Consider the following 72,089-nt stretch of genomic DNA (forward strand, 5'->3'; position numbering starts at 1 on the left):
AAATCCTTAGACAAGGCTACTACTGGTCAACCATGGAAGAGGATTGTATTGGTTTTGTTCAGTGCTGTCATAAATGCCAGATTCATGCTAATCGTATGAACATTTTGCCATCAAAGCTCTTTAACATGACCTCGCCATAGCCATTCTCTGTTTGGGGAATAGATGTTATCGATGCAGTCATGCCAAAGGAGTCAAATGGATATGAGTTCATTCTGGTAGCAATCGACTACTTCACGAAATGGGTGGAGGCCCAGTCTTACTCTGTATTGAAAGCATCGCATGTGGCTAAGTTCATCAAAAATAACATCATATGCCGGTATGGGTTGCACTTTAAGAAAGAGGTGATAGACTTGCTTGAGAAATATAACGTGCCTTTTCATAAGTCATCAACCTACAGGCCACAGACCAATGGAACTGTCGAGGTTGCGAACAAAAATATCAAGAGAATTCTGCAAAAGATAGTGGAAACCTACAGGGATTAGCCAAATAAATTACCATTTGCACTCTGGGGATATAGGACCTCAATCCGAATATATACAGGGGCAACCCCCTATTCTCTCGTTTACGGGATGGAGGCTGTTTTACCAATTGAAATTGAATTTCCATCACTACGAGTTATGGTTGACTGTCAGATAGCAGAGGCAGATTGGCAGCAAAGTAGGTTTGAGGAGTTGATGTTGTTTGATGAGAAAAGACTAAGAACATTGTATCATGTCCAAGGCTACCAATGCCGAATTTCCAGGGCTTTTAACAAGAAAGTTAAGTTCAGAAATCTTCAAGAAGGGGACATGGTGCTGAAAGACAACCGGGCTCCCATTCATGACCCTAAGGGCAAGTTTAAACCCAACTGAACTGGTTCTTAAATCATCAAGTCAATCTGGTCAGGAGGGGTGGTTATTCTTATGGACTTGGATAGCCTGAAGTTCTCGCAACCGATCAATATGGACAAGTTGAAGAAATACTACCCCTAAAAGGTTCGCTAGGCTAAAAACCTAAAAGGGCGACCTAGGCAAAAGTTAGAGCATGAAAAATTAGAAATAAAGAAAAACTGAGCCTGCAAGGTTGAAAACCCTAAAGAGCAACTTTGGCAAAAGTTAGAGCGCAAAATAAGAGAGTTGATACTCGAGTGAACCAGAACCGAATTACGTAAGGGCTGATTCCCATTTTTGGGATATGTAGGCAACTTCACCCCAAAGTTCGACCGTAACTATCTCTGATTCAACTATCCTATCTGTTTTCTCGATCAGGTCATCTTTGTTCATTATCCATTAGTTCGGTTGTGCTCTTTACTTCGGGGAAAAAAAAGCTGATTATAGTGCAGAGCAATGGTGATATGTAATCAGAGACAGTTATGATTTCTTTTGATTCGAGATTGTACATTTTGAGAATCGACTCTGTGCATGTCAAGTGGTGATCGTTTCCGAAAATTGTTTTGAAAAGTTTTAATAAAAGTTGATTTTGTTCAAAATTTTACCCTTTTACAACTTTGACCATTTTTTGGACCGAAAGGAAAATTTTCAATACTTGCAACTTTAATTTTATTGATTTCGACACAAGTACATTCTCCAACTCTTTGATTTAGATCAAAGTTGCTTTTACATTTTAAAACTTGAAAAGAAAAGATTAAAGCAGTAAAACTAGGGGCACAGTTAAGTAAAGTAGATTTATGCCAAAGATGGCCTAACCTCCGCCTCCTCTTTAAGCCAAGCCAAACACTCCTCAGATAAGGTGTAATTGAAACTAATGGTAGGGGCCAGAATCTCTCTCGTCCTCCAGGCCGCAAGATACCGGGGCAGGTACGAGGCATGAATCGAAAATGAAGTTGTGTATTCCACTCCCTTATCTGGACGTATCTGATCATGACCGAACTGGCATCAAAACCGAAGAGGAAAATAGAATACACTATGTGTGAGGCCAATCAACTCTACACCCGATTGTTGGGACATGCTGTAGCTCATCTTTGTTAAATTAAGCTAGGGGCAACGCCAAGTTATGTCCGTTGCAGACCTGTTGCACATCCAATCACACCATAAGCCCTCTGAGGGGAAATCTACTAGCCGTTGACAAAAGAAGTAAGCTCGGGCAGAGTACTCAGGATAGGGACCCACTACTTGCAGTTTATCCATAAGCCATACTTGGGAAGGGATAAAAAATAAGAGAGATTAAAGAATAGAGAGGTGTACAATGAGAGAAAGAAAGGAAAAGGCTATGAGAGAAAAATAGAGAATGAGTGTTGAGTGATGTAAGAATTATAAATTAGAGGGGTGGAAAATAATATCTGGAGAAGTAGCGGACTCCCAGCCAACTGAGTGGTTTCTCATCGACGGAAAGCATCTAAACCCATCAAGGTTTCAGCCAGTGCCAAACCCATGTGGCCCTTGCCCTCTTTCAGACGTTAGGCCACTTTCATCAACCAGATGCTAGCTCCGCCGAAACGAGGGGCAAGGAGGAATTGTGCAAGAAGGCATAAGCAGAGAGCATGTTGCCGGCGGCCTCGCCAAAGAAGGTCACTCCTGTCTCTAATGTCGGAAAATCGATGAACTAAACTGGGGATATCTAGTTCCCATCATGTGCTAAAGACCGAGCCTCATGTAATGTTAACCCACACATCCGTCCCAAAGCTTAGGCATGGGCCAAATGGGGCTAAGGTATGATTTCTTCGTCGTGCCAGGACTCCATCAAAGCTAGAAATTCCTCGAGTATCGAACATACCTCTTGTGATCTGGATTGAAACACGTGTGATCGGGTTCCAACATTAAACAGTTGCATGGAGAAATGGAAAGCAAAGAAAAGTACAACTTAGAGGAAAAAAGGCATTTACGCCAAAACTGCGAAAATTCACCTTTTCTGAGCCGTCCAAAGTGGCTATCTAGTCTTGGAGCCTATTGTTGCACAACGTCTCCATTTTGAGAGCAAAATATCAGAGACTTCCTATTCTACCAGAAAAATAACATGGGAGCATCATTTATGGAGGATGAGAAGGAGCAATGCATGACAGCTGGGCAGCACTGACCGACCTCACACCTAGGCCCGACCGGGTCTAAGTGATGTTTCAGATCAAGTACAGTTGCAAGAAAAGCTGGCCTTTGTCTTGACATACCACGGTTGTGTTTTAAGTCTTGTTTTGTTTGTACCATGCATTTTTTAGTATTTTCGAGTTGTTTCCATTTTGTTTTCCTGTAATCAAGTTGTATTTTACATTTTATCCGGTCGTTAGGTGTTGTCCGACTCAAGAATGAATGCAGGAGCAGATATTTGTTGTCTTAAGTCTTATGCAATGTTACCATGCAAAGGTTACGTCATTCATCACATGCAAATACCATTCATCACATTGTGCAAGGTGATCATTCAGAAACTTGTTTTTATTAACTAGCGAGTCTAACCCCGATCATTATTTTATAAGGCAACAAAATAAAAGAAAATGCTTCAAAAAAGAAAAGGGTTTATCTGAAGCTAGTCTTTAACTACAAAGAAAAAAACAAAAGCAAAAACAAAAACAAAATCGTCGTTCTCATCAATAACCCATCCTCGCTCTCTTCTTCCTCGGTTGCGGAGGAGGTACATCACTGTCATCGCTGGGGCTACTGGACGGCAAGTTAATCTCCTCTCCCTCATCCTCAGGGGTCGTCGACCTGTCAAAAGACTCTTTAGAGGGTGAGCGTTGCCTCGCTCGGCCTCTCCCTCGATCGGCTCCCCATCGGCCCCTCATTGGACCCCGTCTCCGTCTACTAGCTAGCGGAGGTCCTACAAGCACTGCTGGCGCCGACTCAAGCTGAAAACAATACAGGTATCAGTATGGACTACAGGAGTATAAACAGTATGGCAACAACAGTGAATGACAGACAGAATGTACCTCAATCCCATGAGTGACTAAGGCGGTCTGCCTCTTCTATACCATAAGGAGTAGTCGGTCGATCGTCCGGAGGAGGTCATCAGCATACGCCCAGGGTATCTGTAAAAGGAATAGAATTTGAGAAAGGTGGACTGAAGTAATAGAGAACAATGAACAGAATAGTAAAAAACAAAACAAGATAAAGTGCAGTGAGTAGCAGCATAAAGAAATTTGTACCTGCTTGATGCTAGGAGCGAATGCTAGGTCAGATAGGACTCATCCGTCAGGGTGTTATGGACACCCCATTTTTGACTGCCCGCAAAGCTCGAGTGCTTTTTCTGGTACACTCAATGATGAAAGTGGTATTGTGCGTGGTTCGAGGTCTCCAACGAATAGGCCATGTTTAAGCTCTAAAACAATCCCAAACCTCCTATATTTTCACTGATTATATCCAAGAAATCTATTTCTACACATTGTGACACCCTTTGCTGAGGCTGAAACAGAAAAACAGGAGAACACATTGAGGCCCGGTTGTGGCTATTGAAGGCCGGTAGTGCCTTAGTAGCGATAAACACTGTTTTGGGCGGGAGGCCGCCAGCTGTCCATTTTTTAAGATATTTATGACCCCTCTTGCTCAAATTCTATAAAAATGACCATATATCTCTATTTTGAGGGTTGAAGAATTTCTACAAAGCCTTTACACCACCTTGAGAGCTCCCTCTTCTCCTTCTTCTTGTGCAAGCAACACTTTGAGCAAAGCTATCACCTTGGACCTATATCCATACATGATATACACCTTCACACCTTAGCCTATGAACCTTGGTTGAGCCTTGAATACCATAATTCAAGCTTGAGAGCGTGGTGAGACTTAGTTTGACTCACAAGCAAAGCTTACTTCTTTGAGAGGTATAAGCTTGTAATCCTCTCTTTTACTTCTTGTTCTTTCACTTGTTATATAGTTCTTGTAGTTTTATGTTGTTTTGATTCTATTCTAAGTGCTTGAGTTTGGGTTTGGAGAGCTACCAAAAAGATAGAGAGAGTTTACACTCTTTCTACACATTTACCTATAGCTCAAACCCTTACTTTTACACTCTTTTTCTTTTCTTGCTAAACTGATTTTTAGAGTTAAAAAAGGGGCTAAAAATCATGCTTTGAGGTTTCAAAAGTGGAGGGGTTAGCCACCCCTCTTTGTTCTTGCTTACTAGTCTTGTTTTCTCTCTTTGTTGAATAATCTTTTTTAGGCTATTTTCATGCATTCTAAGCCACTGTTTTTCATCTCTTGAGGGTTATTTTGGGTTTATTTTAGGTTATTTAAATAGTTCATGCTTTGATTAGCTTGATTATTGTCTCATAAGTTCACCTTCATAGCTTGTTGTATATTGTTCTTGCCTTTTCTTTAAATCATTTTCATGTTTAAGAACTTCATTTTAATAGTTAACTTGCCATTTATCTATTTTATTTAAGAGTTGTTTCAATCGGTTGACGGTTATTCAAAACAAGAACTAGCGATTTATGCTTAATGGCTTAATCTCTACGGAGGTTTATTGCCAACGGAGTAGTCTCTTTCTCATGTTGAGAATCACCTCCCGTTTGACATATTTCTCATTTAGTGGACGTAATCTTTAGTGGCCGTAACAACCATCTTGGACTTTATAGATTAAAGGATGGCAAAGACTAATGAATTTGGATTAAAATGAATTAACCCACATAAAGAAAATGAGTTATATCGCTTGGGGTTCGGCCAGACGTTATGTCGAATCCATTGTGTCAAGGGTTGTCTTACATCAATTCATGATGTTTTGGATGAACCTTGAAACGTCTCTACCTCCCTCTTTGAGTTCATCCTATGATAGGAGGGAGCGGTGGTTGTTGTTTATTTCATTTATTGATTTTTGTCCAAATTGTACCCAAAATCATCAAGCAATCAACTTGCTCATTGATGGTTTTGGAAACAACTCCAACCTTCTCTTGAGGCTTTCCCATGACAGAGAAGTGTGAGAGGGACAAACAGAGTCCAGAACACTCTGTCTGCATTGTTCTCACTTCAGAGCACAAACAAATTTTGCATGAAATTGAGGCACGATCGGCCTTCTTTAGGTCCAACCGGGCTTCAATAAGGGTCAGCCAGTCATCAATGTTTGGTCAGCAGTGTATTTTTGCAAAAAATAAAGGGCAGTGGCCGAAGGTGAAACAGAGCAAGCCTGGGCAGACAGAGTTGTCTTGGACATTGTGCATGTACATGCAACCCTTGAGCATCCTTGCTTACATCATGATCATTGTTGTAGTTAATTAATTAATTTATTATTGTTGTTATAATTTGTCTTGTTAATTATTAGTGTTGTAATTATTATTATTTTTTACTTATCATGGTTATCCTTGTTGTAATAGCCTAGTTAACTAGTTATTCTTTGTTTATTTATTCATTTGGTTTTGTAATAATAAGTTTAATTTGGACTTTCGAATTTTGATTCGCACCCTCTTGCACGAGGGCAACTATGTAATAAGTTGTATGTCTTTCAACCTCACGTCTTTCTCCTTTTTACTTACCTACTTACGATGGTTAGTATAGGATATCATCTTTGTTTATTAGCATTCTTATGCCTTGCATCCATTGTCTCGCATGCATCCAAGGTTCAGCTCAACATACTAACCCAATATCAAATGTTCAAATTCATTACTTGACTATGTGTTTTATCGCATGTCTTGAATGGAATAATATGTAATGCTCATAGCCGAGCCTATAATACATAATGTGAGCGTTGCATTAGTTATATTGCATTAATTAGGAGCATGCATATTTTTTTCTCTAATTATTTTGCTTTGTTTTGGCTTAAAGTACAAGGTGAGTAATTTTGGATTTTAGCATCTTATATCGAATGTTTGTGTTACCATGTCAAAGCATACTCTCATGAGGCTAAGTGCTTAATTGATATAACTGTTTGAATGCCTGTGGATGAAGGTTAGTTGCTTGAATTGGGATAGTTTGATTGAATGTCCATTTTTAAGCCCACTTTTGCAAGTGGCAAATTCACAAAACGATTTCAAATAAAACATGAAATCAAATGTTCCAATTCTTGCAAATTGGTCTATATTTGTGTGTGCATCACATGGTAAAAATAGCTAATAAATGGAACAAGAACATATAATGTAAATAAAAAAACACATCATCCTTAGCTGAGCCGATCTTTGATCGGGCGAGTGGGGTGCTCAATTCATGACCTTCCCCTCTCGTACCTAAGTTCTCGAGCTGAGATACTTTGGTTATGACAGACTAATGGCCTTTGGCATAAGTTTTGGATTTTCAAATTTTTTTAAAAATATTTAGGCGGCGACTTTGAAATTTGGCAAAGCAATCCATTTTTGGCATTTGATTCAAACATCGATTTTCCAAAAGAATTGCCGGATTTAGACTCTTGTGCTTTCACTGTTTCACATTGCACTTTGTGAAATCAAATTTAGAACCACAGAAGTCCGAACTGTAAGGGTATTCGTCTTTCGAAAGGAGCACGAAAAGTCGAGTTACAGGTGTCAGAAAGAAGGTATGGGACAAATTTTGCTAGATGGTAAGTTAAGTTAAGTTTTAATAGATTAAATAATTATTAAAATATTATTTAATATAGTCCAATTAATTTAATAAAAAAACTAGAATCCATCTGAACATGTTACTCACTTCTCATAAATTTATATAATTATTTGAATATTAGTAACTGTTTTTAGCCTCATAAAACTTCACAAGTCCTTCAATTTAAAAAATTGTAATAAATGCACATAAGAAATCAATCTCTTGTCTCTAACAAAATTTAATTGTTTTTAGCGAAGGTTTTTCCTGTTTACTATTATCTCACACTATTTATGTAGACTATATTTCTTATTTGTTAGAAGGTTTTTAAATATGTAACAACCAATATTATTTACTAATTTCAGATAAAATTTTGGAGACGAATACATGTGGCATTAAAATTTGAAACGATACAAAATAGGCTTTCCAAAAATTTTGGGGCTGCTAAATTTAATTTGGAGGTCATTACATGGGATACAATAATTTTTGGAAGATTGAACACATAAAAATAAGTTCTATTATATTTGTTTTTAAAAAATTTGGATGATTATTTTTAAAGTTATATTTGTCATTTAAAGACAAATATGATAATATTATGTGGCTATGATAATCGGAACACTATAATTTTTTTTTATATTCTTTTATTTATTTTTTTTTTAATTTATACAAATGCACATACAATAAATGAATTGCATCTTCGGAGTGGATCCATGGTGTACAAATAAGCCTAGATTGGATTAGTCCAGTCTACTATGTGGACATGGACAAGAGGTTATTCATTGGTCCTAGGGCATCATGGTCGGGTGATACGTAAGGAAGGTTATGATTGGTGGAAGAGAGGCTTATGATTCTGTGTTGGAGCTTGGGGAGCAATAAAGGGCATGACAGTTGGTTATTGGCAAGTGGCAAGGACATGTGGTGCTCTTGGAGCAACTAATAATTTTTCAAACTAGACCCAATCCATTGTATAGATTACGTGGGTTGGAACTATCTTTAGCCAACTGTTGTGAATTGTCTCCAGTCCACTATTGTGGATTGGACCTTGCAGTTTGGGTACGTGAGCTCACCACTAATACTATTTTGATGATTCAATCCATGTATCTTTTAAGGCTATTGTGTGTGTTGATTTCTGACCACACTGCCAAACAGGTACTCAGTTGGAGAACACCGGCAGAATAGATTACGCCTGAACAACCTGTCACAGAAAGATAAGACTCTGGCGGTGGTTCGTCCACCCAAGGGCACTCCGACAATCAAATCAGTACTCAATTATCTCTCAAAGATAGCAAACAGTGCTTAACTCACTAGCCAAGATATAAAAAGCGTACCTTAGACCCACGAGGGTGCCTTTCTTTTATAACTTGCACTAACCTGGTCCCTATAGAAGCCTAGCTTCTCTTGGACTCTGAATCAATGCTCATCCTAGACTCTCCAATAGATAAAGATAAACTTCCTAAGAGCTTTATCCTTATCTCGGCTGAGGTCCTCTCCCATTCTAGGACTCTTGTACCTTATATGTTCATCTTGGACTCTGGTATCTCCGCAGATAACCTCGGCCTAGCCGAGATCACCTCGGCGCCATGACCAGGACACGTTGCACCTCAGTTGGCACTTCGGTGCCACCTTGGCCACGTGTTGTTATCTACAAATATATGCCCCCACAACTGCCCCCTAGGTTATATTACCTCGGCATCCTGAGGTGATGAAACCTACATCATTCATCCATATAGCTCATCGGCTAAAACTTATCGTATGCTTCATTACCGAGGTCATCACTCATCGGCTCTATCTGTCCAAGACTGCAGTCTGCTTTACCAATGCCCAAAAACCAAGAGCCAAGTTTTTTAAATTCTTTAACCAAGATCGTCCCCCTAGCCGAGGTCTTTGCTTCATTAAATCAAGAACTCCAAGAGTTCTACCTACGCATGAGTTGTCACACACGGTTTCTCAACTGTTTTCGCCACACATCTTTTCCTCATTGATTCATACCTGACACGTGCAATCAGGTCGTGTCGCTTCTGCGCGCGCCACCTGACAGACACGTCGTCCTAGGCACACTAATTGTGATTTTGCCATCTTTTCATGTTTAATCAAAAACACCTCATTCTCTCTTCGTCTTTTCACCTTTGCATCTTCGTTCTCCTTTTGCATTCAAGTTCCTCTCTCTCTAAACCTAAATTCTCAATTTTCGTTCTTTGAAGCTTCTGCAACTTGCTCCAATCATCTCCTTCGGCAGGTATTTCATCATCTGGTTTTGACTACTCATGCCTCCTGACTCCAACAAGTTTCATATCGGCGCCATCTTCTTCGGTAAGTCACTGTTCCCCTCTTTTCAGTTTTTTGATTTACTTCGAACTTTGTTACGTTTGTACACTGCTATTGTGAATCCATTCATGTTCTTTGAATCTTCATTCGTGTCTTAAATTCCATCATGTTTGTTTATGATTTTGTTTCTGTCCAATCTGTTTCTGGGTATATTTATACGCATTTTGCTCACACACTTGATGTTCTTGCAACTTGCCACTACTCTTGATTTTGCACATCTGCACACACTTCGTTACAATGTTCTTGATTTCCTGTTTCTTTCTTGAGTCTGAATCACACTCTTTTTTTCTGTTTCCTTGTTTGCATTTTCCAGATTCTTGCCTTTAATTCTCTGCTTCTACATAGATTTAGGCTTGGGTTTTGGTAGAGAAATCACATTCTTAGGAAAATTGAAACAAACTCCCCTTGATCTTGAAAAAACCCTTACCCCAGTTTCTGTTTTGGGTTTAGCCGAGGTCCCTGAAACCCACACAAATCTCTTTTTTCTGAATTCTCACACCTTATCCCTCTTGCCGACGTCATGGGTATGTTTAGGTAGAGGGTGGATACCCTGGAAAAGCTTGATCATTTTCAGAGGGAGTTCTCCATCCCTACCGATGTCTAACTCAGGTTGGCTGGGAAGAAGGACTCCATTATGCCCAATGATAACCTCATGCCCTTCCCAGTAGTTGTTTTCATCGAGTGCGGACTTAGGTTCCCTCTTGACATCCTTTTTCAACGTCATAAACGGTATAATTGTTACAGACTTAACCCAATGTAGCTAGCCATTAACTCCTACAACGTCATAAACGGTATAATTGCTCTAGCTAGCTGAGAAAACGCTAGGATAACACTAGCCGACATCCAATACTGCTATACCATGTATGGCCTTAAATCAAAAAAAGGCTACATCTATTACCTTAAGCTGACGTCGACCGAGTACAAACTTATTGCCGACCTCCCAGACTCCAACAAAGGTGCTGGAGATGATTATTTCATCGTCTCGGGCAATTGGAAGTTCCTACCAGATGATGACCTCCACCTTTACCCCTTGAGCCGATCAGTCTTTAAAGAGGGTAATGGTAAGAACCAAGCGTCACTTTACTTGTTTTCAAGTCTTTATTACTTTGCTCCTTCTATATGTTCTAATGTCTGTTTTTTACTTTGCAGCTCTTCCTTAGCCTCCAAAGGACTTTCGCAAAACCTTCTATCCCAGCAAAGGCTTCAAAAAGCTGGTGGGCTTCCCTGTCAATCAACGCAAGGCCCCTTTGCTGCTCAACTACATCCTAACTTATAAATCCACCTTGCCCGACGTCCCTAAGAAGAGCAAGTCTCCACCTTCTATGACAACTCCCCCAACTACTTCATCGCCAAGGCCTGATCAAGGATCAACCTCTGGTCCTGTGGAGCAACCATCAACATCTGTTCCACAACTAATCCCTCCTGCTCAGCATCAACGTCATCGCCGAGTTCCCATTCTTGCTCCCGCAGGCAGAACTCGCAGCCAAAAATGCTAGAGTGCTGAGGCGTCGGCTTTCGATCCGGCCAACCTCCCTACTACTCTTCCAGCAATCCACTTTGGCATGAAAGTCACAGTCGCCGCCACTGCTGACGAGATGGGATGCAACAAGGCTGTCATTGAAAACTTTCTAGCCGACATCCTTGGTGTTGTCACAATCCGATCTTCACCATCGCAATCCCAACCAAGGGCCAAGCCAAAAAGAGTGAAAAAGGCCAAAGCCAAGGCAACAGTGACTCAGATCAACTCTAAGGACACTTTGTCTATATCCAAGCTAGCCAAGGTTGAGAAAAGCTCATCCACCCCCGAGAAGAGACCTGCTGAGGATGACCCCTCTGAATCTGCTAAGTCAAAGAAGCCGAGGTCAGACTCTGCAACCACCTTGGGTTTTCTTAAAGCTGATGACCCTTATGTCCTATCCATCATGATCAAGGACAAGCCAGTCAGAACCGAGGATAGCGCTACTGACATTAAGGTTGGCGTTGCCCTCTCCACTACACTGCTCCTTCCAAATGACCTCAACCATATGGCCGAGGTCAACGAATATGAAAATTTCACTGTAATGGTACAACACTCTGTATTGGTAAAATCCTAACACTTGGTACTCTCTATTCTTTGTTTTCATACTAAAAGAGTTTACTAACTTTGTTCATTCCTCTTTTTCTAGGCGATCCAACACACCCATTCCTTTGCGATGCAGGTTAAGGACTTGAAGAATGAGCTAGTCCACAAGACGAAGGAGGCTGCTGGCTTGCTTAAGTCCTTAAACAACGCCGAGGCCAAAATGAAAGTCCTAATAGATCAGGCCAAAGCAGCTAAGCAGGCCCAAGATGAAGCCAAGAAAAAGGCAGGTGCTGTAGAAGCTATTGTTGAGGTCCTCAAAGCTGAAATAAAAGTGGCCGAAGCAAAAACTGCCAAAGCCCAAGCAGAGCTTCGAAGTTCCTTGGCCACAAAGGACGCCGAAATCAAAGCGGCGGACAAGAAGGCCTATGCTAAGGGGGCAGCCAACGTCTGCGAGGAGTACAAGAAACAAGTCAGACAAACATGCAACAAGGGTTAAACCCTTGGTTGGATGGCTACTCTAAGGAGTTGGTTGTCCCTGAGGATTCTCCCATTTGTGATGAAGGCCGACTTTTGGTGTCATTCCCTCCTACTTCAAGCCAATCTAAGGCTAAGGCAGAGGAGGAAGAAGGAGAAGAAGAAGATAAAGACGAAGAGGCTGAGGTGAAGGCTAACGCTAAGGATTCTGCTGGGGCCAAGTCCCCAACTCTGAATGAGCAAGTCCTGGACTTGACTCAGGATGAGGAGGATGAAGTCTCACAAAGTGCCTCCCTCAAGAAGATTGTGCCTGAGGTGCCTTCCGCGGAGAAGAGCGTCGATCAAACCCTCGAAGAAATTGATGCTAAAATCCAGGCTGAGAAGGTCGCTGAGAAGACTTCCCAGTTGTCTTCCGAGGCCGACACACAACCAGTTGTTGATGCCGAGTAGTCTATTTCGATGGTTTTCCTTTTTTCTATACCTTGTACTTTTTTTCTTTCAAACAATGTTATCTCTTGTTTGGCCGATGTGCCCTTTTTGTATCTGAACAAGTAATCATTTTGCAGGCCGAAGTGCCTTTTTCTTTTGAATGCAAGTATAATTTCTTCTTTCAAGTGTTTGTGCGTTTGTATGTTTTACTGCTTCCATACTTAGAATATTTTGCATGTGTTCAGTTTATTCCTTTAGTTATACAGTCTCCTCGGAGTAAAAATACCTCGGACATTACTTCCAATTTGTTCATCTCGACCTTGGCTTAACACTTGAAACCATTGTAAAAATATTTTCACAAGTGTTGTTTAAAACTTGCCACTTTACTTATTGTCTTCTATCAAGACTTCAGTCTACCATACTTTTCAAGTTTGGTAACCTGGTAACCTCGGCAAGTACGTATGTACTTCTTTCAAATTTACCTCGAAATAACTTTAACTTGTAAATTTTTTTAATAAAATTTCAACAAGTCCTAAGCACAAGCACTTTAAACTTTAATTAATCATTCTCCAGCTCTCTACCCCCTAATGTAAACTTAAGTTTCACTTATGTTCACATTAAGCATGTGCCGATGATCTCTTTGCAGAAGTTAGATTCAAGCACCTACTAGCCGAGGTTCTTAACCTTGGTTTCTTTGTTATTCCTACTGAAAGGCACTTAGTTCCAATCTGAGTTTGATTTTGTTGACCTGGCAAATCTTAGTTCAATTCCATTATATGCAAGTATAATTTCAACTCTGCCATATAATGAGTCTAAGTTATTCGTCATATTTCTCTCAGAAACATCGCCAACTTAGTTTAACTCTATTATATGCAAGTATAATTCAACTCTGCCATATAATAAGTCTAAGTTATTCGTCATATTTCTCTCAAAAACATAGCTAACTTAGTTCAACTCTATTATATGCAAGTGTAATTCAACTCTGTCATATAATAAGTCTAAGTTATTCGTCATGTTTCACTCAGAAACATCGCCAAATGACTGGTTAGTCGCATTATACAAGTTTGAAATTAAAAATCAAGCTAAAATTTTATTATTACTTCGGCTAATAACAAAAAAAAAAAACTTTTAAAAAACAAAAAATCTAATGATAGAAAAACTTCAGGTTGCAAGTATTCCAAGGTCTTGGCAACTCTTTGCCTTTACTGTCTTCAAGCCGATATGCCCCATTGCCAGCGACCAAGATGATTCTATAAGGTCCCTCCTAATTTGGGCCAAGCTTGCCCTCTCTGGGATCATTCTTGTTGCCAACGACCTTTCTCAGGTCCCCAACTTGAAACTCTCTTGCGTTGAACTTCTTATTGTAAGCCCTAGCAAACTATTGCTGGTATGCCTCCAGCTGAATTGCTGCTCTCTCCCTTGTTTCTTCCAGTAGGTCCATATCTCGGGCCAGGAATGCCTCATTAGTCCCATTCTCTACTCCCTGGGTTCTGATCCCAGGGATGCCGACTTCTAGTGCGATAACTGCTTCAATGCCATAGGCCATGGCAAATGGAGATTCCCCAGTTGATCTTCTCAGCGTAGTCCGATATGCCCAGAGTACATTAAGAAACTCTGCCACCCACTTTCCCTTTGATGCTTCTAGCCTCTTCTTGATCCCATCCAAGATAGTTTTATTGGACGCTTCTGCTTGACTATTGCTTTAAAGGAAGCTTGGAGTGGAGTAGCAGTTTTTGATTTTGTACTTGGCATAGAAGCTCTTAATTAGCTTACTGTCAAACTGTGAGCCATTGTCTGTTATTATTACTCTTGGGATCCTGAACTTGGTGATGATGTTCTTCCATATGAAGTTCTTTACATCGCTGTCCCAAATCTTTGCAAGGGGTTCAACTTCTATCCACTTGGTAAAGTAATCTGTTGCTACCAGTAGGAACTTCCTTTGTACAATCGCTTTGTAGTTGTCCAACAAGGTCTATGCCTCATTGGGCAAATGGCCAAGGGCTAGATACTGGGTTTAAATCTGCTGCTAGTTGATGTATCAAAGGTGCAAACCTTTGACACTTCTCACACTTTCTGACATAAGCTTCAGCATATTTTTGCATATAGGGCCACCAGTACCCCTGAGTAATGGCCCTATGAGCAAATGACCCGCCCCCTGTGTGGCTTCCATATACTCCTTCGTGTATTTCATACAGGAAGTCTTCAACTTGGGAAGGATGCACACATCACAAAAGAGGACTAGTAAAAGACCTTTTGTAGAGATGTCCTTCTGTTGTTAGACTGAACCTTGCCGACTTTAGCCTGGTCTTGTGTGCTTCTTTGTGATCATCTGGTAGCTTCCCATCCCTAAGGAATATTACTATTGCATCCATCCAACTTAGTCCCATCTCTGCGCACATTGCTTCGTACTCTGTGATCAGTGGTTCCACACTTGGGCCTGACAAATAGTTAACCATTATTGTCCTTGCTCCCCTATTTTCATAGCACTAGCCAGGTTAGCCAAGGCATCGGCATGGCTGTTGTCATCTCGGCTAACTTGTTGTAGTCGGCAATCCTGAAACAAGGCCGGTAGTCTAACAACCTCCTTAACGTAGACTATCATTCTTTCATCTCGGGCTGCATACTCTCCTGTTGCTTGGTTCACAATAAGCTGAAAGTCACAAAAGACCACAACCTTGTCAGCTTCTATTGCTACTGCCAGCTTCAGTCCTGCGATCAGTGCTTCATACTCTGCTTCATTGTTAAAGGCTTTAAACCCTAAACAGATTGATTGCTCTAACATTCGTCCATATAAAGATACTAGTACTACTCTTACCCCCACTCTTTGTCGGTATGAACTCCCATCAACAAATAGGCGGAAGGAGTCGCCGATGTAAATATCGCAAGGCTTGAGTTTCTCTTCTTTCTTCTACTTTGTTATGGGATTTTTCATTCCTAGCTGGGTCTCTTCTTGTTCACCTACACATCCTACGCCGCGGCTCATCAGAGTCCGATGTGGGATGGCACCAGGTGTGAACTCGGCCACGAAGTCGGCCAAAACCTAGCCCTTGATTGCTGTTTTAGGCCTAAATTCCAGGTCGTATTGGCCTAGTATTACTGCCCATCTAGCTATCCTGATGTCAGATCTCCTTGCTGTAGCAAGGATTTCAAGGGATACTCAGTCAATACCACAATCTTGTGGGCTTGTAAGTAATGATTCAACTTCTTAGATGCCATCACTAAATGATTCAACTTCTTAGATGCCATCACTAAAGCTAGTGTCAATTTCTCCAGGGGCAAGTATCTGGTCTCTGCGCCTGCTAGGGTTTTACTCACATAGTAAACTACCCTATGTTCTCCTTTCTCTTCTCTAATCACCATTGCACTCACTGCATGCTCCGAAACTGCCAAGTATAAGAAGAGTTCCTCTCCTGGTACAGGATTTGAGAGAACTAGAGTTGTGGTCAGGTATTTTTTCAAGTCAGCCATGGCGACTTTGCACTCTTCTGTCCACAAGAAATCTGTGGCCTTTTTTACTAAATTAAAGAATGGTTTGCATTTGTCAGAACTTTTGTTTATGAACCTATTCAGGGCTGTAGCCCTTCCAATCAACATCTGCACTTGTTTTGCCGATGTTGGGCTCTTCAAGTCTAGGATGGCCTTCATTTGATCTGGGCTTGCCTCAATGCCCCTTCTGGTAACCAAGTATCCCAAGAATTTACCGGACTCAACTCCAAATGCGCATTTTGAAGCATTGAGTCGGAGCCAATATGTTCTAAGGATGTTGAAAACTGTCTTTAAGTCAGCCAGATGATCCTCAGGTTCTTTGGTCTTCACGACCATATCATCAATGTATACTTCCACTATTTTTTCAAATAAATGTCCAAACATCTTGGTCATCAACCTCTGGTAGGTTGCTCCTGCATTTTTCAAGCTGAAGGGCATCACTCTGTAGTAATACAGCCCTGTTAGGGTAATAAATGCAGTCTTCTCCTCATCAAGGGGTACATTGCTATCTAATAGTACCCCCTGTATGCATCCAGGAAGCTCATCCTTCCATGCCTTCTCAAATGGCTCTGGCCTCTAGCAGTTTGTCCACCTCCTCTTCTACTGCTTCGACATGCATCAAGGTCGGCCTTCTAGCCCGTTGATTGATAGGTTTAGCTGACCTATCTACATTCAATCTATGGCAAGTGACCTCAGGGTCAATGCCAGGAAAAAGCCTCAATGTTTGCTCGTAAGAGGGCTTTTAACTCCCTTTCTTCATCTTCGGCCAATCCTGAGCCGAGAAGGAATAAGCGCTCATCATTCCCTTATTGGACTAGAATTTTCTTTAGGGCTTCTTCACTTTTCTCAGTTGGTTCTTTGCCGACGTCATCTAGGACCTCTATGTACTCGTCCTCAATCTCGGCTGTGTCTGCTTCTCGTATGTTGTAGGTGGATTTTATTACTGCCATGGAGCAATTCTTCGCCTGTACCTGGTTTCCTCTTATCTCCTCAATTCCCTGTTCTGTTGGGAACCACAATAGTTGGTGCAATGTTGAGGATACAGCCCTCATTGCGTGCAACCACGGTCTTCCTAAGATAACGTTGTAAGGTAAGTGGGTGTCAATGATTGTAAACTCTGTGCTCACTTTCCTGGTGCCTGCCTGTACTTCCAAATTTGTTGCCCCCAAGGGCCATGTCGGCGTTCCATTGACCATTGGACTGTTAGACTGTTCCAAATCATCTTGGTGAAGGCAGAGCTGCCTTGATCAATTAGAATGCGCCTTACCTGGCATTCTCCAATCTTCAAGGACATCACCAGAGCATCATTGTGTGGATGCACCATGTCTAGGTCAGATTCAGTAAAGGATACCATTGGTCCCTGGCATTCGTTTGCCCTAGGCCTTTTTTGCTAGACCTGGTATACGTGTTGTAAGTGTCTCACCCTCTGAGTCTCTCCTCGTACCTTGTTCTCATTGACCCTCGAGTGAATCACATTGATCACTTGAGGCCCTTTTACTTACGATTATAGTGCTAGTAGGGGTGAAGCTGTTGGGGTCTGGGGTAGTCTTGCATGTTCTTCCCTTGTTCTAGCTTCATCCACCAGGTCCCTTAAGTGACTTTGTCTTACCAGATCTTCCAAATGTGCCTTTAGGGCTCTGCACCCCTGAGTGAGATACTCGTCTTCATTGTGATAAGCACAGTGCTTGCCAAGACTTCTTCCCATAAATTCGCTAGGAACCCTTTCTGGTGCTCTGTAATATGGCTGGTTCCTGATCCTTTCCACTATTTTGTAAATCGGAATCCGGAATATGGTAGTGACTACATGTGCAGCCCGCAGTCCTGTCTCTTGCCTGTTATATCCAGTCTTTCCTCAGCCTCGCTTCGGTGAGCTGTTTCTCTTCTTTTGTTTCGACGCCTTTGTCCCTGGTGTGTCTTATTCGACTCTCACATACTTCTCGATCCTGGCCATGAGTTCCTCCATGCTTTTGGGTAGCATTTTTGCCAGTGACTTTCGAAGCAGGCAATCATCGTTTAGGCAGTTCTTAAAAGAAACGACTGCCAATTCTTGATTGCACCTTTGTATTCTGTTAAACACTTCATAATACCTTTTGGCATAAGCCTTGAGGCTTTTATCCTTGCCAATTCTCAGAGCCATCAGGGAGTCTACCCTCAATGGCTACAGTTTGTTTGTCACAAACCTGGCCACAAACATCTTGGCCAATCCTTTCTAACTCCTCACAGTTCCTTTCAGCAACTTATAAAACCAGTCTGATGCGATTTCCCCAAAGGACAAGGGGAATACCTTACACCACAGCGGGTCATTCCCAGTGTACAATGCCATTGAGTTCAGGTAAAGGCCGACATGAAAGTTAGGATCAAACTTGCCATTGTATATCTGGAATCTCAGCATGTGGAATCTTTTCGGGGCCTCAAACTTGTCCAATTCCACCGAGGACGGTGTTCTTGGCTTGACCGGAGATGTTATCTCAGCATCTTGTCTCTTCCTCTGTAGGTAGTCTCTCAAATCCTCCTTAGTCCATCCAGGAGCTCGGCTGTCAACGGACTTCAGTCTTTTGGGTGCGCTGCTACCGGTGTCATTGTGAGTCCTCTTGGACCTCCCTTTATTCGTCGTGTCAAAGTAAAGCTCCTTCCCTTGAACATGCCGATGTTCTTTGGTGTAGGCTTATTTGGTATGATGTGTCTTTCGAGACTCTCCTTTCATTGACTCTCCTCGCCTGACCTCCCGGGAAGGCCGGTGAGAATGTTCCTTGGTCCTGTCATGCAGAGGGACTGCAGGAATTGCTTTCTGCCTCCATTTCTGGGCATCGTTCTTGGTCGCTGGAATCGACGTGTCTTGTAACGGAAATGGTGGCTGCATGACGTCGTTTTGCATCATGAAATTGACGACCGATTGCAGGTCTGCCAATTTGTTCGTCATTCCCTTCATCTTGCCGTCCCTCTGCAGGCATCTATCATTCCATACCTGGAGGTCATTCTCATTATAATACTCGCCTCAGTCTGCCTTCTTTGGTACGTCTCCTTCCCGGCTGACGTCTTTCTCTCCGGGATTCTTATCCCGAGGTTTTTCGTTGCAGTTATCGTCTTCTACGTTAGGGTCAATGTGTTTACCACTTCCAGTAGGGATGTCGTCCCCAATCTTCTCTTTTTGTCCGTCGTTGGCCATCTATTCTCCTTTCTTTCCCACAGACGGTGCCAAATTATGTATGTTGATTTCTGACCACACTATCAAACAGGTATTCAGCTGGAGAGCACCGACAGAATAGATTGCTCCCGAACAACCTATCACAGAAAGATAAGACTCCGGCGGTGGTTCGTCCACCCGGGGACACTCCGACAATCAAGTCAGTACTCAATTATCTCTCAAAGACAACAAACAGTGCTTAACTCACTATCTAGGATACAAAAAACATACCTTAGACCCACGAGAGTACCGTTCTTTTATAGCTTGCACTAAACTGGTCCCTATAGAAGCCTAGCTTCTCTTGGACTCTGGCTCAATGCTCATCCTGAACTCTCTAATAGATAAAGATAAACTTCCTAGGAGCTTTATCCTTATCCCGGCTGAGGTCCTCCCCCATTCTAGGACTCTTGTCCCTTATCCGTTCACCACGGACTCCGTTATCTCCGCAGACAACCTCGGCCTAGCCGAGATCACCTTGACGCCATGACCAAGACACGTGGCACCATTTCGGTGCCACCTTAGCCACATGTTGTTAGCCACAAAAATATGCCCCCACAACTATGTAGATCTGTCATAACCCAAGAACCCGCCCCTAAAGGTTCGGGCATGACCTATGCAAAAATGGGCAAAAAAAACTGATGTACATGCCGTACGGGGCCTTATCGGAAGCATAAAATATTCATATAACATAAATACAAGCATACTCCATTGAGCTATTTCTAACATGCCAGGATCTCATGCATTACATATATCATCAAAAGCGGACAAAGTTTAGAACTATAGCCCTAGATATCGCGTACAACATATACATTTACAGTCCTAGCCCGATAATTGGGCATAACAAAAGGAATATGAAAGTTATGTACAACATCCGTAGATGGTTCTCAAAAGTAAACCCCATATCTTAGCAGCTTCACAAAGATAAATGGCCTGGTATGGTGCCTGGACATGTAAAGGTTGACAAAAGGGACGGCGTCAAAGTTAGGATTGACCCCCTGACTGATGACCCACAGAAACAGACGAAATAGAGAGTGAGCCGGGCTCAATGAGTAGTAATACATCAATACATAAAAGATGCAGCACGCACTTGGTGTGTCTGATTCTGCGTTTAGTTCTTAATGGTCCTAGGTCTAATCCTGTGACATAAACATGTGGCTATAAGCCCTTGAAACATGATGGCACGAAGCCCTTGAACATATGGCACAAGGCCCTTGCAATTCACTTGAAGCTTGTGGCACGAGGCCCTTGAAATACACTTGAAACTTGTGGCACGAGGCCCTTGAAATACACTTGAAACTTGTGGCACGAGGCCCTTGAAATACACTTGAAACTTGTGGCACGAAGCCCCTGTAAATGCTTTTCTTTACATGTTTTAACATTAGCATATCTTAAACATGCATAAGTACATTACATGCTTGGGACATTAACATAATTGCCTTACATGCCTTGAAACATTGACATAATTGCATAACATTACATAGGTACTACTACTCACAGTGTTGAGGTGGCATGTTGCTTCCTTCTGGAATGTGCCCTGCACCCAATTAATACATTAGTTTTCTTTTCCTGAGTCTTACACCTTGCATGCATTTACAACCGCTTTAAAATCATCTATAAAATATTCTAAAAATACCAGAGAGACAAGCATTTAAAACTGAACCTACATTTAATTTTTCTTGAAAAAGAGTCCCCCGCTCGAGCGCCACTTTGGCTGCTCGAGCGGACTATAAAATGCACAAAACTGCTGAGAGGTGGTTTTTCTCGCTCGAGCGAACTTTCCGACGCTCGAGCGGACCGAGCAGATTCTGAAATTCTGAACCTCCATTCGAGTCCCAACCTGGTATTCACTCAACCCAAGGTTAGGTTAATGCAATATTCCCACCTAACATCACTATAACATGGATTCTACCTTGAGTATAATAAATTAACCAAGATTAAAAGCTTCAACAAGCCATCTCTCCCTCTAATTCCATTCTTGGATTCAAGTTCTTCATATCCTTGAAACATAACACATGATATATGCATAATTCCATGGAGTGATGATAGAAAACCACAGATTGAAGTATAATTTCCTACCACACCCAATCTAGATGCCTAAGCAACCTATTGAGAGAAACCCTCACTAATCAAGCATGAATTAGACATGAAGCAAACATACACATCAATTACAAACTCTAAGTGGCCATGATAAGAAGGATTTGAGCTTACCTTGAATTCAATCCTACACCTCTAACAATTTTGCCAAGCTTTCTTGTTGAATCCCTTCTCTCCCGATTTCTCTTCTTCACTTTCTCTTCTTTTCTCCCCCAAAATGGTAATCACGTTTTTTGTGTTTTTTGACTAAGGCTCATGAAGTCTTGGAAGTATATATAAACAAGGCATAGAAGACAAAAATGAATCGTTTAACCATTCCAAAATTAAAATTTCGCAAACATGCTTAATATTACCTAAAAATTATGCTAATCACAGATATATAATCAATTTTAGCTAATTAAGCTGTTAAGGCTTCCAATTTCTAATTTAAACGTGTTAATGGTGACAGATGGTTTTCTTGTGAGACAGATAGACATTCGTAGACATGGATTTCACTTCCTTAATCATAATTTTTTTCACGGAACTACACAGTAAACATTTAAAAGTACCAATCGAGGACTAAGAATATAACAGAAATCATGTGCGAGGGTCGGGTTATTACAAGATCATTTGTGAAATTGCTATCTTTTAAACATCCAAATCCATCGAAGACTAAACTCAACTCTATAATTTAGTAATTAAAGTGGAATACATTAAGCGAAAATCGATTGCGTCAGTTTGATAACGATAATTCATATTTTTTTTAAATGACTTTTAAAATACAAGTTATTAATTACGAAAATGTTGAGTTGCAATATTCTTACTTACTGATTAAATTTATAACTATTTATGCATAAATATTGACGTGTACTGTTATGACCGCACCTCTGTTACCGCCACGCCATTGCTACCGCCACCACCACCATCACGCTACCACCAAAGCTACTACCACTATCACCTATTACCACTATCTTTCCACCACCACTATCACAACTCTCCACCTCCACTATCGTTGCCGTTACGTCGACCACTACTACCCCGTTCTCACAACATACAAATTCTAAAAGAAATTTTGAAAATAATAAATTTGAAATTTCATCTTATACATATCAATCAATTTATTTTAATACAACATTTAAATTTTTATCAAACTTAAAGAATTCAACTTTCAATTTTCAATATTTAATTTTCATCATTCAATTTTTAAATTTTAATTTTACCAAACATCGCATAAATTAGATTTGAATAATTTACAAACAAAATAAATATCAAATGGTTTTTGAATCCAAGTCATTAAAAAAGAAAAAAGAAAAACCTCTTTACAACTTATATTCTTCTTTTTAAATAAATATGGAATATTTAGGTAGTTTTTGATATCACAATTTACCACTTAAAATTAAATGTATTAAATGAAAATAAATTAATTTTATTTAAAAACAATAATTCATATCACTTAAAATTTTAAATAACTCTTAAAATATTAAAATTTGAAAAAACAAAGTTTAGTAGTAGGATTGTTATTTAATACTAATTTAATTTATAATTGTTTATACATAAACATTGATGTGCATTGTTATGATCTCACTATCATTGCCATCACTACCACTACTCGACTCACATCAATGCCACCACTACCACCGGTATCGCCACTGCCACCATTATACTACCACCACTACTAGTGCTCTTGCTGCCATTCCATTACTACTATTACTGTCGCCACCACTACCATTATCACCATTGTCATTGTAGCAACAAGTACTACCAAGATTTCACAACCACACAACCATCACCACTGCGACTACTACCACTACAACATCTTCACCACCACTAACACAACCATCCACTATCACCATCACCATCACCACTAATGCCATAGTTGTCACTAGGATCACCACAACTAATATCTCTCCATCTTCAACTCTATCACTATCACTATTGAGACCACAGCCACCATCATTGATGCTACTGCCACCGCCACCGCCACCGCCACCACCACCAACTTGGATTTTTAAAAAAAAAAATTGAAAATAATTCGCCATCTGATAACTAATACCAAAAGACATTGGCAAGTCAAAACACAAGTTTATTATATGTAATTCACTAATCATGTGTTAAGGTTTGTTAAGCATATATTATAATGAAACACAACTATCCAATATATTCTACACTTCATCAAAACCAAATTATTGACCTATCAAAAAGAAAAGACCAAAAATACTTTCTTCATAGGCCAACCCCGTACACATCACAAAGGCTGTCTGATCAAAATTACAGGACCATATCTCTCTGACAACTTACAAAAAGAAGTGGATTATATTGAGAATATGCTATTTGCATGAGGAAAAGAAAAAAAACCCTAGAATCTTCTCATCAACTATAAATTTGTTTCAAACCTAGAACTTGGTCATCATGGTCGCACTAGCGGCGAATGACATAGTGTATGGATCCATTACAGGGTACATTCCTTCTTTGGCAGGCAGCTTCTTGATTGCATATGATTTATCTCATAAGTAAGAAATGTAAGCTTACTGCCAAAAGAGATTTGCCCTGCAATTCACTTCTACAATCATTCCTCCCAAGTTTATATGTCCTCGAAGCTGGTAAAAACTTTCTTTCACTTGAAATGTCACATTAATATTCCATTTAAACTATCTCAAGTCTTTTCCTTCATTTTTTTTAGGGTAAATTACACTTACACCCCCTGAGGTTTGGAATTAATACATATCACCCCCTGACGTTTGGGAAATTACACTAACCCCCTGGTCATTGTAATTATTCAGACAGAATGAAGACATTGAACTCATGCACTCTCTCTTTTTTTGCTTTGCTTTATTTTCTCTTTTTTTTCCCCTTTCCTTTATTTATTTTTTAATGTAATTTTCTCTGTTTTTCTACTAGGAGTTGTTACCTTTTATATAAGCATGGGGGTTTGCGAAATGAGACTATTAACCACAGGGGTGAGAATGTAATTTTCAAAACGTCAGGGGGTGGATGGTAATTAGACCAAACCTCAAGGGGTGTCAATGTAATTTATCCTTTTTTTATAAGCAAAAAGAATAAATTATATTGATGTATAACAACAAAGTGTTACAGTAGAACACCATACATCAATAAAAAAATAAAATAAAAAAACAATGTGAGCAGCACTAGTAGGGGTAAATTGTATTTTTCGAATCTCTCTCGATATATTTCATCTTTCTGTAATTATAGCTTTAATATTTTAATTATTTTTAGTTAGATTAAATAAAAATTTGTTTTATTTTATTTTTTGCACAATATTTTAATTATTTTAATTTATTATTTTCAATTAAATTAAATTTATAATTTATAATTTATATTTTTATTTAATATATAATTTTAAATTAACGACAATAAAAAAATAATTTTATTTAATATATAAATTAAATTTTCAACAACACTAAAAAAATTTAATTTAAAAGGCCATAATTTATAATTTATTATTTTTAATTAAATTTAATTTATAATTTATAATTAAAATTTTTTATTTAATATATAATTTTAAATTAACAACACTAAAAAAATAATTTAATTTAATATGTAAATTTAATTTTTTAACAACACTAAAAAAATTTAATTTATAAGGCCACAATTTATAATTTGTTATTTTTAATTAAATTTAATTTATAGTTTATAATTTATAATTAAAATTTTTTATTTAATATATAATTTTAAATTAACAACACTAAAAAAATAATTTATAAATGTTCAAAAGACTATTTTATCCTTTTCTAATTGTTTGCGAAGTAATAGCATGGAGGGTAAAATGGACATTTCACAAAATAATCCCATGGGATACTAATCCCATGGTTTCTATCCCACCTCCCCCCATGGGATAGAATAGTCCCATATTTGTGGGACTAAGACTATTAGTCCGGAGCAAAAAAATTGAAACAAGCAATGGACTATTAGTCCGGTGACACTAATAGTCCAATCCCACCCACTAATCCTTCAAAACAAACGCACCCTTAATTTTATATTTTTAATGAAATTTTCACTATACTAATCAAAAAATTAAAGAAAAATGGGCAAACAAGCCTTTTCCTGCATAAAAGCATTCATAAGCATGCAGGATGCTCTTTGTGTGTTTGCAGCAAGGTTTCAAATATCGACAATTACTTATTATATTGCCCGTTATGTATTAGAATTTTAAATTTTTTATAAATATCTCAATACTATTATTTATTATTATGGTTCACAAATTCTAGACATTCAGTTGTTGAAAACCCTTGGAGCATTTTTAGTATAAGGAGACGATTTATCTACACTACTACTTGCATTTTAAGCCTCATTTGTGCAGAGCTAAAAAGCCCAACTTATTTTCTTATTTATTAATATATTATTGTGGAGATATATTTTCTGAGTACCAACACGTGGCAAGGTGACGCCGACGTGTCAGCCGAGGTGCCACGTGTCCTGGTCATTATGCCGAGGTCATCTCGGTTAGGTCGAGGCTATCTCCGAAGATATCAGAATCCGAGATAAGCGGATAAGGGATAAGGGATAAGGGACAAGAGTCCTAGAATAAAGATGAGACTTAGTCAAGATAAGGATAAAGCTCTTAGGGAGTTTATCTTTATCTCTTGAGGAGTCCAAAGTAAGTACTGAACAGGAATCCATAGAAGTCAAGCTTCTATTGGGATTAGGATTGAGGTAACTATAAAAGAGAGGCACCCCCATGTGTCTAAGGTATGCTTTTTATGCTCAAGCTAGAAAGTTTAGCACTATTGATTATCTTTGAGAGATATTGAGTACTGACTTGATCGTCGGAGTACCCTCAGGTGGCGAACCACCACCAGAGTCTTCTCTTTCTGTTGCAGGTTAGTCAGGTGCCATCTATTCTGCCGGTGCTCTCCAGCTGGATACTAAGATTGCAGTGTGGTCAGAAAATCACTCACACAATTTGGCGCCGTCTGTGGAAAAGAAAGGAGAATAGATGGTCATCACTGTACAAGATCAACGTATCGGAAACGACGAGTTTAGCAAAGATAGAGAATGTGTCGACATAAACGGAGTGAAGACCCTTTCAGAAGGGACGCAAAGACAGGGGGCATGAGTGCTTCTGTCACGACCCCAAACCGCCCCTAGTAGTTTGATGCCGTGATGGCCAGTAATCCGTAATTACCGAAGGCCAACTTTTCAAAAACTTAACACAATCAGAGTATGGATATAGGGGGCTCACAATGCGGAAGCAATTAAATCAAATACAAGTGGTCCATAAGAGCTGTGCGTAGATCAAAGCAATGCCAAACATTCCAGATAACTTTACAACTTGAATACAACAGCGTAAAAATACATGTTACATCTTGATCAAAAGGCTTCTCGAGCCGACATAAACAAAAGTACAGCTAATACAAGTCAAGAAGCATGATTTTCAAGATTTGCCGACATGCAAAGCAGGGCACCGCCGACGTAAATACAAGAGTAAAGCCGACATAAGTACAAATCCAAAACAAGCATCCAAACGATCTAGGCGTCGCCGCCGTCCTGCTCATCACCTACATATATATAGAGGGGTGAGTACAAATACTCAGTGAATGGTACTAATAATAAAGGTTTTGCATGAATATAGCCGAGGTCCTTCAAAACGAAACACATCAAACTTTAGCAAGACGAGGGATGAACCGTATTCATCAATCAATATTACAAGTATCCAAAGATGTTTACTGACATAGGCAAAACAAGGGATGAACCGTATTCATCATTCAAGTATCATAACATCGGCGAAGCAAGGGATGAACCGTATTCATCATTCAAGTATCATAACATCGGCGAAGCAAGGGATGAACCGTATTCATCATTCAAGTATCATAACATCGGCGAAGCAAGGGATGAACCGTATTCATCATTCAAGTATCAAGGGCTGTACGATCCGTAATCGTTTGGTCAAAAGTATTGCGAAAGTTTAGAGTCCTCCAATACAAGGGACTTATGTTACTTAGGCCCATAGCCCGATTTAACAAGGACCGTATCCTTTTACACCTAGTACTGCAAAAGTTTAGAGTCCTCCAGCACAAGGGACTTGTGTTACTTAGGCCCGTAGCCCGATTTAACAAGGACCGTATCCTTTTATACTTAGTACTGCGAAAGTTTAGAGTCCTCCAGCACAAGGGACTTTCCGAGGATAACAATCAAAACAAGGCTATTTATTCATGCTTAGCAAATACCACGTCAAAACAAACAAAACAAGATTTATCAAAAGCAAGTGTAACATAGCTTTATTAGAAATACCACTCACCTAGTTCTTCAGGTGTAGACTCAAAGCAAATATCAAGGACCTACAATCACATGGCAAGTCACATTCTCAAAGCAAGCTCTATATACATGCAAATGATCTCGGCATTCTTGCCAGATCCAAGTCAAAGACAAAGCAAAACAAGCTGGGAGCTTAATCACTGCTCCCGTTCCTCGGAAGCACACTGGGTACCGTCCAGGACTATGCCGAGGTCCCGCTAAACAAAGTCAGGAAAAACCTGGGTTTTCCTTTGAAGAGTATGAAGAACATGATCATTTGAAAGATGGATGCAAGCTCACAACTTGTTACAAAAATCTGAGTTTTCATGCCAAGAGTTCAAAATATAGGGACCTGGGTATCCATTAAAGAAAGTCATGCAAGAATAAACACAAAACATGGTTTTCGTTCCAAACTCTTCGATCAAAATGAGACTTTCTTCAAGAACACATGGAAAAACCATTTTCTCTTTCCAAAACCAACTTCAAAACGATGCATGACATGCAACACAAATCCGATCATGCAATGCAGCTAGATAATCCATAACAACATTCAAAGTAGATCAAGAATCTTACCCCAAAGCTCGAATCTAACGGTTCAAGCCACGAAGATCAAGCTTGGAAGACTATTCTCACTCAAGAACTCTTCTTCCTCCTCTCTAGAGCTTCTCTCTCTAAAACAAAGATTTGAGACAAGAAAAATGATTTGTTTCAAGGTCTGCCGGCTGCATTAACAATCAGCTCGGACACGTGGCGTTATCGGGTTGGTTCAGCTCCAAAAAGGTGATTGATAGACAAGACAAGTCTCTGACAAAGCGTATGCAGCAAGCTCGGGTAAGACACATCGGCAACAAGATGACATCGGCTCAAAACAAGGATCCAGCAACAGGATAGAAAAACATCGGCTAGGGAGGACGACACTTGACTAAGCTGTGCCACACCTTGGCCGGGGTGTGCCACATCTCGGCCTAGGCCATACCTGCCCAAGGACAAGGTTCACTAAGAGCGAAGCATCTCGGCAATGAATGCCCGAGGTGAAGATGGGGTTGAACAAGATCTCAAAATAGTTCTACGTATAAGGTTCAAAGGCGGACTAAGCTCAAGATGACCTCGGCTACGCACACACCGAACAAGGGACAAGATCACGCAAGTAATACTAACAAAACAAGGTAAACAAATCCTTCCAATTAACATAATAAAGCAAGACCATGTAAGAATGTATGCAAGTATGACAAGAGTAAGGTGAGGGTTGTTACAGCTTCCAAGGAGATGACATTCAAGTATAGAAAAGCTCAGCTTAAGTGAGCAGATCTCGGATTCTAGATCCTGGATCCCGGATCCCAGAAGACAAGATCTCGGCGTAAATAAGTAGGTCCGAGAAGACAAGAGCTCAGCCTAAGTGAGCAGATCCCGGATTCCAGATCCTGGATCCCGGATCCTAGAAGACAAGATCTCGGCCTAAATAAGTAGGTCCGAGAAGACAAGAGCTCAGCCTAAGTGAGCAGATCCCGGATTCCAGATCCTGGATACCGGATCCCAGAAGGCATGATTTCGGCCTAGATAAGTAGGTCTAAGAAGACATGAGCTCAGCCTAAGTGAGCAGATCCCGGATTCCAGATCCTGGATCCCGAATCCCAGAAGGCATGATCTCGGCCTAGATGAGTAGGTCCAAGAAGACAAGAGCTCAGCCTAAGTGAGCAGATCCCGAATTCCAGATCCTGGATCCCGGATCCCAGAAGGCATGATCTTGGCCTAGATGAGTAGGTCCGAGAAGAGAAGAGCTCAACCTGAGAGAGCAAATCCAAGATTCCAGCAGACAAGACCTCGGCACTTAAGCCCGAGAAGAGAAGAGCTCAGTGAGCAGATCTCAAATCCCAGAAGATAAAAAGAAAACATACAAGATCAGACTGCAATTAGCCAGGTTGAAGACCATTTATAAGGTCCACAAAAGAGCATGTGAAAGCCATGCAAGGGGCAAAGAGAAAAGAGACTATTGTTTACCACTTGTTGAAATTTGTAACAATTTACAAGTTGAAGTTAAACCGAGATTATTGTTTAACACTTGTTGAAATTTGTAGCAATTTACAAGTTGAAGTTAAACCGAGATTATTGTTTGACACTTGTTGAAATTTGTAGCAATTTACAAGTTGAAGTTAAACCGAGATTATTGTTTAACACTTGTTGAAATTTGTAGCAATTTACAAGTTGAAGTTAAACCGAGATAATGTTTAACACTTGTTGAAATTTGTAGCAATTTACAAGTTGAAGTTAAACCGAGATTATTGTTTAACACTTGTTGAAATTTGTAGCAATTTACAAGTTGAACTTAAACCGAGATGATGTTTAACGCTTGTTTAAACTTGAGAAAAGTTTACAAGTAGAGTTAAACCGAGATGATGTTTAACACTTGTTGAAACTTGAGAAAAGGTTATAAGCAAAGTTAAACCGAGATGATGTTTAACGCTTGTTGAAACTTGAGAAAAGTTTACAAGCAGAGTTAAACTGAGATGATGTTTAACATTTGTTTAAACTTGAGAAAAGTTTACAAGTTAAAGACTAAGGTTTAACACTTGTTTAAACTTGAGAAAAGTTTACAAGTTGAAATTAAGCCGAGATAATGTTTAACACTTGTTTAAACTTGAGAAAAGTTTACAAGTTGAAGTTAAACCGAAACGAAGATTAACACTTGTTAAAATTCTGAGAGAATTTACAAGTTGAAATTAAGTCGGGAAAAAAGATTGGTTTAAACACTTGTTGAAATTTTTGATAAAAATTTACAAGTTAAGCCAAGGTTATGTTGAAAAAAGTATCTACATACTTGCCGGGATTACCATATTGCCGAGACTTGGAAGAAATTTGAAGACAGAAGTCTTGCTAAAAGTGGAGTATCAAGTTGTAAATAAACACTGTGAAAATATTATTTTCAAGTGTTAAGCCAAGGCTGGGAAAAACCGATTAATGGGTACAATCGAGGTATTACACCCCAACGAGATTGCACAGTTAGAGTGTATTTTGAAGACATGGAAATTATTAAGCATACAAGAGTAAAAAGAAGAAACACATCGGCTTGAAAGGGTCTGTGCAACTTATGTTTACATTAGTAGACAGGAAGAAGGAATAAACAAGGAATGTTAACACTTGTTGAAATTTTTAGCAATTTACAAGTTTGTTATAACCGAGATTACACCGAAAGACGTTTTCAAAATATAATCATCCAAGATGACCAACTAGCTTGTTAAAAACTCAGAAGGTTGGGAAAGGAGAAGCATGTATAAAAGAAGGCAAGTACAAATGAGGAAGCAACACTTGAATACCTCTATTAAAGAGCACACTTGTAGAAATAAAATACCGAGGTTATGTTGATTCGAGGTGTCCACCTGATGATAATTCCGAAGTGATGCTTATCCGAGGTGTACTACCCCGAAGTGATTTCAGAATATATTCAAAAAAAGTTAAAAAAATTCTGAGTTTTTAACAAGCTAGTTGGTCACCAGAAGAAAACATTCAACATTCAGAAAAACACAAACGTGCATTAAAAAAGGCACTTCGACCTAGTAAAGTGATTCCTTGATCAAGATCAAAGCAGTAGCACATCGGCCAACGACAAACATTTTTCAGAAGCAAAAAGGTTACATATGCAGAAAAAACAAAAGTACAAAAATGAAGACCCTAAGAACTAGGGACTAAAGCAAGAACATTAGAATGATCTGCTTCAACAGTTGGCAGTGGTTCAGCGTCGGCAATCAGTTGGGGGAGCTTCTTTACCATTATCTCAGCATCAATTGCAAAAAAAAAAGACGTGGTTCTAAGACTATATAGAAAACAGAAATGAAGGCAAGAATCTGGAAATACAACAAGAAAAACAAGAAGAGAAAATTCAGAATCAAGAAGACAACAAAGTTCAAGAATAAAGCCAAGTGCACAGGTACTAAGTAAGTATGTGAAGAACAAGAAAGTAATGACCCAGACACGATGCTAGCAACAGAAAGCGGATATGGCAAGAACAGTGCCAGGCATTCAACCAATAAACAATTCAAAACTTGAAGACAGACGAAAATAGAAGGCAACAGATGGCAAATAAACAGATTCGAAGTAAAACAGAAGAGTTATGAAAGATTGAGCTTAAAAGCAAGTAAAGAATAGCTGAGTTACCAAGTGAAATGAACGCCGATATGAAAATCACCGGAGTCAAATAGATGACTGGAAATCAGGAGCCCACCAGAGAGTGCGAATGGAGCAGTTGCAAAGCTCTTGGAGTTTACGAATTAATGGAACCGAAACCTCGGTTAGGAGGCGCGATCTCAAGCAGCTTGGAAAGCATGAAACTTGATACTTGACACAAGTGGACAGTAAAGTTCAGGGAACTTTGAGATCGGCGAGTTTGATGTCGGACAGAAGGGCACAGATAAACGAACAATGTAGGTTTCATCATCTCAGAATATTGAGATAATAGAACCTAGGGGGTAGTTGTGGGGATATATTTTCTGAGTACCAACACGTGGCAAGGTGACGCTGACGTGTTAGCCGAGGTGCCACGTGTCCTGGTCGTTATGCCGAGGTCATCTCGGTTAGGCCAAGGTTATCTCCGAAGATATCGGAATCCGAGATAAACGGATAAGGGATAAGGGACAAGAGTCCTAGAATAAAGAGGAGACTTAGCCAAGTTAAGGATAAAACTCTTAGAGAGTTTATCTTTATCTCTTGAGGAGTCCAAAATAAGTACTGAACAGGAATCCCTAGATGTCAGGCTTCTATTGGGATTAGGATTGAGGTAACTATAAAAGAGAGGCACCCCCATGGGTCTAAGGTATGCTTTTTATGCTCAAGCTAGAAAGTTTAACACTATTGATTATCTTTGAGAGATATTGAGTACTGACTTGATCGTCGGAGTACCCCCAGGTGGCGAACCACCACCGGAGCTTCTCTTGCTGTTGCAGGTTAGTCAGGTGCCATCTATTCTGCCGGTGCTCTCCAGCTGGATACTGAGATTGTAGTGTGGTCAGAAAATCACTCACACAATTATATAATAAGGACTTGTTTGGCTCACAATTCTGATGCTGCCTTGGTGAAAGGTAATGTGACCATCTTAATAAGTGCTATGCGTTATTTATTTATTTTTATTTTTTTTATCAAAAAATATATTTATTAATGCAAATCAAAATGTGAATACGAGACTCTTCATTTTCTGTTGGTTTCCTATGATTGTTTTTAGCTTCATCATATTTGGATGGGATCTTAGATGACTTGAATTCAAGATTTTAGATCTTATTCGCACGTCTTTACTGCTTGACTAATCTTGGAGTTTGTTGCATTTAAACTTGGTCCTCTTTTATTGTTGTGAGGATGATGTACTACCTGTGTACTTTGTTTTTACATCAGTAAAAAAATTCTATTTTGGGTAGTGTTGGCCCTCTTTTGGGAAATGTTGTTTCTCTAATATTGTAATTATTTGGAGTATTATGTTTTTTTTTGCTGGTTTTTTTTTTTTACAAAAAAAAAAAAAAAAAAAAAACTAATTTTCACTTATCAATAAACTAGCGGTAACCCGTGCTATGCACGGAATTTTATAAATTAAAAAAAATATTATAATTATCTTGAAATAATTTAATATTTGTCTTGTGGTATACATAAAATTTAGAAAAAATTAGTCTAAGGTCCCTCTTCCATATTTGATAATGTAAGAGATCCACAATCTTATTTTATTATGTTTAAGGTCCTCCACCCCCGCTTCCACCACTATCTCTCTCTCCCCGATCTCTCACTTCACCTCCGTCGTAGTTATCGCCTCATCCACTGTTGCTGCCAGCACCTCTCCTTCAAATCAACTTCGCAGATCGCCTCTCCCTTTAGATCAGCGCCTTTCCTCCACCATCATCACCATTTCTCTGCAATTCACAGACCACGCGAGACATTCATTGATGACGAAAGAAGGAAGCTTTTTCCCAGATCTTCAACTTTCTTTTCTTTTCAACTAACATTCATCCCCCGCCAACCTACCAGTCTCTCTTTCTCTCAAGGTATTCTCTCTCCTCTCACTCCCCTGAAACTCCTACAATTTTATTCATGCATATATACATATATATATAGAAAAGAAAGCTAATTTATATGATATACACTCATCGATCGAGACAGATTGGGCGATCCATGACGGTGTTTCACTTCAGTCTTGTTGTTTCCTTGCTTCTATCGCTGTGCCTGCTTGCACCTTTCACTCAAGCCTCTGATGTTCGCTACTGCGGCATAATTTCCATATGAGCAGCGGCATCTACCAGGTGCCTATACTCTCGGATGTAAGACCCACCAACTCTCAACTTGAATCCCCGCCTCAACTTCCGCTCAAACTCATAGCAACGGCGTTCCTCAGACGCCACCAGTTCAGGTGCAAACCTGGACAGACTGGTAAAAGTAGCCTCAAACTCGGCCACTGACAAGCCCTGTTGTTTAAGCCGGCTAAACTGATCCCTCAGCTTCTCCCTAGCTGCTGCAGACAAAAACCTCTCTTGAAAAGCATTCACAAACGCCTCCCACGTACCACCAACACGAGCCTTCTCGTACTTCCACCATTGACCCGTATCTCCCTTCAGTTGGAAGGATGCCAAGGTCACTTTCAGTGCTCCGTCCTCGATGCCAAGCATCTCGAACGTCTTACTCATTTGCTCTAGCCACTCATCTGCCTTCAGTGGCTCCTTCGGATCCCCGATAAACTCATCCGGATTAGACCGGAAAAACTCCCTCTTCAAGAAAGAAGGCCCTGCCTCAGCTGCCTGATTCCCAGCTCTAAGAATACCCAAAGCTCCCGCTATCTCTCTGGCCAAGGCACCCATGGCCTGCTGACCCGCTGGCTCGGCCACATTGGCCTGGCCAACTCCCTCCTGCACTGCCGGAATCTCACCCGGTAACGGTACTTCCTACCTCGCAGGTCTACCACGTCTAGCACCTCTTCCTCGTCCTGACATCCTAATAAAGGTGATACAGAACATCAGCACATTCACAAATGTGCCAAAACTAAACACTCACGTCCTAATGCATGGACAACTGTAATTCACTCCACGTAAGCACATAAACACATAAGCACTTACGAACTTCATTTCCGGATAATGATAGTCCCGAGTGGTTACTAGAGTTCCGGTTAGAAACAGCATTGATCAAGTGCTTTTCCAACAAGACTCCCAGAAACCCAAAGATCCAATCAACATCCTAGAAATCAAATCCCATACCCACATAGTCACATAAGCATGTTATCAATCAAGCACATAGCATATGATACTACATCTAAGTCTCTATCAAGCGAGACAAACCCATTGTGATCCTAATCACTTCCCACGTACCCAAAGTATTCGAACCCAGTACGCTCTGATACCAAGTTGTAACGCCCTCAAAATAATAACATTAAACCCATCAAAGAAGACATTCATTGACATATGAAATAACCAGATTCTTCTATTTATCAGAGTTTCATTACAAAAGTATTACATGTTAACAACAAAAGCAAAATGCCCTACGGGCTTACAGCTTTCCAAGTTAACACTTGGTTACAACAAAGAGTACTAACTCATTTACACATTAAGCCCTTGGCTTGAATTTACATGTAATACATCAAAAGTAAAACGACAAAAGTAAGCCGCCTCTAGCCTCCCAAGCTATGACCTTGGAGGTGGCATGCTACCTGTACCTGAAAATGATATTCCCATATAGGGTAAGCCACAGCCCAGTAGAAATATACTAAACCAACCATGAACAATGACTAAAAGATTAGCAATTGATAGATGGCCAACACTGATACATTCACATAAATCACATATTTATGTCATACGACTTATGAGTCCAAGTTACTTTTCATTTTCCCTTTTTCAACAGATAAGCATGTTAGCTCTATCATCATTTCAACAGATATGTATAAAAACTATATCCCACATTCACATATAAGCATACAAGCTATATCCACATTCTCAACAGATATGTATATCGACAATATCCCACATTCACAGATAAGCATATAAGCTATATCCACATTCTCAACAGATATGTATATCGACAATATCCCACATTCACAGATAAGCATATAAGATGTATCCACACTTCACAAAGATAAGCATATGAGCTCTATCTTCACTTCTCTAGACAAGCATATGAGCTGTATCTACGGAGTTCATCCCCTATCTTCTCCCAACACTATCCAGTTTAGAGGTACATCCCCTATCTTCCCCTAAACCGCGGAGTACATCCCCCATCTCCTCCTCTACACATAACGTATACAAACACATTGGTTCTATATACCATCACTCAATACATACAGTTAATGTATTCTATCAACCGTCAAATTCCATGACACATTCCATTGATTAGTTTTCGTTTGCCTAATCATCATGCATTGTCTACAACAATCACGACTATCCTCCACCGATAGCCCAAAGCAATTATTTCTAAACAGAAAATAAATACACAAATGGATATTCAATCAACATTTCAATTCGGTGTGTGATAGACAATTTAACTACACCCTTTAACCCCATGCACTCCCAATCTCAACAATTCCATTTCATTTGCTCATTTCTCACAATTAATTATCCCAACTAATCAGATAATGTAATTAGGTCATTTTCCATAATTGCCATTTCAACCCTTAGGTCCCATTTTCATCAATGATTCAACATTTATTCCATTTCTCTATACCCAACATGTAGCTAGGTTTATTATAAATAAAATCCCAACTTTTGTAAAATAACACAAAAGCCCCAAACTTTCACAAAATTACCAAACCAACCCCAACATCTCAAAATACCAAAATTTAAAGACAGAATCCATAGAGAGGAGTAGGATATCCCTACCTCAAATTCGGAGCCCCAAAGGAGAAGATGAGAAAACCCAACGTGCTCCAAATCCTGAAATTTTCAGATTAAAATGTAGCCCTCGACGATCAACAACTTTTTTTGTAAAGGCCAAAGATGAGCAAATCACTCCTACTAGATCAAAACCTAGAGAGAAGGTAGAGTTCTAGAGTGAGAGGCTCAACAATGGTGTTTTTGGAAAAGTAGGAGAGAGAAGAGAAAGTGAAAAAGTGATTTGAAAAGTCAAAACACGGAACTTAAACCCAGTCACCCCGCTCGAGCGTCAAACACCCCGCTCGAGCGTCACTCACAGACTCCCGCTCGAGCGTTAACAATCCCGCTCGAGCGGCGGATACACACTCCCAGAACTTTTACAGAACCAGGTCTTCGCTCGAGCTTCCAGCTCCCCGCTCGAGCGGCAGTCACACAACCCCGCTCGAGCAGCCAACTCCACGCTCGAGCGTCCAATACTGCACAGGAAATACTGGATGGGTGCAATTCCCGCTCGAGCGGACAGGTCAAAATCTGGGCAACTAGTTTTGGTTTCTAAACTCAACCAACCTGTAACAAACCTGCCCAACACATCCCATAACTCAAATACTAAGTAAAAAGGATGTAAACAAGATAATAAACAACTACCAACATCCACGGACACATGTCCGGATCACTGTATATCAAGGGTAAACCCGGGATCGCTATATTAGTAAATACAAAAAAAATACAAAAAAAAAATGTACTGAATTCTCGTATTATTATTTTTTTTTTGTATTTTTGGTATTTAGTGAAAATTCACAAATGTTTTATTGTTTAAGTATATTTATGTTACGTATGTCTAAAACGTAAAATAAAAATTGCTTAAAATATCAAAAAATTCAATAAAACAAAAAAACACGAAAAATAAGAAAGTAGAATTTTCTAAAAAGTGTTTTTAGAAAATTGTAACCAAGCAAATAATTTTCAACATTTCATCTTTTTAAATTTTTATCAAACTATAATTTGATAAAAAAAAATATTAAGAGTTAAAGATTCTCTTAATTGGAATTATAGTGAAATAACATCTTCAAATGGTCAAAATTTGAGTATGTGGTTGGTTGAAATGTATAATTTAATTAATTATCTTCTCATATTTGTATAAAAATTAACACTTATGATTACATCATTATAAGTCAGATTATGAGAAAAAAAAATTGAGGTGTCAAACATTTTCTATTTGTAAATATCCTACATATTAAAAAAAAATGTGTAGCTTTTGGATATGTGTTTATCAGTTTTATTTTATGGACGTAAACAATTGATATTGCAATTTAAAAATTTAAAAGTAAAAAAAAAAATTAGATTGGGTTTTTTAGAGATAAAAGAAGCCATCTAACTCTTCTATATACTATTTAAGATGGACTATTTAATCACATAAAAAAAAATAGAAATTATATTTAGAGATTATCCCTATATATTATGCTATTAGATACAACTATAGCTGTAACAAATTAACTATAATATATATGAAAAGTTATATTAACCTTTTATTTTCAATTAATTGAATTGCAATTAACAAACTAACAAATAGCCATAATTGTATAATGTGATAGAAAGGGGATAGAAATAAATAACACAATGATATTTAAAAGTTTTAAATTTATCTAATGTTATAGTAAAATCTTGAATTCTCAATAAATTTTTACATTTTCTATAAAATAAAATGACAATAAAAAATAAAAAAATTTGATACCCTTTTTTTTTTTACTTCAATTTTATGGTTTTCATTGAAGAAAATAAAATCCGATCAAAATCCTTGGTACAGAACGGACATAGATACTTCGATTGCAACCATAATCACCAATAATTCTTCTCTACCATGCAAACCTGTAAACAAACACATAAACCTCATCAAAACTGAAACCAAAACCAAAATCAAAACCAAACCAACAGCAAAGAAAGAGAATTACACATGAAAAAAATAAAATAAAAAAATGATTAAATTTTTGAAATGGGATAATGTTACTTCCAATAACGTAGACCTCATCTAACCCAATCCATTAGCTCATCTGCCAATATAGCGATCCCGATTTTCCCTTCATTGTTTATTATATTCTGGACTCGGTTCTATGGATGTTTGTTGTTGTCTCTGTCGCATTTCCGTCCTTTAATTCTTTGTATTTGAGTTGTGGGATGTATTGGGCAGGTTTGTAACAGGTTGGTTGTGATTTGAAATAAATAGTTGTTGCTCAGATTTTTGGTTTCTTCGCTCGAGCGAGGCTTTTGTCGCTCGAGCAAGATTTGTGTTTTAGTTCCTTCGCTCGAGCGAGCTTTGAGTGGTGTGTCTCTTGGCTCGAGCGAGCACTCTTGCGCTCGAGCGTGCGTCTGCTTCTAGTTTGGACCTGAAGGTTGTGTTTCTTCACTCGAGCGAGCTTTCCTTCGCTCGAACAAGCGAGGACTATGTTTTGACTTTCTTCCCTCGAGCGAGTACTCTTGTGCTCGAGCATGCTTCTGGGTTGCAAATTTGAAGCTTCGCATTGTTCGCTCGAGCGACGCTTTTTGCGCTCTAGCGAGGTGTTTGTTGTGTCTGGTCGCTCGAGCGACCACTCCTTCGCTCGAGCAAGCCTCGCTTATATCAGATCACAGCAGCAGTTCTATACTTCACTTTTTGATCTTCTTTTCTTTTCAAACCCTAGATCGGCACACTCTCTCTCTCTACATACACCTTCTCTCTAGAAGTACCCCTAGTTCTAGTGGTTTTCTACCCTAGTCTCTTTGCAAGAAAGGTAGAGCTTGGTGTGGGCTTCGTGTTGATCCGAAAAAGTTGGGCTTTGGAGCACTTTGAGTTTCTTCCTCTTTCTCCTTTGAGCTCCAAAATTTGAGGTAGGGATGATCTACTCCTTCTTATGGGTTTTAACATAAACGTTTGTCATTTTTTATAAATGGTGGAGTTATGGAAATTTCGGAAGGTTAGGGTTTGATTTGAAATATACATAAAGAGGGGTTTTCAATTGTTAAGTACCATGTGTATGTGAGACCATGGAATAATGGGGTTATTGTTGTAGGATTGATGAAATTGAACCTTAGAGTTGATGTTCGATAAAATGGAGAAAATGCCGTAATTGAACTTAAATAATTAATTTGATAATTTGTGGAAATATGAAATTGAGTTGGAAATCATGAAATTGGGAAATTATGAGATTGAATAGTGTAGTTGGATTAGTTAATCACTCACCTATGGAAGTGTTGATAATTTATCTGTTTGATAGATTTATTACCTATTTAGAAATAACTGTTTTAGGCTATCGGTGGAGGATAGCCATGATTGTTGTAGAATTGCATGATGATTAGGTAAATTGAAACTAATCAATTGGAATATGTCATTGAATATGACGGTTGGATTAACACATTGTATATGTGCTTTAAATTGATCATTGTATATGATAAGCGTTTAAATACATTGCATATGTACTCTATGGTTTGGGAGGAGATAGGGGATGGACTCCATTGATAACTAAGTTGGTCAGAGTGTCCAAGATGAAAGTCTCGAAATCTTAATTACGCTTGCATAACGTAGATGAATTGAAGTATTGAAGTGTTAATAATATAAGTTGTAGTCTCATTATGAATTGAAGTGTTGAAGTGTTAATAATATGAGTTGTAGTCTCATTATATATTGATTACGATTGAAGTGGTGATAGTAGGAGTTGTAGTCTCATTTTGAACTGTTCGGATAAACAATGAACTGTATCTATCAATTGATTTGGATAATGAAATGAAAAGAGACTGAAATATGGTTGTGAATAGGGATTGGTTGTGGAAGAAATGTACGTTGGTTTATATGAGTTAAAATTTATCAAATGCTAATGTTTTAGTTATTTCTCATATTTGGTTTAGCGTATTTCTACTGGGCTTTGGCTCACCCTATATGGGACATCATTTTCAGGTACAGGTGATAAGCCGCCTCCAAGGATGTAGCTTGGGAGGTTTATATGCTGAAGGCTTATTTTTTTGTAGTTTCCTTTTGTTTACATGTAATCCAAGCCAAGGGCTTAATGCGTTAAGAGTTAGAACTCTCTTTTGTTGAGACCAAGTGTTGACTTGTAAAGTTATAAGCCCGCAGGGCATTTACTTTTGTTGTCAACATGTAATATTTTTTGTAATGAATACTCTGATAAATAAATATATGTTTATTTCTCCTATGTCTATGTGTATCAAGAATGATTGGTTTATATGTATTATTTTGAGGGCGTTACAGCCAATGCCCGCGAAGTTTAGGAGTTGGGATGACTAATCAAATTATTTTTTAAATATGACTTAAAAATTGATTAATTTATCCCATTAAGTTATTTAAAATTTGGATAGATATACATTAAAAAAAAAGATAATTATATTACTAAATCATAATTCAAATTTAGATATTATCATATTTTTTTAAGATCTATGTCTAAATTCTTATTTTTTTTATTTTTTATTTTTATGTGGTTTCTATTTGTTTTTTTATTTTATTTTATTTAAGATGGAGTTGTGGGTTTCTATTTATTTTTAATTATTATTATTTAGATAAGTTATAATGTGAGTTCGATATGTGATGGACATGTAAGTTTTATTGATTTAAAGTATGATGGTGGGAGATATTTTCAAATTAGATTTGTTTAGATAAACTTTAAAGATTTTTAAAATTTAAAATTGGATATTGAGATGCAAAAGAAATATTTTAACTAAATAAATAAAAATCAAATTTATTGATTTTATCTGTTTGTATATCTGATTTTTAGGTTTTTTTTTTTTTTTTTTTTGTGTTACGTTATAATATAATATATAAGATATAGATAGATATTCACAACTTTCATGAAAAGTACTAAAAACCTAAAAAAAATTAAAAATCTTTAATTTTTTAATCTTTAAATCCTATTTTGGGGAAGAGAGAAGGAAGGCAAGTTTTAATATATATATATATATATATATATATATATATGTATTGGAAATCCGCGAGAGAGATTAGGATGGAGAGATTATGAAATATTTTTGATATATTTCCATTTGAAATTCATAAATTAAAGGGTAATTATTATTTCTAAAATAATGAAATAAATAAATCAGTCAATAATTTTTTTAAAATCTATTTTATAAAGAGAAATTTACCAATAAATCCTAAATGTTGATCTTATAATCCAATTAGTCCCATATGTTTTCTAGTGCTCCGTTTAGTCCTATCTGTTGTCAAAGGACGCAATTACCATAAGTTATTGTGTAATGTTTGTTGTACATTCGTATGCGCGTGTGGCACAGATGAGGTAAAACGGCATGTGGTAGGTCACGTGCCGTACAATTGATTGTCACACACCCAAAAAGTTCACTAAGGGTTTTTGTAGAAGACTGACGTGGTTTTTGATTGCCACGTAACCCACATCTTGAAAACCCATACCCATTAAAACACAACCTGATTTCTACATCCACATCCCCATACACAGTGCAGAAACACAACCCCAAAAAATGCACCACATAACCCCCCATCCCACCCGTTGTAAAGAACTCCCTTACACCAATATATAATGCAACACACACCCACAGCAGAAAATATACAAATAACAAGACATACCTTTGTAACACAGAAAATAACCCCAAAAATTGCACCATATAACCTCCCACCACACCCATTGTACAGCAACCCCTTCCACCAATACATACAAAACCCAAAACGATATAAAACGTAAATGCTATCCAAACAAGAAGACAAACCTTTGAACCAACGGCGTACCGACTTTGGTTATACTCTTTGTATCAGTCCGTTACACAGCCGCCACTAAATCACCCACCCACACCACTGAAAACCCTAAGTCCAAAAGGCTGAAACGTTTATACACGTAACCTTAAAATTACAAACTGTGACATCCACAAAATCCACAGAATGACATGATTCCGCAACACAAGTTCGAAACATAACAAAAAAGGGTACAACCGTCCACACAGTGACGCCAAATATGGAAAATAGGATCAGAAACAAACAAACCTCCCCACTAGTAGGACTTACCGGAACAAAAGAATAAAATTGGGACTGATTGATTTAACAGTTTGTGAGATGAGATTTATTGGTAAATATTCCTTTTATAAATTGAAAAATCAATAATTTTATAAAATTAATTAATTTGTCCTATTAAGTGATTTGAAATTTTGATAGACATACATCAAAAAAATAGATATTGTTATATCTTTTTGATATCCATATCTAAATTCTTATCTTTTTTATTTTTGTGTGGTTTCTATTATTTTTTTTTCAATTTATTTTAGATGGAGTTGTGGGTTTTATTTATTTTTTAAACATTTAATTTATCTGTGGTTTCTATTTATTTTTAATTATTATTATTTAGGTAAGTTATGATGCGAGTTAAATATGTGATAGATATGTGAGTTTTATTGATTTAAAGTGTAATAGTAAAAGATATTTTCAAATCAAATTTGTTTAGATAGACTTTATAGATTTTTAAAATTTAAAATCGAATATTGAGAAGCAAAAAAAATATTTTATCTGAATAAATAAAAATCTAATTTATTAATTTTATCTATTTATATATCTGATTTTTATTTTTATTTTTTTTGTTATGTTATAATATATAAGATATAAACAGATACCCACAACTTTCATGAAAAATATTATCTAATTGAGGAGAGAAAAGGAATGCAAGTTTTAATTTATTTATTTATTTTATTTTATTTTATTCTTTTTTTGAAAATTGGTGAAAGAGATTCTGATGGAGAGATTATGAAATATTTTTAAAATAAATAAATAAATAAATCAGCCAATAGGTTTTTTTAATCTATTCTATAAATTGAAAGTTTAATAATTTTAGAATGAGAGTTTGGAGCTCTTAGGAGGCTTCTCATTATAAACCCTCTTTTTCTTATATAATATTAGCATATCACCCGTGCTATGCACGGATTGTATTTACAATTATCTATATATGTGAATTGCGATTTTTAAATGTCTTCTTTTTTCCTTTTTTTTTAATATCTTCTTTTTTTCCTTTTTTATATTATATTAAAGTTTATTATTTTGATAATAATCATGTGTTAGACTTTTCAAGGAATTAAATTTTTTTTTATTATATTATATTAAAGTTTAATATTTTGATAATAATCATATGTGTTGGATTTTTCAAGAAATTTTTTTTTTATGCTTGTTCTTAATGCATTAAAGTTTATTATGAGTGATAATAATCATATGTGTTGGGACTTTTTAAGGAATTCATATGTGTTGGATTTCAAAGAATTTTTTTTATGCTTGTTCTTAATGCATTAAAGTGTTATAATGAGGGTAAGATTTGGAGGTTGAGATAAGTTAATAAATGCTAAGATTTTTTTTATTTTTTTAAATCAAAAAATCAGGAAATTTGGATTGAGAGATTGGAGCTCCCACAAGACTTAAGGTTAAAAACCCCCTTTTGCTTAATATATAGTATAGATAGATAGATAGATAGATAGCATATCACTCGTGTTATGCACGGATTGTGTTTACAATTATCTATATATATGAATTGCGATTTTTAAATGTCTTCTTTTTTTCTTTTTCTTTTTTTGTTTTAAATGCTTTCTTTTTTTCCTTTTTTATATTATATGAAAGTTTAATATTTTGATAATAATCATATGTGTTAGACTTTTCAAGGAATTAAATGTTTTTTTATTATATTATATTAAACTTTAATATTTTGATAATAATCATATGTGTTGGACTTTTCAAGAAATTTTTTTATACTTGTTCTTAATACATTAAAGTGTTATTATGAGGGATAATAATCATATGTGTTGAGACTTTTCATGGAATTCATATGTGTTGGATTTCAAAGAATTTTTTTTATACTTGTTCTTAATGCATTAAAGTGTTATTATGAGAGTAAGACTTGGGGGTTGGGAGAAGTTAATAAATGCTAAGGTTTTTTTTTTTTTTTTAAATCAAAAAATCAGGAAATTTAGATGGGGAGATTGGAGCTCCCATAAGGCTTGGGGTTAAAAATCCCTTTTTGGTTAATATATAGTATAGACTAGTGGTAACCCATGCTATGCACGGGACTTTATAATTTTTTTTAAAAAAATCATCATGATTATCTTGAAGTAATTTAATATTTTATCTTCCAATATACATAAAATTTATAAGTTAACTTTTATGTTTATAACTTTTTAAATTATTAGTTTAAAAAAATTAAAATATATATGTATTTAGTGCAATTTTGATAATTTGTATTTTAAAAAAGTTAAACCTGATTAAATGAAATTAACTGAGTTATGACATACTTCTTCTTGTTATGAAAATAAACAAATTTAAAAGTTATAATTAAAAAAAATATATAATTTTCTTATTAAATATGAAGTGAAGTGATATCTAACTATAATTAATATGATGTTTCTATTATTAATCTAATAATTTAAGTTACATTTCTTTTGATTTCAATTTCATAACTAAAAATACAATATGAATATAATACACACACGGATTTCTAGTCTTTATGAATAAGAAGGTTTCAAAATATTCTCAAGCATTCATCATTTTCTTTTAATTTTTTTTATCTAATTTGATTTTAAATTTGAATAAAAATTCCGATTTGATATGAATTATTTTAACTTTTTCATTGAATTTTTATCAATTTTTAAAAGAACTTTCATTCTTATCCCATTTTTTTTTCTTTTCACAAATTTTGATGGAAAAAAACATAATTTTCAACGTGTCATCTTTTTTAATTTTTATCAAATAATAATTTGATAAAAAAAATATATTAAGGGTTGAAGATTCTCTTAATTGGAATTATAGTGAAATAACATCTTGAAATAGTCAAAGTTTGAATATATGGTTGGTTGAAATGTAAAATTTTGATTAATTCTCTTCTCATATTTGTATAAAAATTGATACTTATGACTACATCATTATAAGTTGGATTATAGAAAAAAATTTGGGGTGTCAAACATTTTCCATTTATAAATATCCTACAAATAAAAAAATGAAAAAAAAAAATTTGTGTAGCTTTTTGACATGTGTTTATCTTTTCTTTTCTTTTTTTTTTTTATGGACATAAACAATTGATGTTTCAATTTAAAAAAATTAAAAAGTAAAAAAAAAAAAAGTAGATTGACTTTTTTAGAGATAAAAGGAACCATCTAACTCTTCTATATACTATTAAGATGGACTATTTTAATCACATAAAAAAATAGAAATTATATTTAGAGATTATCCCTATATATTATGTTATTATATACAACTATAGTTGTAACAAATTAACTATAATATATATGAAAATTTATATTAAACTTTCATTTTCAATTAATTGAATTATAAATAACAAACTAACAAATAGCAATAATGGTCTAATGGGATAGAAACAGGGTAAAAATAAAGAATACAATGATATTTCAAAGTTTTAAATTTACCTAGTTATACAAAAATCTAATGTTATAGTAAAATCTTGAATTCTCAATAAATTTTCACATTTTTTATAAAATAAAATGACAATAAAAAATAAAAAATTTGATACTCATTTTTTTTTACTTTAATTTTATGGTCTTCATTGAAGAAAACAAAATCCGATCAAAATCCTTGGCATGGAATGTACATAAATATTTCGATTGCAACCATAATCACCAATAATTCTTCTCTACTATGCAAACCTGTAAACAAACACATAAACCTCACTAAAACTGAAGCCAAAACCAAACCAACAATAGAGAAAGAGAATCACACAGGAAAAAAATAAATAAATTTATAGAGTAGGGGAATGTTACCTCCAACAACTTAAACCTCACCTAACCCAATCCATTAGCTCATCTGCCAGTGCCCGCGAAGTTTAGGAGTTGGGATGACTAATTAAATTATTTTTTAAATAAGACTTGAAAATTGATTAATTTTTCTCATTAAGTGATTTAAAATTTTGATATATATACATCAGAAAAATATATAATTATATTACTAAATCATAATTTAAATTTAGATATTGTCAAATTTTTTTTAGATCCATATCTAAATTCTTATCTTTTTTATTTTTTTGTGGTTTCTATTTGGGTTTTTTTTTTCAATTTATTTAAGATGGAGTTGTGGGGGTTTTTTTTTTTTGAATTTTTTTTCTTAATTTATCTGTGCTTTCTATTTGTTTTTAATTATTTAGGCAAGTTATGATGTGAGTTAGATATGTGATAGACATGTGAATTTTACTTATTTAAAATATAATGGTGGGAGATATTTTCAAATTAGATTTGTTTAGATAAATTTTAAAATTTTTAAAACTTAAAATTGGATATTGATATGCAAAAGAAATATTTTAACTGAATAAATAAAAATCAAATTTATTAATCTTATCTGTTTGTATATCTGATTTTTAGTTTTTTATTTTTATTTTTTTATGTTATAATATAATATATAAGATATAGATAGATATCTATAACTTTCATGAAAAATATTATCTGATTTTTTTGGGAAGAGAAAAGGAAGGCAAGTTTTAATATTTTTTTTGAAAATCAGTAAGAGAGATTAGGATGGAGAGATTATGAAATATTTTTGTTATTAAATAAATAAATCAGTCAATAGTTTTTTAAATCTATTTTATAAATTAAAAAATCAATAATTTTAGAAAATTGATTAATTTGTCCCATTAAGTTATTTAAAATTTTAATAGATATACATCAAAAAAATAGATAATTATATTACTAAATCACAATTCAAATTTAGATGACATATCTTTTTGAGTTCTATAGCTAAATTATTATCTTCTTTATTTTTGAGTGTAACCATAATGTATGGGAGAAATTGAAAATGGAGAGAAGTCAAAAAGATTTGTAGGTTGAGAGAAGTCAATAAATGCATTTTGATAGATATACATCAAAAAAATAGATAATTATATTACTAAATCATAATTCAAATTTAGATATTATTATATCTTCTTGAGTTCCATAACTAAATTCTTATCTTCTTTATTTTTGTGTGTAACCATACTGTATGGGAGAAATTGAAAAAGGTGTCGCAGTAATTATGAGAAAAGTCAAAAAAGTTTGTGGGTTGGGAGAAGTCAACAAATACTAAGGTTTTTTTTTTTAAATAAAAAAAATTAGAAAATTAGGATTAGGATAGTGGAGCTCCCACAAAGCTTATAGATTAGAAACCCTATTTTCCTTATATAATACTAGTGTTTCACCCGTGCTATGCACGGGTTGTGTTCGTATATATGTGAATTACAACTTTTTAATATCTTTTTTTTTTTTTGGCACATAGAAAAAGAAATATAATAAATGTAGCATATCTTCAATCAATTATTTTTTGTTTTCTTTTATTTAAAATTTAAAAATAATGTATGGGCAAAATTTATAACTAAATTAAAGAAAAATTTATTCCTAACAACATTTTATTTACTTCTATATAAATATTTAAAAAAATAAACATGAAAAAGGTAGTCAATATAATATTATACGCTAAGTAAAAAAATGTGATTAGCAATTATGTCTACATAAATTTACTATAGTTTTAATTTCAAATTAAAATATATATATATATATATATTTTTTTTTTTTCTAAATAGAATTTTCTTAGCAAAAAGAAAAGTTATAAAATTTTGTTGCAAATTTTCAAATGTCTATTGTTAAACATTATATTCTACTTGCATGTTTGTTTACTCGCTTGCTTTGGAAGTTTTGATCTTTCAGTTTTACTCCACATTCAACGTATTGTTTTATTTATTTTTCTTCTTCTTACTTGATTTTCGCATGATACTTCTTTCATAGTGCATCTTTGAGTGTATTAGTGAAAATATCATACACTTAAAATGCACAAAATTGCAATGTATAGAAAAAAAAAAAAAAAAAAAAAAAGGAAGAAGAAAAAAGTAAGTAATTGGCCACTAAAACCACTTTAAGAAAAAATAAAAACAAAAATGAAATTGTTTGGAATAGAAAATGATTTACTTATTTATTTATTAATTTTTAAACATAAACTTTTACATAAAACGAAGAAAATTATATAAAAAAAAGTATAGAAACCAAACATAAACTATAATACAAAAAATAAATGAATTATAGGATTTTTAAGAAGTGGGACTTACAAATAAATTTTGTAAAATCTTGTCTATTCATGTACTTTCTGTGTATATTTTTTGTATTTTTAATCTCGAGAATGACATTGAAATAGTCTACACTTCTTGCATAAGGCTCATCCAATAGCTTTAGCAAACACAGATATAATAAATTTCATAACACAAAACACAAATAATTGTGAGACAAAATATCTAAAAAAAATAAAAACAACATTCAATGATGATGTAAAAGCACACCTAATGTTTTAATTGGTGGTATAACCAGATAAATCACTTTAGAAAAGGAAGACAACCTTTATTTTTCCTCACAACAATTACATATATCAATATATAATTTTAACGTCGCTCACTCTTCAACACATCCAATTTTCTATCAATATTAAAATGAATGCATGAACCAAAAAAAAAAAAAAAAACTGAGAAGACAGAGATATGGTTTGAGATCTTTCAATTGCTGAATTCTATTAATTAATAGTTATTAGGCTTCAATGATCAGACTTCTAATATTTGTTATCCATTAAAGTTTAGTTTTTTGATTTTATCTCTATTCACTTGATAATTTGAGAGTGAACACGTGTCAAACTTTTACACAAACATTTGACGCATTTTTTTAGCATTATTAATGAAATGCACAGTGTAAATTCTTTTTCTATTTTTTTTCACAATTGCAACCTATTATTTTTTAATAATAATTTATATTTTTTTTAGATATTTTTTTAATATATAACTATTTTTTTAGTTTTTTTTATAAAAATAATTTAACAATCTCATCACTAAACATAGTATATGAGAGAAGTTGAAAAGAGTGCGACTGTAGGTATGGGAGAAGTAAAAAATGCTTAAGAAATCTAGCCAAAACCCTTTCATTGGACCATTGTTTAGTGAAAATGACTGCCTAATTTATTTTGCTTCATAAACCCCTGAGAAAAAAAACACATAATTGAGTAATGCCAAAGTAAAATATCTTCTTTTTTTTTTTCTTCTTGGATAATATTGCTAGAGTAACATGTTACTGTGAACCAGAATAACATGTTACTGTCAAACAGAGTAACATGTTACTGTTACTGTTTACATCAATTTCAACGGTAATAATTTCTTTTTTATAAAGAATTTCATAGTCAACATAGATCTTAATTGATAGATCTTGATGGGAGAATTCTAAAATATTAATTTTATTACAAACTGACATCTACATAAAAAGTTATATTATATTAAAGTTTAATATTTTGATAATAATCATATGTGTTGGAATTTTCAAAAAATTTTGTTTATGTTGATCTTTAATGCATCAAAGTTTAATTATGAGGGGGTTTTTAACCAAATCTCCCAAAAAGCATGGGGTTGGGAGAAATTAATAAATGTTAATTTTTTTTTTAAATCAAAAAATTAGAAAATTAGGATTGAGATATTGGAGCTCCCACAAGGCTTTTAGTTAAAAGCCTCATTTTCCTTATATAATACTAGCCTATCACCCGTGCTATGCACGGAATAATTATAAATATTTATATTTATTTTAGATTTTTTTTAATATATAAATTATGTTTTTAAAGATTTTTTATAAAAATAATTTAACAATTTTATCACTATGTACCATAATGTATGGAAGAAGTTGAAAAAAGTACTGCAATAACTATACACAGATTGTATCTATAATTATTTGTATGAGGGGATTTTAAATGCTGATGAGGGCTTTTGACCAAATCAATAAATGCATGCATGTGGGAAGACATGTAGATTGAAAAAAGTTAATAAATGCTGATCAGGGGATAGATATTTACATTTTTTTTAGATTTTTTTAATATATAAATTATGTTTTTTAAGATTTTTTACAAAAATAATTTAACAATCTTATTACTAAACATAGTGTATGGGAGAAGTTGAAAAAGGTACTGCAGTAACTATACACGGATTGTATCTATAATTATTTATATGAGGGGATTTTAAATGCTGGTCAAGGGATTTTAACCAAATCAATAAATGCAGGCATGTGGAAAGACATGTGGATTGAAAAAATTAATAAATGCTGATCAAGAGATTTTGACCAAATCAATAAATGCTGAGTTTTTTTTTTTAAATCAAAAAATTAAGAAATTAAGATTGAGAGATTGGAGCTCTCACAAAGCTTAGGGGTTAAAAACCCCCTTTTGCTTAATATATAGTATAGACTAGCATATCACTTGTGCTATGCACAGATTGTCTTTACAATTATCTATATATGTGAATTGTGATTTTTAAACGTCTTTTTTTTAAAATGCCTTCTTTTTTTCATTTTTTTATACTATATTAAAGTTTAGCATTTTGATAATAATCATATATGTTAGACTTTTCAAGAAATTAAATGTCTTTTTTATTATTATATTATATTAAAGTTTAATATTTTGATAATAATCATATGTGTTGGACTTTTCAAGAATTTGTTTTTATGCTTGTTCTTAATGCATTAAAATATTATTATGAGGGATAATAATCATATTTGTTGGGACTTTTCAAAGAATTCATATGTGTTGGATTTCAAATATATATATATATATATATACTTGTTTTAATGCATTAAGGTGTTATTATGAGGATAAGACTTGAGGGTTGTTAGAAGTTAATAAATGCTAAGGTTTTTTTTTTTTTTTAAATCAAAAAATCAGGAAATTTAGATTGGGAAATTGGAGCTCCCACAAGGCTTGGGGTTAAAAACTCCATTTTGCTTAATATATAGTATAGACTAGCCTATCACACGTGCTATGCACAGCATAATTATATATATTTATATTTGTTTTAGATTTTTTTAAATATATAAATTATTTTTTTTAGATTTTTTCTAAAAATAATTTAACAATCTTATCACTAATCATAGTGTATGAGAGAAGTTGAAAAGGATGCTGCAGTAATTATGCACGACTTGTATCTATAATTATTTGTATGAGGGAATTTTGATCAAAGCTATGTGGAAAGACATGTGCATTTGAATAGGTTAATAAATGCTGATCAGAAGATTTTGACGAAATCAATATATGTAGGCATGTGAAAAGACATGTGAATTGAAAAAAAGTTAATAAATGCTGATCAGTGGATTTTGACCAAATCAATAAATGTTGAGATTTTTTTTTTTAATAAAAAATTTAGAAAATTAAGATTGGGATATTGAAGCTCCCACAAGGTTTGGGGGTTAGAAACCCCTTTTCCTTATATATAGACTAGCATATCACTCGTGCTATGCACGGATTGTGTTTACAATTATCTATATATATAAATTGTGATTTTTAAATGTTTTTTTTTAAATGTCTTCTTTTTTTCCTTTTTTATATTATATTAAAGTTTAATATTTTGATAATAATCATATGCGTTGGACTTGTGGCCTAGCTGTGTAACAGGTGATGTCTCCCTGACTGCCTCTCCCAGAGCTTGCACTCGACACTAGAAAGGTCGATCTAGCAAAAGCCCCGTGGGACTGCTGAGGGTTAGGACCCCTCCGAATCCTACCGTCCCCCTGACCGTCCTGACTTCTCTTGGAGCCCCTCTGTCTCTCCTCCTTCTCCTGCATCATAATCTCCATATGGGCCGCAGCATCCACAAGGCGCCCATAATCCCGGGTCATAGAACCCCCAACTCTCATCTCAAGGCCATGCCTCAACTTCCTCTCAAACTCGATACAACGGCGTTCCTCAAACGCCACAAGCTCAGGTGCAAACCTGGATAAACTGGTAAAGACGACCTCAAACTCGGCCACTGACAAACTCAGCTGCTTGAGCTGACAAAATTGGTCTCTCAGCTTCTCCCTGACAGCTGGAGACAAAAACTTCTCCTGGAAATCGTCTACAAAAGCCTCCCATGTACCACCAATACGACCCCTCGTGAACTTCCACCACTGACCCGCATCCCCCTTAAGTTGGAAAGATGCCAAGGTCACCTTCAATAACCTATCTTCGATGCCTATCATCTTCGTCATCTGTTCCAGCCACTCATCAGCCTTAAGTTGCTCCTTCGGATCCCCAACAAACTCATCCAGATTAGACCGGAAGAACTCCCTCTTCTGAAAGGAAGGCTCTGCATCAACAACTTGGGCCTGTACTGGATTCTCAGCTCTGAGAATGCCTATGGATTCCCTCATGGCTCCTGCTATCTCGCGGGCTAAGGCACCCATAGCCTGCTAACCCACTGGCTCGGCCACATTGGCCTGACCAACACCCTCCTGCTATGCCGTCAAACTCTAAGTCGGTCCAATCCAATACATGCGATGGATCCGACTCGTACTTTCGAAGCATACTAATATGAAATACATCATTCACTCCGGACAACTGCGACAGCAAAGTTAAACGGTAAGAAACCTCCCCAATCCTCTCAAGGATCTCAAAGGGATCGTTAAATTGAGGGGACAACTTCCCACTCTTCACAAACCTCATCAAACCCCGCGTAGGTGATATTTTCAGAAATACATGATCACCTGCCTCAAATACCAAAGGCCTCCTCCTACAATCGGCATAACTCTTTTGGCGACTCTGGGCTATGACAAGCCTCCTACGGATAAGCTCAATCCTCTCCGTCGTTTCCCTCACCAACACCAGGCCTAACAAAGGTGCATCACCCACCTCGGCCCAACAAACTAGAGACCTAAACGGTCGGCCATACAAAGCCTCAAATGGTGCCATACCGATACTCGACTGGAAACTGTTGTTATAGGCAAACTCCACAAAGGGAAAGTGCCGCTCCCACGACCCACTAAAGTCAAGGACACAACCTCGAAGCATATCCTCAAAGATCTGAATAGTACGCTCGGATTGCCCGTTAATCTGAGGATGATAAGCCGTGCTAAAGGTCAATCTAGTGCCCAAGGCACTCTACAAACTCTGCCACAACCTAGCAGTAAAACAAGGATCTCTATCAGAGACGATCGACACTGGGACCCCGTGCAACCTCACTATGTCCTAAATATACAAGTCGGCATGATGATCTACCGAATCTCTCACGCGCATAGGGATGAAGTGTGCTGACTTAGTCAACCGGTCTACAACCACCCAAATAGCATCACTACCCCGCTGAGTCCTCGGAAGACCTACAACGAAGTCCATAGTGACATGCTCCCACTTCCACCCGGCAATAGGCAAGGGTTACAACAAACCCGCTGGCCTCTGATGCTCGGCCTTCACTTGCTGACAAGTAAGGCACCTAAGACACAAACGTTGCCACATCTTTCTTCACACCCTGCCACCAAAACTGGTGACCCAAATCTCGACACATCTTAGTACCTCCCGGATGCACCGCAAGGCGTGAATGGTGAAACTCTCGGAGTACTTCCTCTCGGCAAGACTCCGGCACAAACTAATGGTCTCGGTATCTCACACTCAGGTCGGGATACACAGCCAAACCCTTCTCAACCTTCCCACTGGAGATGTTCTCTCGGAGGGATTCTACCTCAAGGTCACCTCTCTGTGCCCCTAACACTCGAGTCACAAGTGTGGGCTGTGCAACAACAGAAACAAGGCCGCAACCTCAACGAATTCGCCTAGAAGCAAGTCAAACTCGTCAAGTGCACCTAACATCTCCCACTCCCGGATGGCTATACAAGCAACTTCACTAATGGATTTTCTACTAAGGGCATCGGCCATAACATTGGCCTTTCTCGAGTGATAGTGCAACTCGAAATCGTAATTCTCAATAAACTACATCCATCTCCTCTGCCTCAAATTCAAGTCTCTCTGTGTAAACAGATACTTCAAACTTTTATAATCCGAGAACACCTCGAATCTCTCACCATACAGGTAGTGTCTCCAAATCTTCAAGGTAAAAATTACTGCAGCTAGTTCTAGGCCGTGAGTAAGGTAATTCCTCTCGTGAATCTTCAACTGACATGAGCCATAGGCTACCACTTTCCCCTCTTACATCAGCATGCAACCCAAACCCTCTCGTGAGACATCACAATAAACCGCATAACCCAAACCTCTCTCTGTAATAATCAAAACCAGAGCGGTGGTCAATCTAACTTTGAACTCTTGGAATGACTTTTCACAAGTCTCACTCCATACAAATTTGACTCCTTTCCGCGTCAGTCTAGTCAACGGTGAAGCTAGCCTGGAGAAATCTTTCACAAACCGGCGGTAATACCCAACTAATCCCAGAAAACTGCGAATCTCAAAAACGCTCTTAGGCTGTGCGCAATCTTGCACTGCCTCAATCTTGGATGTATCAACAGACACCCCTTCCCCGGAAACCACATGGCCTAAGAACTTGACCTCTCCTAGCCAGAACTCACACTTCCCAAACTTGGCATACAGCCTATGGGTTCTAAGCAACTCAAGCACCACTCTCAAGTGTTCCCCGTGCTCCTCCTCAGACGGTGAATCAATCAGAATGTCGTCCACGAAAACGACTACAAAATGATTTAAGAATTCCCGGAAGATCCGGTTCATCAAATCCATAAACACTACCGGTGCATTGGTGAGCCCAAATGGCATCACTAGAAACTCATAGTGGCCATACCGCGTACGGAATGCCGTCTTCAGAATATCCTCTTTTCTGACCCTCAACTAATGGTAACTCGATCTCAAGTCTATCTTAGAGGAACAACAGGACCCTTTCAACTGGTCAAACAAGTCATCTATACCGGGCATAGGGTACTTATTTTTAACCGTAGCCCGATTCAACTTCCGATAATCAATGCAAAGTGTCAAGGTACCATCTTTCTTTTTAGCAAAAAGGGCCGGTGCTCCCTACAGCGAAACACTAGGGCGAATAAAACTCTTATCTAGCAACTCCTAGAGTTGAATCTTTAACTCACTCAACTCGGCTGGGGCAAAATGGTAAGGTGCCATGGAAATCAGTGCCGTACCAGGCACTAAGTCGATGGAGAACTCAATCTCTCGATAAGGTGGTAAACTAACAAGGTCCTCGGGAAAAACATCCGAATACTCGCAAACCACTCTTGGCAACTCAACTCCGGTCTCAATACACTCACTACTCAAAGGGATAGCGAGAAGACCACTAAGCTCACTCTGCCCTCGCGGATCATACACCGCTGGCAACACATTACCAACCCAATCCCCCAAGAAATGGAAACAATCCCCACTTACGGTACATACAGTGACCCTCTGGCGGTAGCAATCAATAACTGCCCGGTATGGCGATAACCAGTCCATACCCAAAATAACATCAAAACCTGACATAGCCATAACTACAAATGAAAATGGAAGTCGGCGGTCGGCGACCTCTATATCGCACCCTCTACGCCCTTGTTTCAAATAGGAGATGCTAACTGTGCCAACTCCAACCCCAAAAAAGATGCAAATGCAGTAGATATAAAGGGATAAGATGCACCTGTATCAATCAACACATTGGCAACCGAGTTGCAAAACAAAAAGGTACCTCTCACAACAGATGGAGCCGGTACTAGATCCTACGCGATAACAGCATACACACGCCCTGTAGGCCCCTGATCTACCTGCTCACCCCTAGGAGCAAAAGACTGCTGCACAGACTGAGACGATGAAGCCCCCTGATTGGCCCTCGAGGCCTGAACTGACTGAGTTGGCTGAAAACTCTACCTCGGCCCAAATACACCAGATGTGCCACTCAACTGCGAGCAATACCTCTTTAGGTGTCCCACCTGACCACACTGGTAGTAAGAAAGCGGCTGGCCTCTGCCCTGACTCTGGCTCTGAGGTCGAGCCGAAGATGAAGCCGCTCTCTGACCTCCTCCCCTCTGCGGGCAAGCTGGAGACTTGTGGCCCAGCTGACCATATTTGTAATAGGTGATGTCTCCCTGACTGCCTCTCCTAGAGCCTGCACTCGACACTAGAAAGATCAATCTAGCAAAAGCCCCCTGGGACTGCTGAGGGTTAGGACCCCTTTGACTCCTACCGTCCCCCTGGCCATCCTGACTCCTCTTGGAGCCCCTCTGTCTCTCCTCCTCCTCCTGCATCATAATCTCCATATGGGCCGCAGCATCCACAAGGCGCCCATAATCCTGGGTCATAGAACCCCCAACTCTCATCTTGAGGCCATGCCACAACTTTCTCTCAAACTCGATGCAATGACGTTCCCCAGACGCCACAAGCTCAGGTGCGAACCTGGATAAACTGGTAAAGGTGGCCTCAAACTCGGCCACTGACAAACTCAGCTGCTTGAGCTGACAAAACTGGTCTCTCAGCTTCTCCCTGACAGCTGAAGAAAAGAACTTCTCCTAGAAAGCATCTACAAAAGCCTCCTATGTACCACCAATACGACCCCTCGTGAACTTCCACCACTGACCCGCATCCCCCTTAAGTTGGAAAGATGCCAAGGTCACCTTCAATGCCCCGTCTTCGATGCCTATCATCTCAAACGTCTTCATTATCTCTTCCAGCCACTCATCAACCTTAAGTGGCTCCTTCGGATCCCCAACAAACTCATCCGGATTAGATCGGAAGAACTCCCTCTTCTGAAAGAAGGCCCTGCATCAACAACCTGGGCCTGCACTGGATTCTCAGCTCTGAGAATGCCTATGGATTCCCTCATGGCTCCTGCTATCTCGCGGGCTAAGGCACCCATGGCCTGCTGACCCGCTGGCTCGGCCACATTGGCCTGACCAACACCCTCCTACTGCGCCAGAATCTCATCCGGCATAGGCATCTCCTGCCTCTTAGGCCTACCTCGCCTACCACCACGTCCTCGTCCTGACATCCTAATGAAGGTAACAGAGAACATTAGCACATTCACAAATGTGCCGAAGCTATAACACTCGCGTCCTAATGCAATGGACAACAGTAATTCACTCTACGTAAGCGCATAATCACATAAGCACTTACAAATTTCATTTCTGGATAATGATAGTCCCGAGGCATTACTAGAGTTCTGGTTAGAAACAGCATTGATCAAATGCTTTTCCAACAAGACTCACAGAAACCCAAGGATCCAATCAACATCCTAGAAACTAAATCCCATACCCAAATAGTCACATAAACATATAACACTACATCTAAGTCTCTAATAAGCAAGACGAACCTATTGTGGCACTAACCACTTTCCGCGTACCCAAAGTATTCGAACCCGGTACGCTCTGATACCAAGTTGTAACGCCCTCAAAATAAACCCATCAATCATATATTCTTGGCATAAGAGAATAAAGCATAATTACATTTCATCAGAGTATTCATTATAAAATGTATTACATGTTGACAACAAAACTAAATGCCCTACGGGCTTACAACTTTCCAAGCCAACACTTGGTTACAAAAAGAGTGAATACTAACTCAAAACAGATAATAAGCCCTTGGCTTGATACACATGTAATACAAAAATATAATCACAAAAGGTGTCCCAGCCACTAAGCCTCTCAAGCTACGTCCTTGGAGGTGGCATGCTACCTGTACCTGAAAATGATGTCCCATATAGGGTGAGCCAACGCCCAGTAGAGATATGCTAAACATAATATGAGCAATAACGAAAACATTAGCATTTTATTAATGTTGAACTCACACAAATCAATTTATAATCCATTTCAATTACATGACAAATGTGTCCATGTTTCATTCTATTTTCCATTTCTTATCCAATTCTCAATTCATAACTATGGCTCAGAACCTGGCCAAACGATTTAATGAGACTATTGCCCATATCAGCCATACTTCCATAATTCACAATAGATACACATATTTGCTGTATCAATAACACATTCAAACACTTCCATACTTCACAATAGATACACATATTTGTTGTATCAACACTTCAATAGATACACATATTTGCTGTATCAATGGAGTCCATCCCCTATCTCCTCCGAAATAACATCCGGTTTAGGAGTCCATCCCCTATCTTCTCCTAAACCGTGGAATACATCCCCTATCTCTTCCTACACAACACAATGTATATAAACACATATCATATACATGAGCAAGCAATCAATACATAAAATTGATATATTATTCCAACCGCCATATTCGATGACATATTCAATTGATTAGTTTTAGTTCACCTAATCATCATGCATTGTATACAACAATCAAGACTATCCTCCACCAATAGCCCAAAAGCAATTATTTCTAAACAGATAATAAATGCCTCAACAGATATATAATCGACATTTTCAAAAGTGGGCGATTAATAAATCCAACTCTACCATCCTATCTCATATTATGCCAATTTTATCATTTCCAACTCAATTTCACATTTCCATAACATTCCCAAATTAATTATATAAATTAATTCATAACAAAAATTAGGGCTTTCTCCCTCTTTCTCAACTTTGACCCAAAGGCTCAAATATCGACAATAACATCAATAAACACATTTCTAGACCCAAATATACATGTATAGGCATCAAAATACAAAACCCCTCTTTATACATTTTGAAACCCTAACACCCAAAATCACCCAACCTCAACATTAAATCAAAATGACTAAAAGTTTAAGCCAAAGATCATAACAATGAGTAGTTATCCCTACCTCAAATTCGGAGCTCAAAGGAAGAAGATGAAGAAAACTCGAAATGCTCCAAATCAAGAAATTTTTGGATCAAAGTGAAGCCCACGCCAAGCACAACACTTTTTACAAAGGGACAAAGGTGAGAGATCACTCTAACAAGATCAATACCTAGAAAGAAGTTGGATTTTAGAGAGAGAAGCTCTCCAATGGAGGTTTTGAAAAGTTAGAGAGAGAGAAGGAGATCAAAAAGTGATCCAAAAAGTGATTCCACGGATTGATATAAAGTTGCCCCGCTCGAGCGTGGAAACCTCCGCTCGAGCGTCAGACACAGACTCACGCTCGAGCGTCAAAATGCCCACTCGAGCGTTGGATGCACACTCACAGAAGTTTTGCAGACGATGGTCGCCGCTCGAGCGTCAAACTCCCCGCTCGAGCAGAGGAACAAAATCAAAGGGCCACGCTCGAGCGTCAAAACTCCCGCTCGAGCGTACGAAGACCTGCAAAGAAAAATACTGGGAGATGGAAATTCACGCTCGAGCGGAGAAGCAACAACAAAGGGCTCGCTCAAGCATCAAAAGCCCCGCTTGAGCGTGAAGGCCAAATTCTAGGCATCAACTTTTGGTTTCAAAGCACAACCAACCTGTTTCAAACCTGCCCAACACCACCCAAGACTCAAATACAAAGAGTAAAGGATGCAAATGAGAATGAGACAACAACTCATCCACGGAACCGAGTCCGAAATATAATAAATAAAGAGAGAAAAAACCAGGATCGCTATATTTTTTTATCTAATTTGATTTTAAATTTGAATAAAAAATTTGATTTGATATTAATTACTTTAATTTTTCCATTAAATTTTTATCAATTTAAAAAAAAAATTATTTTTATCCCATTTTTTTTTTCTCTTTTCATCAATTTTGATGAAAAAAACAATAATTCCTAACTCTTTGTCTTTTTAAATTTTTATGAAATTAAGGGTTGAAGATTCTATTAGTTGGAATTATAGTGAAATAATATATGGAAATAGTGAAATTTTGAGTATGTTGTTGGTTGAAATGTATAGTTTGATTAATTCTCTTATCATATTTGTATAAAAATTGACACTTATGACCATATCATTATAAGTTGGATTATGGAAAGTTTTTTGAGGTGTAAAATATTTTTCATTTGTAAATATCCTATCTATTAAAAAAAAGAAAAAAAAATGCAACTTTTGGATATGTGTTTATCAATTTTGTTTTGTGGACATAAACAACTGATATTTCAATTTAAAAAATTAAAAAGTATAAAAAAATAGATTGAATTTCTTTGGGATAAAAGAAGTCATCTAACCCCACTATATACTATTTTAATCACATAAAAAAAATAGAAATTATATTTGGAGATTATCCCTATATATTATGTTATTATATACAAATATAGCGGTAAGAAATTAATTAATATATTTGAAAAAGTTATACTAAGCTTTCATTTTCAATTAATTGAATTATGATTAACAAACTAACAAATAGTCTTAATTTTATAATATGATATAAAGAGGATAAAAATAAAAAACACAATGATATTTAAAAAATTTAAAATTACCTAGTTATACAAAAATCTAATGTTATAGTACAATCTTGAATTCTCAATAAATCTTCGGTTTTTCTATAAAATAAAATGACAATAAGAAATAAAAAATCGACACTCATTTTTTTACTTCAATTTTACGATTTTCATTGAAAAAATCAAAATCCGATCAAAATTCTTGGCACATAATAGCGGTAATAAATTAATTAATATATATGAAAAATTATACTAAGTTTTTATTTTCAATTAATTGAATTATGATTAACAAACTAACAAATAGCCGTAATGGTATAATAGGATATAAAGAGGATAAAAATAAAAAAACACAGTGATATTTAAAAGTTTTAAATTTGCCTAGTTATACAAAAATCTAATGCTATAGTACAATCTTGAATTTTCAATAAATTTTCGCTTTTTCTATAGAATAAAATGACAAAAAAAAGTAAAAAAATCGATACTCATTTTTTTACTTCAATTTTACGATTTTCATTGAAAAAATTAAAATCCGATGAAAATCCTTGGTACATAACGGGTACAGATACTTCGATTGCAACCATCATCACCAATAATTCTTCTCCACCATGTAAACCTGTAAACAAACACATAAATCTCACTAAAACCGAAACCAAAACTAAACCAACAACAGAGAAAGAGAATCATACAGAGAAAAAAATAAAATTAAAAAATAAATAAATTTATGAAGTGGTTGGATATTACCCCCAACAACTTAAACATCACCTCGCCTAATCTGTCAGCTCCTCCGGCAGTGCCTGCGAAGTCTAGGAGTTGGAATGACTAATCAGATTATTCTTTAAATAAGACTTGAAAATTGATTAATTTGTCTCATTAAGTGATTTAAAATTTTGATAGATATATATCAAAAAAATAAATAATTAATTGTCATATCTTTTTGAGATCTATATCTAAATTCTTATCTTCTTTATTTTTGTGTGGTTTCTATTTGGTTTTTTTTTTTTCAATTTATTTAAGATGGAGTTGTGGATTTATATTTTTTTTAATTTAATTTATCTATGGTTTGTATTTGTTTTTTTAATTATTATTATTTAGGTAAGTTATGATGTGAGCTAAATATGTGATAGACATGTGAGTTTATTGATTTAAAGTATGTTGGTGTGAGATATATTATATTTGTTTAGATAGACTTTCAAGATTTCTAAAATTTAAAATTGGATATTGAGAGGCAAAAGAAAGATTTTAACTGAAAAAAAAAATCATATTTATTAATTTTATTTGTTTGTGATTTTTAATTTTTACCTAAATAATAATAATTAAAAATAAATAGAAACAATAGATAAATTAAATTAAATTAAAAAAATATAAACCCACAACTCCATCTTAAATAAATTGAAAAAAAAATAGAAACCACACAAAAATAAAGAAAATAAGAATTTAGATATAGATCTCAAAAAAATATGACAATATTTAAATTTGAATTATGATTTAATAATATAATTATCTATTTGTTTAATGTATATCTATCAAAATTTTAAATCACTTAATGGGACAAATTAATCAATTTTTAAGTCTTATTTAAAGAATAATCTGATTAGCCATCTCAACTCTTAGACTTCGCAAACATTGCCGGAGGAGCTGATGGATTAGGCGAGGCGAGGTCTATATTATATTTGTTTAGATAGATTTTATGTAACGCCCTCAAAATAATAGGTAAAACCCATCTCATTAGACATGCATTTATATATATAAGATCCACATTCTTCAATTCATCAGAGTATTTCTTTACAAAAGTATTACATGTTAACAACAAAAGCAAATGCCCTACGGGCTTACAGCTTTCCAAGTTAACACTTGGTTACAAAAAAGAGTACTAACTCAATTACACATTAAGCCCTTGGCTTGGATTTACATGTAATACGTCAAAAGGAAATAAGACAACAAAAGTCTGTCCGCCTCTAGCCTCCCAAGCTATATCCTTGGAGGTGGCATGCTACTTGTACCTGAAAATGATGTTCCCATATAGGGTGAGCCACAGCCCAGTAGAAATACACTAAACCAAATATGAACAGTGACTAAAAGATTAGCAGTTGATAGAAGGCCAACACTGATACTTTCACTTATAACACTTTACAGTTTCATGACATACAAGTCCATGTTACAATCCATTTTCCAATTCTTTTCAATTCTCAATTTATAACCATGGCTCAGAACCTGTCCAAACAACTTATATGAGACAGTAATTCATATTAAACACTTTCTCATTTCATAATAGATAAACATACTAGCTATATCACACACCAACATATAAGCATACAAGCAATATCATCACTTCCATAGATATGCATAAGAGCACTATCACACTTCCAAGGACAAACATATGAGCTATGTCAACACATTACTAGATAAGCATATGAGCTCTATCTATGGAGTCCATCCCCTATCTTCTCCCAACAACATCCGGTTTAGAGGTCCATCCCCTATCTTCCCCTAAACCGTGGAGTACATCCCCCATCTCCTCCAACACGACACAATGCATATAAACAATAATTATACACATCATCACACAATACATAAATTTAATGTATTCTTTCAACCGTCATACTCAATGACACATTCCAGTGATTAGTTTCAGTTTGCCTAATTATCATGCATTGTCTACAACAATCAAGACTATCCACCACCGATAGCCCAAAGCAGCTATTTCTATACAGAAAATAAATGTAACAATGGATATATAATCAACATTTTAACTAGGTGAGCGATAAATAATCCAACCACACCCTTTAATCCCATATCTTTCCAAATCAATTCCTCATTTCTCATAATTAATTATGCGAATTAATTAACCAACGTAATTAGGGCATTTTCCATAATTAACATTACAACCCTTAGGTTCCATTTTCATTAATATTTTAACATTAATTTCACTTTTCCATGCCAAATATGCATCTAGGTTTTATATAGTTAAAATCCCAACTTTTTGTAAATTTACACAAAAGCCCCAAACTTTCACAAAATTACCAAACCAACCCTAACATCTCAAAATACTAAAATTTAAGGACAAAGCCCATAGTGAGGAGTAGGTTATCCCTACCTCAAAAGATGACTCCCAACCAAGAAGGTGAAGAAAACAAAAATGCTCCAAATCACGAATTTCTCGGATCAAAAGATAACCCTCGACGATCAACAACCTTTTTGTAAAGGCCAAAAGTGAGGAAATCACTCCTACTAGATCAATACCTAGAGAGAAGGTAGAGTTCTAGAGTGAGAAGCTCAACAATGGGGGTTTTTGGGAAAGTAAGAGAGAGAAGAAAAGTGAAAAAGTGATTTAAAATGACCCAGCAGATAACTCATATACGCATGACCCGCTCGAGCGTAGAATAGAGCGCTAGAGCGCTTGAGCGTAAAGAGCAAACATCTGGTCCCGCCCGAGCGCATAGATAACCGCTCGAGCGCCAAGAAACAAAAGCAAAACACATCCACTCGAGCGTGAAAACCATTCCGCTCGAGCGCAGATTTTCATCTCCCAGAACTTTACAGGAAAAGGACTACCCGCTCGAGCGCCAACAATACCGCTCGAGCGCGACCCGCTCGAGCGCAAGAAACCCGCTCGAACGTAGAAAACACACCTGCAGAAGTTTTGCAGGGCCACGAAATACTGGAAGTGTGTAAACCCCGCTCAAGCGCAAGAAGACCCGCTCGAGCGGAACGCCTAAAAACCGGGCAACAAGGAATTGAAACCAAGGCCTAACCAACCTGTAACAACCTTGCCCAAAACATTCTAAAACTCACACAAATGGAATTAAAGGACGACAACCAGATAGATACAACTACCAACTCCACGGAACCGAGTCCGGAATACAGGAGAACAGTAAAAGGACAACTGGAATCGCTATATTTTAAAGATTTTTAAAATTTAAAATTGGATATTGAGAGGCAAAAGAAAGATTTTAACTGAATAAATAAAAATTATATTTATTAATTTTATCTGTTTATATGTCTGAGTTTTAATTTTTTTTGTTTTTTTTGTTTTTTTTTTTTGTGTTATGATATAATGTATAAGATATAGATAGATATCTACAATTCTCATGAAAAATATTATTTGATTTTTTGAAGGAGAGAAAAGAAATGCAAGTTTTAATATTTTCTTGTGGAAATCGATAAGAGAAATTAGAATAGAGAGATTATGAAATATTTTTATTATCTTTCCATTTGAAAACCATAAATTAACGGATAATTATTATTTCCAAAATAATTAAATAGTTATGGGAGAATTGAAAAGGGGAAATAATTATTATTTTCAAAATAATTAAATAAGTATAGGAGAAGTTGAAAGGGTGTGTATGAGAAGTCAAAAAGGCTTAGGAGAAGTCAATATATGTTGATGGTTTTTTTTTTTATTAAATCAAAAAATTAGAAAATTAGGATTAGGATATTAGAGGTTCCACAAAGCTTGTAGATTAGAAACCCCTTTTTTCTTATATAATAGTAGCCTATCACCCGTGCTATGCAAGGGACAATTATAAATATTTATATTTGTTTTAGATTTTTTTTAATATATAAATTATGTTTTTTAAGATTTTTTATAAAAATAATTTAACAATCTAAAGTTTAAGGAATTTTTTTAATACTTATTCTTAATGCATTAAAGTGTTATTATAAGGGTAAAGTTTGGGGGTTGTGAGAAATTAATAAATGCTAAGGTGTTTTTTTTTTTAAATCAAAAAATCAAGAAATTTAAATTGGAATATTGGAACTTCCACAAAACTTGTAGGTTAGAGATAGATATAAATAAATAGATAGATATAGATATTTATATTTGTTTTAAATTTTTTTTTTAATATACAAATTATTTGTTTTGGAAAAGGTACAATAATTATGAGAGAAGTCAAAAAGTCTTGTGGGTTGAAAGAAGTTAATAAATGCTGAGGTTAATTTTTTTTTTTTAAAAAAAACAAATAATTAGAAAATTAAGATTAGCATATTAGAGCTCCCACAGGCCTTGGAGGTTAAAAATCCCTTTTTGCTTAATATATAGTATAGATAGAGGACTTTTCAAAAAAAAAATTATGTTTGTTCTTAATGTATTAAAGTGTTATTACGAGGGATAATAATCATATGTGTTGGGACTTTTCAAGAAATTCATGTGTTAGATTTCAAAGAATTTTTTTATGCTTGTTTTTAATGCATTAAAGTGTTATTATAAAGGTAAGACTTGAAGGTTGAGAGAATTTAATAAATGCTAAGGTTTTTTTTTTAAATTAAAAAATCAGAAAATTTAGATTGAGAGATTGGAGCTCCCACAAGGTTTGGGGTTAAAAATCCCTTTTTGCTTAATATATAGTATAGATACTAGCATATCACCCGTGCTATGCACAGATTGTGTTTACAATTATCTATATATGTGAATTGTGAATTGTGATTTTTTAATTTTTTTTTAAATGTCTTCTTTTTTTTTCCTTTTTTTTATATTATATTAAAGTTTAATATTTTGATAATAATCATATGTGTTGGACTTTTCAAGGAATTAAATGTCTTTTTTTTTATTATATTATATTAAAGTTTAATATTTTGATAATAAACATATGTATTGGACTTTTCAAGAAATTTTTTTTATGCTTGTTCTTAATGCATTAAAGTGTTATTATGAGGGATAATAATCATATATGTTGGACTTTTCAAAGAATTCATATGTGTTGGATTTCAAAGAATTTTTTTTATGCATGCATTAAGTGTTATTATGAGGGTAAGGCTTGGGAGTTGGAAGAAGTTAATAAATGCTAAGATTTTTTTTTTAAAATAAAAAAATCAGGAAATTTAGATTGGGAGATTGGAGCTTCCACAAAACTTGGGGCTAAAAATCCCCTTTTGCTTAATATATAGTATAGATATAGATAGATAGATATAAATATTTATATTTGTTTTAGACATTTTTTTAATATGCAATTTTTTTTATATTTTTTTTATAAAAATAATTTAACAATCCTATTACTAACCATAGTGTATGGGAGAAGTTGAAAATGGTGCTGTAATAACTATGAAAGAAGTCAAAAAGGTTAGTTGGTTGGAAGAAATCAATAAATACTAATGTTATTTATTTTTTTAAATCAAAAAATTAAAAAACTAGGATTGCGATATTGGAACTTCCACAAAGTTTGTGGGTTAAAAACCCCATTTTCCTTATCTATCTATCTATTAATCTAACTGTCTATCTATAACTATATCTATATCTATACTATATATTAAGTAAAAGGGAAATTTTAACCCCCAAGGCCTGTGGGAGCTTCAATATCCCAATCTGAATTTTCTAAATTTAAAAAAAAAAAAAAAAACTCAGCATTTATTGATTTGGTCAAAATCCACTGATCAGCATTTATTAACTTTTTCAATCCACATGTCTTTCCACATGCCTGCACTTATTGGTTTGGTCAAAATCTCCTGATTAGCATTTAAAATCCTCTCATACAAATAATTATAGATATAATGTAACGCCCTCAAAATCATACATATAACCCAACATTCAAGACATCCATAGACATAAGAGAATAAAGCATACTTCCATTTATCAGAATATTCATTACAAAAGTATTACATGTTGACAACAAAAGTAAATGCCCTACGGGCTTACAACTTTCCAAGCCAACACTTGGTTACAAAAAGAGAGTGCTAACTCAAAACACATTAAGCCCTTGGCTTGAATTTACATGTAATACCAAAAAGATAACAACAAAAGATCTTTCAGCCTCTAAGCCTCCCAAGTTACGTCCTTGGAGGTGGCATATCACCTGAACCTGAAAATGATGTCCCATATAGGGTGAGTCAAAGCCCAGCAGAGATATACTAAACCAAATATGAGCAGTAACTAAAACATTAGCATTTGATAAATGTTTAACTCACATAGACAAACGTACATCTCTTTCATAACCGATCCGTTTCTGTTTCATTATCCAAACCAATTCATAGATATGGTTCTCTATTTATTCAGACAGTTTATAATGAGACTACAACTCATGTTAACAATACCTCAATCATGATCAATTAATATGAGACTACAACTCACATTAATATTACTTCAACACTTCAATTTCAAATAAGACTACAACTCATATTAACAATTTAATACTTTAATTCATCTACGTTATGCAAACACAATTGGGATTTCGGGACTTTCACCCTGGACACTTCGGTCAACTTAGTTATCAATGGAGTCCATCCCTTATCTCCTCCCAAACGGGTTTGAGAGTACATCCCCTATCTTCTCTCAAACCATGGAGTACATCCCCTATCTCATCCCAAACAAGATACATATGCAATGTATTTAAAAGCTCTATCATATACAATGATCAATCTAGGAACATATTCAATGTGACAATTCAACAGTCATATTCAACAACATAACACATTTGATTAGTTTCAGTTTTCCCTAATCAACATACAGTGTCTACAACAATCAAGACTATCATCCACCGATAGTCCAAAGCAGTTATTTCTAAACAGATAATAGATTCATCAAACAGATAAAATCTCAACGCTTTCATAGGTGAGTGATTTATTTATCCAACTACACCATTCAATTCCATAATTTCCCAATTTCATGATTTCCAACTCAATTTCATATTTTCCCAAATTAATTATTCAAATTAATTATTCAACATAATTAGGGCATTTCCCCCATTTTTCAAATATCAACCCTAAGGCTCAATTTCATCAATTTAACAACAATAATTCCATTTTTCAAGGTCTCACATACGCATGGAATTTTTATAACTTTAAAACAAACCCTAACTTTCCCAAAATTACCATAATCTACCATTTATACAAAATGACTAAAATCTATGCCAAAACTCATAAGAAGGAGCAGGATATCCCTACCTCAAATGAAGAGACTTAACGGAGAAGATGAAGAAAACTCAAGATGCTCCAAACCCAATGATTTGCGGATCAAAACGTAGCCCACACCAAGCTCCATACTTTTACAAAGGGACTAGAATAGACACACCCAAGAACCAAGTGTATTCCTAGAGAGAAGGTGTATGTAGAGGGAGAGAAAGTCGGATCTAGGGTTTTGAAGAAGAAGAGAATGAAAAAGTGCATAAAAACACGCTGCTGTGAACTGATATACTCGAGGCTCGCTCGAGCGAAGGATTGGTCGCTCGAGCGACCAGACACAGACGGACCTCGCTCGAGCGTAAAATGCCTTGCTCGAGCCAACAACACGAAGCTTCAGGTCTGCAACCCAGAAGCACGCTCAAGCGCAGGAGTCCTCACTCGAGCAAAGAAACCCAAAACATACGGCTCGCTCGCTCGAGCCAAGAAACACAACCTTCAGGTCCAAACTCAGACTCAGACGCAGACGCATGCTCGAGCACAAGAATGCTCGCTCGAGCCAACAGATACACCACTCAAAGCTCGCTCGAGCGAAGGAACCTTGGCTTGAGCGAAGGAGCTAAAACATAGAGCTTGTTCGAGCGACAAAAACCTTGCTCGAACGAAAACACCAAAAACTGGGCAGCAACCATTTGTTTCAAAACACACCCAACCTGTTACAAACCTGTCCAACACATCCTAAAACTCAAATACAAAGAATTAAAGGACGGAAATGCAACATATACAACCACAAACATCCACGAAACCGAGTCTGGAACACAACAACCAATGGGGGGAAAACCGGGATCGCTATAACCTCTCCCCCTTAAAGGATTTCGTCCCCGAAATTAGTTATAAGTTTCAAAATTATGGTTTTTCAATTCTCAACAATATTACAATTCAATATTCAACATCCTGACCCATTACCGGTCATCTCATCTCTTTTCAAGAGGCAATTTACAATATGATACAACATGCATTATCAACATGCATTTCTTTGAAATTCAACAAGTCCCAAGACATGTGCTTCACAATTCTATAGCATATTCAATGTTAATGATATATTTGCATTTCTATAACACATTCAACATATACAATGTTAAATTAAACTTCCATTTCCGAGATGTATTCAACAATTACCATACTTCCATAAACCAAAACATATACAATGTTCTTAGAATTTATCAACAAAACAAAGTTTCCAATACATGGTTAAACATTAACGAACAAGTCCGGATATTTCTCACGGACATCCAACTCACGTTTCCAAGTGGCTTCCTCAACCCCGTGATGTTTTCACAAAAATTTTACCAAGGGTATCGTCTTGCCTCACAAGACTTGTTCCTGTCTATCCACGACCCGCATTGGCCTCTCCTCATACGAGGCGTCTTCATCAACCTCTAAGTCGGTCCAATCCAATACATGTGATGGATCCGGCTCATATTTCCGAAGCATACTAACATGACGCATGTCATGCACGCCGGACAACTGTGGCGGCAAGGCTAAACGATAGGCAACCTCACTAATCCTCTCAAGGATCTCAAAAAGGCCGATAAACCGAGGGGACAACTTCCCACTCTTCCCAAACCTCATCAAACCTCGCCTAGGTGATATTTTCAGAAAGATGTGATCACCCACCTCAAATGTCAAAGGCCTCCTCCGACGGTCGGCATAACTCTTTTGGCGACTCTGGGCTGTAACTAGCCTCTTACGGATAAGTTTAACTTTTTTTGTCATCTCCCGAACTAACTCCGGGCCCAACAAAGGTGCATCACCCACCTCAGCCCAACACACTAGAGACCTACACGGTCGGCCATACAAGGCCTCAAATGGTGCCATACCAATACTCGATTGGAAACTGTTGTTGTAGGCAAACTCCACTAAAGGAAAGTGCCTCTCCCACGACCCACTAAAGTCAAGGACACAGCCTCGAAGCATATCCTCAAGGATCTAAATAGTGCGCTCGGACTGCCCGTCCGTCTGAGGATGATAAGCCGTGCTAAAGGTCAATCTAGTGCCCAAGGCACTCTGCGAACTCTGCCACAACCTAGCAGTAAAACACGGATCTCTATCTGAGACGATCGACACTGGGACCCCGTGTAACCTCACTATGTCCCGAATATACAGGTCGGCAAGATGATTTACCGAATCTCTCACGCGCATAGGAATAAAGTGCGCTGACTTAGTCAACCAATCTACGACCGCCCAAATAGTATCACTACCCCACTGAGTCCTTAGAAGACCTACAACGAAGTCCATCGTGACATGCTCCAATTTCCATTTGGCAATAGGCAAGGGTTGTAACAAACCCACTGGCCTCTGATGTTCGGCCTTCACTTGCTGACAAGTAAGACACTTAGACACAAAAACTGCCACATCTTTCTTCATACCCCACCAACAAAACTGGTGACCCAAATCACGATGCATCTTAGTGCCTCCCGGATGCACCTCAAGGCGTGAATGGTGAAACTCTAGGAGTACTTCCTCTCGGCAAGACTCCGGCACAAACAGACGGTCCCGGTATCTCACACTCAGGTCAGGATACACAGTTAAACCCTTCTCAACCTTCCCACTGGAGATCTTCTCCCGGAGGGATTCTACCTCAAGGTCACTTCTCTGTGCCTCTAACACTCGATTCATAAGTGTAGGCTGCGCAATTACAGAAAACAAGGTCGCAAACTCAACAGATTCCCCCATAAGCAAATCAAACTCGCCAAGTGTACCCAACATTTCCAACTCCCGGATGGTTATACAAGCTACATCACTAATGGATTTCCTACTAAGGGCATCGGCCACAACATTGGCCTTCCCCGGATGGTAATGCAACTCAAAGTCGTAATCCTCAATGAACTCCATCCACCTCCTCTACCTCAAGTTCAAGTCTTTCTGTGTAAACAGATACTTCAGACTCTTATGATCCGAGAACACCTCGAACCTCTCACCATAAAGGTAGTGCCTCCAAATCTTCAAGGAAAAAATTACAGCTGCTAACTCTAGGTCATGTGTAGGGTAGTTCTTCTCGTGTGTTTTCAATTGTTGCGAGCCATAGGCTACCACTTTTCCTTCTTGCATCAACACACAACCCAAACCCTCTCGTGAGGCATCACAATACACTACATAACCCAAACCCCTCTTTGGAATAATCAGAACTGGAGCGGTGGTAAGTCTAACTTTAAGTTCTTGGAACGACTTTTCAAAAGTCTCACTCCACACAAACTTGACCCCTTTTCGCGTTAATCTAGTCAGCGTCGAAGCTAGCCTGGAGAAACCCTTCACAAATCGACGGTAATAACCAGCCAATCCTAGAAAACTGCGGATCTCAAAAACGGTCTTAGGTTGTGCCCAATCTTGCACTGCCTCTATCTTGGATGAATCTACAGTCACCCCTTCTGCGGGTACCACGTGGCCTAAGAATTTTACTTCTCTTAGCCAGAACTCACACTTCCCAAACTTAGCATACAGCTTATGGGCCCTAAGTAACTCAAGCACCATTCTCAAGTGTTCCTCGTGCTTCTCTTCAGAAGGTGAATAAATCGAAATGTCATCCACGAAAATGACCACAAAACGATCTAAGAACTCTCGAAAAATCCGGTTCATCAAGTCCATAAACACTGCCGGTGCATTGGTGAGCCCAAAAGGCATCACCGGAGACTCATAATGGCCATACCGCGTACGGAATGCTCTCTTCGGGATATCTTCCCCCCTGACCCTTAACTGATGGTAGCCCGATCTCAAATCTATCTTGGAGAAACAACG

Source organism: Camellia sinensis, chromosome 9, assembly GCF_055761805.1.
Source record: "Camellia sinensis isolate YWXY chromosome 9, ASM5576180v1, whole genome shotgun sequence".
NCBI classification, from domain to species: Eukaryota; Viridiplantae; Streptophyta; class Magnoliopsida; order Ericales; family Theaceae; genus Camellia; species Camellia sinensis.